Source organism: Canis aureus, chromosome 3, assembly GCF_053574225.1.
Source record: "Canis aureus isolate CA01 chromosome 3, VMU_Caureus_v.1.0, whole genome shotgun sequence".
Lineage (NCBI taxonomy): Eukaryota > Metazoa > Chordata > Mammalia > Carnivora > Canidae > Canis > Canis aureus.
Genome location: NC_135613.1, coordinates 568,783 through 640,871, shown reverse-complemented (window position 1 = coordinate 640,871; position 72,089 = coordinate 568,783). Strand labels below are relative to the sequence as shown.

Below are 72,089 nucleotides of genomic sequence, written 5' to 3'. Positions count from 1 at the left end.
ACCATTCATTTTTCCACATTTTTTACTCTGTGGAGAGTGTGTGTGTGTGTGGACCTGTAAGCCAGTAGTATGTGCATTCTTGATATTTTTGCTTCCCAGTAAAATCAAGGTCACATTCCCATACATGAGGTTCAGACGCCACCTTGGACATTAAAATTATATACATCTAGCACTGTTTTAATCAGAGAAGGTTAGAATTGGAAAAAAAAAAAACACTTAAAAATGGTTCAGTTGTGCCCCCAACACTTCAGATGTGTTATTGAAAGACAACCCCCAAAACTGGTGGCAACGACAGGAACTAAGACGAAGCCAGATCCATTATTTCCCAGATTGGGACCTTCTTGCTGGCTCATCCTTTCGGTCCTACATCCGTCCATGCATTCAGAGTATTTAACTGCTTATATTGTACTTATTAGAGCAACTACTGTAAAATAGGATTTGAATATAAAAACCCAATAAAAATCAACGAGGAGCCCTTTCCTTGATGATTTCAGTCCCCAATTAAGCACATGGAACTAAGAGTCACAGTACAGCCTAGTGCATGAGGGTCACAGGAAATCTCTCGTTTCTCATAGTAACTCCAGCAGAAAAAGTCAGTCCACAAAAAGAATGCACAGAGATCAAAGACAGTTATAATTAAAAATCATGAGAAACATAAATGCTCATCACTGATTATAATGGTATTTACTATCCATTATGGGTAAAACAAAACCATCAAAAATAATTGAAGTTCAAAGGTTGTATTTTTCTTTTTTTTTTTATAAATCATGCCGCTAAATATTTTTCAAAAGTACTGCTGTAGTATTTTCACTTTGGGAGTGCATTTTATTTTTGAGGGGTACGTTTCCCTGTGTAAAATAAGGACCGTGGGCTTGCCGTCCGCGGTAGGCCCTAGGAGGGCCACCACCTAAGCCCCAGCACTTGGGAGCCAGTGAGGCTACAGGGTGAACGGGAATCAAGGGTCCAGGCTCTCACTGATTTTAGCATGAGATCGTCCTGGACTCTCCAGCTGGGCCCCGGAGGCCCACTAGGGCCCTTAAATGTAGGTGTGGGAGCCAGAAGCGCCGGGGACAGAGAGGCAGAACTGAAGACTCGTGACCACTGCTGGCTTCGAAGGCAGCGGAGACACCGCACCCGAGGACCAGAGTCCGCCTGTGCAAGGAGCCGAGAGGAACGGGGCCCGGGAGGCCGTGGCCGTGCTGCTCTCCTGCCTTTCGTCCAGGGACACTGATGGGACCGACGGCCTCCAGGACCCAACGTGACTTGGACTGTCTTGAGCCACCAAGGGTGCGGCACTTTGTCTCAGCAGCAACGGGAAAGTCACACGACGTCGCTGTCCTCCCGAGGCCGTGGCTGCAGTCACCCTGACGGAAGCAGCGCATCCCCCTTCCTTTCCCTCTCGGCTCCTCCCCATCTCCCTTCCCTCATTTTTCTCCCTCTCTCCCAGAACCGTTGAGAAGGCTCTCCATGGTTCCGGCCTTATTTTATTCGCCTCCTTCACCCCATTGTCCCTTCTATTCTGCAGAAACACTACTCACATCCCATTAGACATCAGTACAGTCTGCCTTGGATCCTCTCAACTTTCCCTCTCTCTCATTCTCTTAAAAAGTCTCACAAAGCGACAAAGATCGATAGTCCTTAGAAGAAGGAAGGTAAGACGTTTCATCAACATGTTTTTACTTATAGGTCTGTTCCTCTTGTCACAAATGTTCTGAAAAACCTATTTAAAACATGGAATCGGCAAGCCTGCTTCGCCAGGATCGTGCAGGTTACAACTACTGTATAAATTACTCCTAATACCATAGGAAATATCCAAATATAAAAGCTAAATGGAAATCACTTAGTTCAGGTGCAAAACCTTGAAATCAATCTTTTCCATACTTGCCTAAATTCTTTCTAGTCACCACACAAGATGTTTATTAAAGAACAAAAGGAAAGAAAAAATAAGTATAAAAGGATTCAGAAAAACCATCTCTGTTTTGTAAATAATGCAGTTTGAATATACTTGAATTAGCTATTCACTTGAATTTATCGAAATGCAGTATGCGTCTAAGCTGAAAACTAATCCTGTTTCAAACATGGCTCAATGTGCACTGAAAAAAAAAAAAAGATGACTGAGTATGTGGAAGCGCATCTGAATACACATTCAATATAAACTAATAGCAGCTGAGAAATAAAATGCCTTTGATGCAGATGGGCAAGTGCTCTATAGAAAACATTTTTATCTTTTTTTAATAAAAGGGTTTTTTTTTCCCTCACTTTAATACAGACATAATCATAAAGAAAATTGCAAAGAATTCATTGCAAAGTATGTTCTTAGAAAAAGCCATCAAGATTTTAAATCCCCTCTCATTGTGTGTTTGTGGGTTTGTGTGTGTTTTCTAGGGAGGACGTACACACCCAGCACGGGCAGGTGAGGTGGTAAAAGTTTATTTCCAAGCAGTCACTTGAGGCTCAAAGTATTGTTCTCCATAACTCGATTTCTTAGCTGGCGAACTACAAGTATATTTAACCCATAATCCACTAAAACAGTAGATTTTATCCAAGGAATGAAGAAAGAATGCTGTTGCAGTTATGGGAACAACGGCAGAACCATTAAGTATTTTTGCTCTCTGATTTATGCTTTTTAAAAACCGGGAACATGCCAGATGCCTCGTATCTGAAAACTCGTAAGTAACATTTGGCAGCGCTCGGTGTGTGCGGGGCTGGAGCCGGGCGGGAAGCGGTGCCCTGCGTGCTGGTGGACGTGTCGCTCCACTTCCACACCGTTAGCCCTGCCCGGGACACCTCGTGTCAGCACGACGAAGATGCCAGCGTACCCGGAAGACCCTCCACCGCCTCCGCTGATGCACCTATTCCTCCGGAGCCTCTTCTCCCGCGGGCCGACCGGGCGCCGAGGTCGTGTAGCTTGTCTCCTCAGAGAGAGCCGTGGGCTGTTCCCACTTCACGGACGTGGCAAGTGAGGCTGAGCGTGTTAGTGGGCAGCTGGCTCTGGGAGTCCGAGGCCACCCTCCACCTCACCCGGGCTCCGTGACTCCCTCAGGAGGCCGTTCCTTCTGCTGCCCTCATAGCAAAGGACAGAGAGTAGCGGAATTCAGCGACTGGCCCGAGGTCACAGGCGTCTACTGCCGTAGCCCGCAGTCAACCCGGAGCTTCCCCAGACGCCTGGCCGCACGCTTGAGCCCTCTGTTAGGTGACCTGCCAGCGAGGGGCGAGCGCTACAAGGAGAAGCTGGGTCTCTGAGGTAGCAGCAGGTCCTACTCCAGAGCCGAGCGATCATCTAGGGAGGGAGGTAAGCGATGCCACGCGGTCCTCGCGATGGATGGATGTGGCACGGGCCGCAGCCCCGGTGGGCGCGGGTGGGCCCGGACGGCAGGACAGCAGCTCTCGGAGCCGAGCCTCCCCGCCGGAGCTGGGCCACAGCGCACAAGCCGAGGGAAGGACATTTCAGCAGAGGAAACGTGGGTCCCCGCAGTGCAGGGACGGGGGCAGCAGGTGCATTCAGGCATCGTCAAGACCCCGGTACAACGCCCCGTAGAATCCACACCTGGAGGCACGGAGAACCAGGCTGGGAATGCCAGGGCAGCCGGCCGGGCCTCTCCTCCTGCCGGGCTCACTGGTGGGGCCAGCGGCTCCTCCCTTCACCCCACGGGCGTGTGCGAGGAAGGAGGGGGACAGCCTCGGCTTTGATCCGGGCACAGGTCCCGTGGGAGCGGCAGCAGCTGACCCTGAAGAGCACCTAAGAGGCAAGACGAACTTCCTCGGAAACGTGCTGCAATGTCCAAGACAGCCTTGATTGGCTCACGCGAACACTGTCAATTTAGCAGGGACACGTTCACGGACAGAAAACCCGGTTCTGTTCACTGACGCATGTGCGAGATGAGATGCTGGCAGAGGAATTGTGTATTTATGATAATTTTGCTATTGCAGGGCCGCGGAGGCCATCTACCAGGGAATTGCAGTAATTAGATGAGGAAAGTGATTGTTCCATAAAACTCAGCTGAAATGTTACCGCGGAGCAGAGAGAAATGAAGAATAAAGAGTATTTCCCAAATCAGAAAAGATTGTTTTATTGTCTATTTTACAAGCGTAGTTAGGGTGTTAAATTGGAAGCAAATCTAGCTGGAAAGCAGTAACATTCCAGATTTGGCCATCAAATTAATTCTGTCGTAATGAAATGTGAAATTTGACTGAAATGAAGAGGAATTGGATTTGGGCTGCCGGGGCTGGTGGCTTTCAATTATAACACCACACAACCCACGGCCTTTTGTTAAACATAAAAATAAACGCTGAGCAAACAGAGGCGACTGCTGAGGAAGAAACAGGAAAAGAGTTGCCAGCCTAGAGACGCGCCAGGCTTACCTGGGAGGCGTCAGAGGGCCCGGGGCGCCCGGGCCACCGCTCCCAACGTCCCTGCAGCGCCGCTGTGCCTGCAGGCGAACCGGGGATGGGATGCGATGGGAAATTTGGAAGACGGGTCACCAATCTGTAAGTTAAGCCATTCTAGATGATTCCTGTCATGGTTTTCTGCTTGCTCTCCTGATCTTAGCTATGCTTTAAGACAGAACAAACTGGTGGAATTAGAGAGGTCGTGGGCAGCTGGGTGGCCGCGAGTGTGCAGGAGCTCGCAGGTCTGCACTACGGCCTAGTGTCTGCACCTGGACCACAGCAGTGGATCCACTCCTGCCTCCAGCCTCCCCCGACCCGGTCATCTTCCCCTTGAGACAGTCACTGGCCATGGCCGGGTGATGGCCTGCACCAGGGTCACTGATCCAGGCAGCCTGTCGGACCCCATCCGAAGTCAACCTGTCAGACCCAGGGTGACAGGAGAAGGAAGCATCACTTATGCCCTATTATAGCTCTTTGCATTGATGGTATATACAATAGTATCTGGAGTAAACTGGGTTAAATAAAATATATTAACATTAATTTGCTTCTTTTTATAATGTAGTTACTAGACATTCTTAAAATTATGTATGTGCCTTAAATTATATTTCTATTGTCTGCTGCACTAGACAATGCACAAGATGGGACAATGGCCCACGATCTGGGGCCTCACTGTGACTGAGGAGCAATAAATGGTAAGTGCGCTAATGCCTTAGTAAGACACATGATCTCCATAAGTAGGGAGAACCCACAAAGCTTTGGGACCCTAGAGACTGGTGAAATTCTGAGGATTCCAGAGTTCTGGGGCACTCTGGGACATACTCTCCAGAGTAAGATTCAAGATTTTACCTTGAACTGCCCATCACCAAGGGAAATGCACAACAGTTGGTGGACCTGTTTCGTTTTTAGAAGTGTTCTACAGCTGGGAATAGGGTTCTAGTGAGTTTACTGGGTGACATAAAAGAATACTGATTTTGAGATCCCGCAGGAATGGAAGACAGCTAGTTCTATGTAGGTCCAGTCTGCAGTAAAGAAGCCCTATAGCTCGGTCCATATAACTTGTCAGAGTCCATGTCGTACAGTGAGTCATGGGGGCTCTAGCTCTATTGATCACCTTCCTTTTAAAATTTTTTTCCCAGAAATGTGACCAAAGTGCTACAGAAGCTAGGAATTAATTGAATTGAATGCAAAAAGCAAGTGGATTTGATGGACTCAGAGGCATGCACTGTAGTAGATGCTTTTGTTCAGATACCATTCACTGGGCCAGTGCACCCACCCCCTGGAGGCTCTGGATGTTTGCTCTCAAAAAATGTCCCTACTCCAGAGTCTTCCTTGGATGGATGGTAGCTTCCTCTCCCAGGACATTACACTTCGGGCCGGCCAGCTGCCAGTAGTCGGTTAATAAGGTTCTGACACCCCTTGCCTCAAGTGAGACTAAGTCCGTGGTACAATGGATGGCTCAGATCTCCCTGCAACATGAGGTTGAAATTATTCCCAGCCAAGTCCACATCCTTGCTTGGCTTTCCCTGCCATACAGTGCTCTCCTCACCTTTCATATCCTTCTTCCCATCCTTCCCTTCTCCAGAGAACACTTTAAATAAATCCCTTTACTAACAATCCTCATCTTGGGCTCTACTTTCTGATGTCAGGAACTGAAATCCTCTTTCTGTTCCTCAGTTTATGCATCTATGAAATGAGATAAGAGATATAAAGCATCTTGCAGACTGAGAAATATAACCAGGGGCTCATCCTACCAGCCAAGCCACCTAGACCAGCATGAGGGCTCTCTAAGGGTCAGGGGAGTCTAGAATGGAAGGTAAATATAATGAATATTAATCGATATTAAGTTATTTTTATTTTAGTTATGATTTTAAGTTACTAGATGTTATAAAAGGGCCCTGGTAGTAGTTGTGAAGGTATCTGAGAGAGGATAATGTCAGAGCTAAGTTACAGATGAGTAGTTGTTAGCTCTGAAGAAAGGTGAGAGGAGAATAGTACAGGTGATGGGAATAGAACAATCAAACAGGCCACAAAAATAGGACTGTGTATGATCCTATGTCTCTTACGGTATTTTACAGCAGAACTTACTATTTGTGCCATGCAAAACAATATCTAGATTTGAATTATTATAGCATAGAGACGTCTTAATCAGGAGAATGCAATTTATGCTTCTCCTTACTTTCATCAGAGCAAAGACCATGTCCTTTATCTTCCCCATTTCTCTATTGCTCACTGAATATTAATCACTCCCAGGCTATTGTGACCACTCTGCATACCCCAGTATGAGGGGTTCCTCATGTAATTTTTTAGAAGGCCATGGTTAAAAACACTATGCTATCTCTCTAAGATTTTAAATTTACAACTTCTTTCCTAATTTCAACTCTACAGATCCAACCTCCCACTTGAAATCTCTACTTGAATATCTAACAAGTATCCTTTTGTTAGATGGATAAATAAACACCTTCCAGATGAGTTGCGGAAGGTTCTGGGGCTAGCACATAGTAAGTACTCAGCAAAGTCAAACAAAAAACAATGTAGTGTGGTTCCAGAAATATGAGTCTATTAGGAATGAAGCATAAGCAGAACCAAGATAAAATATTGTAGGACTTAGAGGAGTTGTAATTTGTGAATCTGATCCTAGTGTAAGAACACTGTTCTTACTGTATATAGTTTAGTTTTTATAGACTAGAAAACGGCCTTATGTGTATGTGTGTGTTTGGGGGGACTTGGCATTGGTGGAAAGACGGGAGACGGAACTAATATATGGAGTTGACAGGCCAGACGGATGATGTATTTCAATCTAATGTAAAGAACATTTCCCTGGAATTAGAAACATTAAAAATGAAATGAAATATTTGACATAGCACAGAGTTTCCTCTCTTTTAAAATATTTACTTCATTCCAAGAGGATGGGATAGATGCACCTTTCTCTATTTCTCCTGCTACATATAACCAAAGCCTGGAAATTATACACAAGAAAACATAAAACTCTGAAATGTGGAAAGAAAAAGACCAGTTAGGGGCCTCAGAACCAAAGGAACTACATGGTGGTGAGTCCCTGGGTTCTGTTTTTGCCTTACATACGGCAGTACTCGGAGTTTGGGAAGTCAGCCATAAGGAAGCATTGATGGGTGCAGATGAGGAAGAAAAAAAAGCCCCCTCCAGACGGCAGACTTAAACTCTAATATATCACTAATGACATTAAACATACAGGATCTAAGTTTATCAATGAGATGACAGAAATTGCCAGAGTGGATTATTTTTTTTATTATTTTTATTTTTTTTTAAATTTTTTTTCAGAGTGGATTTTTTATAATGACCAAATGTATACTGCCTACAGGGAATTCACTTCAAGTATACAGGCATGCTGAAAAGAGAGAAAAAAGATAAATCATGCAGACATTTGTCATTGGGAAAAAAAATGGCTATATTAGTATCAGATAAAATAAACTTCAGAGAAAAGAAAATTACTAGAGACACAAAAGGATACTATAAAGGATTAAAGGGTCAATCCACCAAAAAGACAATAATCCTAAATTTGTATGCACCGAGCAAAAGGGCTGCAAAGAGGTGAAGCAAAAACTGATGAAACTGAACGGAGGAGTAAACAAATCCGAGATTATAGTTAGAACTTCAATGTCCGTCTCTCAATTCACAGAACGACAGAACCAAATCACCAATTCAACAACACCATCCACCAACCCAGTCGATACCTATAGAACAGTCTCTACCTAACAACCACAAAATACACAGTATTTTAAAGGACACATGAACGTAAATCGTAGCTCATATCCTGGACCACAAAACAAACCTTAGGAAATTTGAAAAAAAAACTGAAAATCATACAGCGTGTCCTTTGACTAAACTGGAATCAAACTAGAAATCAACAACGGAAAGACAACAGGGAAACTTCCAACTAGTTGGAAATCAAATACACTTCTAAATACTCCACGGGTCAAAGAGGAAGTCTCGAGGGAAATTTAGAAATACACCAAACTGAATAAAAATGAAAATACAACATATCAAAAGTTGTGAGATACAGCTAAAGCAGCGTGGAAATGAACATTTATAGCACTAAATATATACACTAGAAAAGAAGACAGTATCTCGAATCAACGATCGAAACTTCCATCTCAAGAACCTATTAAAAAAACAGAGGAGTGGGGAGCAAAGTGAGCCCAAAGCAAACGGGAAGAAGAATAACAAAGGTAATAGCAGAAGTCAATAAGTGGAATTTAAGAAACAAATAAGCAACAGGGGAAAAAGGGAGAGAAGCTGTAAGTGTGCAACCGAGAGAGCCTAGCGTCGATGGAAATGTTCTGTGTCTGGGGCGCTCTACGTATTAAAATCCTGGCTGTGATATTTTACTATATTTTACTATATTTTTGCAGAATTTTATATTTGAGGGAAACTGGGTGAAGGAGGCAGGAGAGCTCTCTGCTTTCTTACAACTGCATGTGATTTCACAATTATTTCAAAATAAAAAAGTTCAAAAAACATTTAAGGAAGATCCAGATCAACAGCAAATCGTAGTTGCTACTGTGGATGTGTAGCACAACGGGTCAAGAATCCACCTAAAGATCTCTGATGGTCCAGTCAACACTAAGGTTCATAAGACAATCGTTTTATGAGCGTGCAAGTCAGAGTTACTTGTAGAATGAAGAGAAATTACTTTCTTCAGCATTTGGAACATAATAGAATTTCTATAAATACATGCTAAATAAGTGAGCACTTATACATGTTCTGCTTTATGAATTTCAATGAGCTATACATCTATAAGAAAATTATTTTGTTTTTTTGTGGTTTTTTTTGAGAAAATTATTTTGCATTGTAAAAAAATAATATAAATCTAGCACATACAGTCCAAGAAAACAGCACATATTAAAATTTACTTAAAATCTCAACATGCTATTTAAATAAAATATAAAATGCTTCCCCATTCTGCATTTGATTTATCAGTTTCCAAACCGTTCCTTATAATTAAAGATGGGAAAGGCTAGTGGGATCTCTCAGTCTATGTCCTAGGTCTGCGTAGGCCTGTAGGCAACGAAAGCCAGCTGAACAGAGTAACGCTCCATCCTTCTCTGCGGGTGTCAGGTATTCCGCAAATTGACGTTTGTTTTATCACCGTAGGACTCCACCCTAGACTCAGTGCACTTGAGCAGAAGAGTTCTAAAATTGTCCTTGAAAACACCACAATTATGGTCCTTAGAGTGTTTTTTATACTAAATCAAAAGCTGTAAAAACAAAGAATATGGGGCGCCTGGATGGCTCAGTGGTTGAGCGTCCGCCTTCAGCCCAGGACGTGATCCTGGGGTCCTGGGATCGAGTCCCGGATGGGGCTCCCCTGGGGGAGCCTGCTTCTCCCTCTGCCTGTGTCTCTGCCTCTCTCTCTGTCTCTCATGAACAACAACAACAACAACAATGAATATGTATTTTCCTTATAGTATTTTGTAAGATTTCTCCTCCCAGGGCTGAAAGAACAATAAAAATGCTCTTCTTTTACACTGACTTGGCTAACAAAGAAGCCAGTCACGTATCTCAAAGCTTCTAGAATAGACATTTAAGAAACATCAGAGCTGCCGGCCATTCTGTGCACCAACCCTTTGAAGAGTACATTAGTCCTCATGAAATTTAGGTTCAAATAAGAATAATGGAAATCTTTGAACAAACGGGGGTACGTACTCCAAGAGAATGGCGTCTATTCCTTTGATTGTAGCGTAGGAAAAAAGTGGAGGTGGAAGAAATTAAATCAACAGGTGGTGTTTGCATATTCACTTACTGGTAGGCACTGGAGACGAGCTAAAAGTGTTGCCCCAAAAGAAAGAATATTAAAGAACCAGCGGTCTGCCTGTTACGGGCGTGTGGTGGGTGATTTACAAATATCGCTGTCTTTAATCCACTCAACTCAAAGTCAGTATTATTATCAACCCCACAAGATAACAAGTAGGTTATCACGTGCAGCTGTGGAACCTGGGATCGGCTCTACCCGGAGAAGCAGGCCACTAAATCCCGTTCTACAGACAGGGATGGACCATGTGTCGGCATCACGGTTAGTCACGTGGTGTACAGGTTCTCACCTGATTTTTACAGCGACCCTTCGCAGTCACCTTGCTAACTTTATGATTTGAGAAAACAAGCCCTGAAATTTTATTGAGTAATTTTCCAAGCTGATACAACCTTGAAGGAGCAAATCCTAAATGTTAAGCCCATGCTGTTCTTGCTTCATCCCTTGGGCCTATAAACAAGCACAGCAGCAGGTCAAGAGCGTGTATTAGAGGCCAACAGAGCCACGAAGGAGAGTTAGTGCGCAGGTGGGTGGGAAAGCTCTGGAGGGCCTGCTTCACGGTGGGACCAATGAGTGCAGCGGCAGGGAAAGGAAGAGGACGACGCTTACCCCGCTGGGCCTGAGGGGAGCACTCGTATAAAAATGGGGATCCAAGGGCAAGTAACGGATCCCTCTACTCCAAATAAAGCGCCTCTCTAATTTCTTGACGGGCAAACATCTCAGACAGGACCCCGTAGGCTTCCCCGAAATCTGCCTTTCTCGGTGTTCTCTATTCTCAGGGTCTCCACCACTTATCCGGTTGCCAGAAGCCAGGAGCTCACCTGGACAATTCTTCCTCCCCCAGCCCCAACACCCGGCCACACCCTGTTGGTCTGCCTCCCGAACGCCTTCCAATTCCGTGTCCTTACTGCCGTCCCTGCTGCCCACTGTCCCTGCTCCTGGGCTGTGAGATCCCGGAGTAAACGGCGTGTTTCCTACTTACCTGTAAGCCAAGTTTGGCCTATGCAGGCAGGTGCTTCTCCACTTGGGGCCACTTTCACTGTGCCGTGGTGCACTCCTTCACACACCTGTAAAATAGTCTCTTGATCCTCTGTTATGAAGATCACTGCCCCCCCCCCCCAACTTGTATAGAAGGAAACTAAGACTTACAGGTTAAAGTATTTGTTCAGCCAGTACAGGTGGGGTTTGAATCGGGTCGGGCTTAATCCAGAAGCAGCGCTCTGAGCCTCAAACTACATTCCCCTCCCCCGCTGCACCTATCAGGCTCATCTATTACATCATCGCCTTCCCAGAGAATGCAAAGGGGTTTCCCTAAACCTAAGACTTTCTGACTCTTTTCTTTTAGGAGTGGCCCTAATTCAGAAATTATGTGGGATAAGAACAAAAAGGATTCTGGCTTTGAGAGGCCTCATTCAACCTGGGTTGCTTAATAGAGCAGAATCCCAGTGGTTTTCTGGGCCTTGCTCCTTTTTTTCTGTGACTGTGGTGGTGATTAATTCAAACCCACTGCCTACTCCAAGCCTGGCAAGGCCAGAAAGTCAATCTTTCCTTTCTTCCTTATGGTTATTAGAAATCAGAGGGGTATATTTGCAGGAATGAACTTTTCCGTTTCAAAGTGAGTTATCCAATTCCAAACCTCTTGATATTTTTAAAGCATCTGATTCAGTGGCACCCCATAATCCATATATCCTAATTATGTATTTCATTACATACCTTGAGTACAGTTATTTATAGATCTGGTTACTGAAGCAACAGTTATACAACCTTACACATTTTTATTGGTTATCCCAAACCGAAATTACAAAGCTGGAGACAGAAGCTGATGTCTCAACGTGCTTTTTCCAGATAATCATCTTCCCTTAACAATAAAATGGCTTGTGAAAGGAGGGTTTACATAGACCGCAATGACGTTGCATAAATCACACTGGGAAATTTAAGGTTCATAGAGCTCTCCTTCCATTTCTTGCCCCCAGCCTGATACCAAGTGTCCTCAGTTAGATGCTTTTATTATTAAAGTCTTTTTCTTTTGGAAATTGCAATTCTGAAAGGCTTACAGTATTTTTTTATGGCCTAGCAGTTCCACTCAATGATATAACATCAGGGCTTAATATTTAGCATAGAATATGGAAAAACACCAGAGGGGATAATTAAGCTCACCAAATGGGACATCGCATTCCTCCAGGAGCCAGCGGTAAAATGAAGACCACGTTATTAAACTCCCATAACAAAAGCTCCAGTCTCTAACTTCTGGAACGTGTTGGCTCCTCTTGGTCATTTTCTATTTTTCAAAGGAAAATGGTCAGGAAGTTGGTACAAGGCAGAAAACAGCTTTCATGATGGATGTGGAGTAACAGCCCTCGCTTGTGTTTGTATCTTGCCTCAACCGATCACAATCAGTGAGCATCAGGAGTATTTACACGCAATTAATATTCCAAAGTCTATTGCATCACCATGAATTTTCCTCAGTCACCTTGGAATGTAATCTCCGAAGACTTAGTATCTCAACGAAATAATTTTCTACTTGGGATTACTTCAATCCCCTAAATAAGGCCACCTAACGTTTGATCAGGAATAATTTAAATTCCGTTCTCAATCCCGTTTCAAAAATCTATTTCTGAATGTATTTTAGTGCACATTTACCGTTAGCGCTTGACAAGATGGATTTTACCTCTTTTACTTCCACAATAATGTCGTCCATTTTCAATGTGTCGAACCTGAAAGTGGGCACATCACACCTGCCTTTTTATTTTATTTTTGCCTTATTTTTAACACTAACTTCTCCTCTGCATTTCCTACTTGCTCCATCGGGATCTCTAAAACACAATTTACAGTTGCTGCAAACCCACAGCATTGCCTTCCAATTACTATATGTTACTGTTCTGGGATTCACAACTTATACGTCTCCCTTAAAAATTTTAAAAATATCTTATGAGATGTGATGTGTTTCCATAGAGACTCGGTGGTATAAATCATTTTGTATATATCTCAGGTCATTACAGAGCTCTTTGGAAAGAGGCTGTAATTTTAGTAGACTCTAGTGTTTTTGTATACACAGTTTATGAGAAGGTAGAAACTGACAGTAATAACAGAAGCTTCCAGAGATATCCAGAGACTGTATAGAGTCGACAAGAACCTTGAGGACCTAGAAACCCTGTCATATGACGAAGTAGTTTGCATGCAACACCGAGGACAAGGACAGTCTCATTTTAAACAATTTGAGGACAACAATCGCAGCGGTCTTCCTCGGCACCTTGTGTCCTCAGTGCCTAGTGTACTCACCCATCCATTCATTCAACAAATATTTTCTGATCAGTTACGAGTCCCAGAGATGACAAAGACCAAATACCTCCTTTCCAGAGCCTTGAGGAAAATGATCTATGAGTCTGTTACTCAACCCTTGTCAGGTTGAACCAATAACCCCTTTTTTCCAGTTCAAATTTTCCTCAGCATGGAAAATGGCATTCTTTCCCAATTCTAAATCATTACAAAATGTTATATGAAGGCTAAACTTTAGGGAGGCTGATCACTTTTAGACCTAGTGTGAGTTCCTGGAATGTTCTTCCCTCAGTGAGAAGTACTACAGCGCAGACTGAGAATGTAAAGAAAGACTATTTGCTCTCTTCTGGGGAAAACCCTAGTAGACAGTCCCCTCCAAGGAATACAAATTAGGTCAAGATATACCATCTTGTTGGATCTTCAGGGGAATCCAAGAGAGCTGCATTCATTCAGAAGCTTTTTCCTCCTAAGGCGATATATAATAAAAATTTGAGGATGGTGATAATTCTAGTAAGAGAATCAAGAATTTAGCTGATTCTATCTTCTCTAAAGGCTACATAAGTTCACCTTTAGAGGTTGTATTCAAGCCATGTTTTAAGAGTGGGTAAACTTTGGGAAATTGGAATATATGAAGTTGCTGGAGAGAGATGCTTTTGGTTTTAATGGCCCTGGGGTATATTAGATGTTATGATTTAGCTGAAGTTGGATCCAAGTTTCACAGTTTGAATTTTAGGAAGATCAGGGTCAGTGTATGGACATGTTCTTCATTCTCGTTTTTGGAAAAGGTCAAGGTACAAGGTACGTTCTGGATGAGTCATGTTCTCCTCTAACTTTGCCATAGCTCTGTCAATAAGCTCTTTTCTGGCCATGACTTCCACGGAAAAAGACAAGATGAATGGAAAAGAGCTCCAAGGTCTGTCTTCCCAACCTTAACTCTGTATTTTTTAATTCTCGAGAACATTCTTATCCCCTTTAGCTGACACCAACATTTCAAGTACACATCCTTACTCTATGCTTAGTGTTAGACTAGAAAATGTCAAAATAAATGGGATGGATGGTTCCTACCCTTCCCGTTTACTTCTGAGTAGAGGATAGAGGAGATAAGATATTTAGAAAAATAAAAGCAAACATAAATCACATGCCAGGGTGATACAGGCAGGTAGGTATTCCAAGGAACTCAAAAATCTGAGTTCAATAATGGACATCAACAGAAAAGTACAAGAAACCAAATCTAGTCCCTCAAGCCATAAATCAGGATGATTATTTATATGTAAAAAAGATTTCTCCCTTAAAAGAAACACGCTGGATGATAAAGCTATGAGTGTGGAGAGTCATAAAGTAACTCGTGGATTTTTTTTCCCCTCACATTCTTACATTACTGTAGCTGACATCCCTTCACAGAGCACACATTTCACCATCTATCTGTGCAAACAAACTCACGGCAACGTGTCTAATTGAATCTTCAATAATCAAGTCAATTTGTGAACTATCTTACAAGTCCTTCCAATGTGTACCCCAAGTCTTGTCTGAAGGTGATAATGGCGAGGACTGCTATTGCGGGAGGCAGGCGGTTGTCACAATTTAAAAGCCCTTCATTCCTGACATAGTTTAGCACAAGGCAAAAATGAGTTTGCCCTTTAAACGCTGTGACCATTTTCCTCTCAAGTTGGTCTTTTATTATACAAATGAATCACTCTCCAGTGATTGTGCTAAAATGAGCAAAGCAGAAAACCTCCAGCTCCCAGCGTCTACAGGGATGTGAACTCATCCTAGGGACTGCTCACTTGACTCCTGGCAGAGGAGAGCATCCAAACGTCAGTGCGAAGAGAACTAATTGTTTGTCAACTAATTTAAGGACAGGAATGGCTCTGGACACTTCCAGAGTCTGAGGGGAGGGTTTTGAACACTCCCCCGAATGCTTTAGAATCTTACATCATGAACCATAATGGCCCGGAGACTTCCAGAGACATCTTCGTCCCGTTCCAGCCTGTAGAAAGGAGTCATTTAGCTTAACAGTAACTTGATGGCTTGTATTTGTCCATACATATTGGTTCTGAGCAACGGCGATGGGTAGGCTGCATCCCTGGTGTGGATCGGTGGTGTCAACTAACGGCGGTTTGTTCTCTATTTGATTAGCTACGTCTGTCCGTCTTAGAACTGGGGTAGGTAGCAATGGTCCTTGGAGCCTGGCCATCCTACGTGAGAGATCCCATAATTCAATCTGCCCACCGTAAAGGAAGGCCAGCACATGGGCGAGGGACTGCGTGTTCTTACTGCTCCCTACATAATTTCCCAAAAGCCTCTCCTTCCTCATTGCAAATGATGATACTCATCTTTATGTACCAGGGTTGTTGCAGATTACATTAGATAAAGTAAAATAAAGCACTTAGCATGGCACCTTGATGCATTTTAGGTGTCATGGAGTATAATTATAATTGCTCCCTTTCTTCTCTATTAACATCTTTAAATCTTTACAGTTCAGTTTTTCAATGCAAATAAACTATCGCAGCTCTCCTCCTCATCATTGTTGCCATTATCATCATCACCTAAATTTACATTTTCAAGGCATTTTACATTTATTATCTCATCAAATATTTACTGCTTGAATACTTCCAATAATAAGAACAACGAGGACAGTCTCATTCATAGATCAACAACTTAGGTTACAAGACAGTCGTTCCTTGTACTGAGCAGGTACCTGCCATCGCTCATTAGTCCTTGGTCTCTTACCCAGGCATTAAACTCGGAGATCTCTTCCACAGAGCAGTCCTTCTGAATCGTAAAGGTGGTTATTGTCGCTCCACCCTTCAAGTCTTCTCTGAGAAGTTATATGGAATTCTAGAAATTTCCCCACGACCTTCATTTAACCATGCAGACTCTCAGGCAATGCCCCTTAGATCCAGCAATCTGAATTTTTTTGTGCACACTTGCAGGATCCTGGCACACATGGTCCAAAGATCCCACCAGAGATGGATTAGTTTGTTGGTTATCTTCAATTTGCTTCTGCAGGTTGACTCGTCCGCTGTCCCCACCCTGTTCTGTGCTCTTGGAGGCTGAATGGGGACTATGTCAATGACCCTTTGGCTCCCTTGTGGTTTCCTCTGACAGGAAGCATGAGCAAGGCATCGTGGACTCCTTCCCACGGGATCACTCCAGGCTGGACCAAAGCGCAGCCCCTGCAGGGGGCCCAGCTCGCTCCCTCAGATGCTCAGTAATCTCTTCTTCCTGCTGTATCTTCAGGCCTCCAGATGGGAAAGACTGCTTTATTCTTACTATTCCCAGGAAAATGCCTCATATCTACTGATTTTTCCACAAGCTGCCCCTTCTTTGTAAATGGTGACTCTGTCTAGCTCTCCTCAAAAGTACTCAGTTAGACCTCGGTTAGACTGTGCTGTCTCCCTCCTGCAAGGGTCCTGGATGACACAATAGTTTAGACAAAGCTTGTTCAAATCCCCTCTTGTCCACTTGTTTAGTAGTAGAGTCCTAGGAAATTTTCGAGCTTCATTTTTCTCTTTGAAACGGGTTATTAGGAATACCCACCTGCTGGAGGACTTACAAGAATCGAATATACATGTGTGTGCTCCTCTTAATGAAGACCCTGGCACACAGTAAATATTTGATGAAACTTAGCTATAGCTGATGCTATTCTTCTCCGGCACAAAAAAAAAAAAAAAAAAAAAAAACAAAAAAAAACTATTCAGACTTTAAATCCATTGGGACCACAGGAGAATTTGTTTATGAAACATCAAAAAAAATATATCAAAGGAAGAGAAAAAATATAATTATAAGGTAACTATTTTAAAGGAGATTTCAATCCAAGAAATTAGACAAACATATTTCTCATCTTTAGTTCAAGAAATTTCTAAAGCTACAGAAATCCTTTCAAAGTAAATATCTGATGAGAATTTAGGAACACATTTCATTAAGGGGAGTTAGGATTCTAAATGAGAAATATAACAAGCTTTAGCTGATGTTTTAAAAAGTCCATTAAGATAAGAAGATCCCCAATACTAGTCATATTCATTGATTTAGTTTGATGAAAGTCAAAGATAAAAATGTGGAAAAAAATAAGGATTAGACCAAATCCCATATAATCTTTTCAGTAGGATTACTTACGTCTGAGAGTTTTTTCTCATCTTAAGATAGCACCTTGAAAATTCTGGGCTTACTGGGAACAAGAAGATAACATGAATCCTTTCAAATTTATTTAATTTTTTAAAATAACCCACATTGGCTACATGGGAAAAAGGCTTAGTCTGAGAATTATAAACCCTGGGGCAACAGTAGGATCCACATTCATTACAGTCCCTGCCAACACCACACCATTACTTCAGGTTCAAAGCGAAATCAATAGCAAATCATTTGACTTTGTAATAGCAGAAATGCAAGACACCACCAAGTTCATCAAAGGCAGCTCTCTGGAAAGAGGCCGCGGCATGTGCCGCTGAAACCTGAACAATTTCAGCCCCAAGTGCAATAATTGTCCAAAAGCTAGCTTTTACATTTGCTTATTATTTAGGCAGCTAAATGTCTAGATATAAATCTTAATACTTATTAATATCCCACCAAACAGGGGAATGTGTGTATTCCTCTCAACTAAAAAAAAAAGGTATTTCTAGGTGCAGGAATCTGATACGTGTGAGCAGAGATGGGTCCTAGCTCCTGATGGCTTTAGCAAAGTCTTAGCAACATGTCTTTTGTCCCCTATTTTCGTATGTAGCTCAAATTATTACGTAATTAGTTCAGTCACACGATTCAATTCTCTTTCTAATGATGGAAAGAAGAGGAAGGGAAGGCTGTTGGCTGCAAATCACATTTGCCATGAACAGTCTTGTTTACATCTACATGTGGGCAAATCAGTAACACGACAAAAAAGGGGGGGAGGGTTCTCGAGGGCAACAATACACGTTTACCTTCTCATTTGCTGAGATATTTCCATAGAGTCTCCCTAGGTGAGAACCAGGGCTATTACTCACATGGAAAAGAGAGGGTAGACCTCCCGTCCCAGGCATTAGGACCAGGAAAGGGGTGGTGGGCATATTTGTCTGGAAGAAGTCATTGGAAAGGTTATATATTGCATGAAATTATAAATTATTTGAACTTTGAGGAACTTGAGGCAACATGTAATTTAATTCTCTTTAAGATGAGGATAACCAAGGTCTGGGCAGGTCCATGACCTGCTAAAAGGTTTATATTTGCTAAAAAAAAATAATAATAATTAAAGCATTTGATTAGTCTGATTCACTTCTCTTTATTTCGATTGCTCTCTTCTCCTCTGATTAAATTTTTTCTTCTTATATGCTAAGGGCATTTGATTTCCATGAGGTCTTGGAATGTATTGATTATCTTAGTATGGCAGAGGAGATTAATATATTTGCATTGCTTTAAAAAAAAAAAAAACAAATAACCAAACAAAGCATTGGATTACTAACTCATACCTGAAAAAAATAAATCAGAAAACTAAGCAATGGAAATTCAAGATAGTTTAGAGAGCAAATTTTTACCTTTTGGCCTAAGGGGCGAGGTGGTGATCATACCCATTTGCTAGTCTGTAAGCCAGCCCACGGATGTTGAATATTTGCTTTGTAGATTCATTCATTTAACCTCACAATTATCAAACATGGTTGAAACTGCTGTCTTCAAGTCTAAAATAAAAAAGAATATAAAACAAGAGCTCTACTCAAAGAGATCCCTGTCTGTGGCGCTTCGTGACAAGATCTTCTGATAATGTGTTCATTTCAGAGATGAAGGAGCTAGATGACCTTGCTAGGGGAAATTTTTTTTTTTTTGGCTTATTTATATTTGGGAGACAGAAACTCTCCTTTGTCGCTAACGCAATGTCCTACAAAGAATTTTTTTTAGTAATATTAGTAAGGGTTTTTAAGCTCGCTCTTAAAATGCTATTTTTACATTGGACACTAATACTTACTAAATGGCTGCTCCGAAGGCCCCGCGCGTCTTTCTGTAGCCCTTAGCACAACCCTGCGAGGCAGTCAAGGGCCTGACCGTTGCCGACACCGGGGGGAGGGCCCTGAGGTCACGGTGCCCGCCGACCCCGGTGCCTGCCACACCAGGAGCACGTGGGCCTGAACACACGCATTCTCTCCCCAAAGTCCCCTTACGTCACCTGACACTTGCTGCTTCTCCATGTTCTCCTCAATGGTCGAGCGGTTAAGAGCTCGTGCGTGGAGTCAAGCACATGGGGTCAGATCTACTGTGTCCTAAAGGTGTGACCTTCGACAAGTAACCTCCAGAGTTTCCCCACCTGAGACTGGTGATTCTCTGGGCACCTCCCTCAAAGGCCTGTTAGGAGAATCCAATGGAACCGCGTGCGTGCGGAGCCCCGGACGGTGTTTCCTGCGATGGTTAATGCAGCCCTTGGCAGCCCGGAAGCCAGCAGACGTGTACGCCCAAGAGCTCAGCGCAGGGCAGTGGGAGCAGAGGAGACAGTGGCTGACTCTGCTGGAAACCCCCAGGAAGCGGGGGAAAAGGTGAAATGCAGCAGCAGAGGATCACTTGCGACAGGAAGGCGGAGAACATAGAGACTACTCGTGTTGCCGGAACTGGAGGAGAAACGTGAGCAAAGAACACGAAGGTAGACCCATTGATAAGTTGGGGCCTGTTAGAGCCCGCGTGTTTGCGTTCCCCGAAAGCTCCTGTGCTGAAGCCCAGGACGCGGTGGTCCCAAGGGACGGGACCCTCGGGAGGTGATGAGGTCGAGGTGAAGCCTCGGGGTGGCTCTGGGGTGGCTGGGTCCTCGGGTCCTTGCAAGAAGAGGAAGACAGACGGCGGCTTGCCGTCTTCTCTCTCTGCCTCTGCCACGGGAGGACACAGGAAGAACTGTCTGGAAGGCGGGGAAGGGCCCGCGGCCAAGCTGGACCATCGGCCCCGCCGTCTGACCTCCAGCCTCCACAGCGGTGGTCGGACAAACCTCTGCCGTTGAAGCCACGCCGCGCAGGTGGTTCATCGTGGCAGCCGGCGCTGCTGATTCGTGGCCAGGTATGGGAGAGGCCGAGCGGGACGCAGAAGGTGAGGCCGCGAGCCACACGCACGTCGTCCCGCGGAGGCCTGATTGGTGGGTGCATGGGCCCCCCTTGGCCAAGGGGCCCCGCCGGGCTGAGGACACACGGTACGGAGTCCCCGCGAGCAGTGAGGGGCCTGGTCTAGCACCGCGCGGCCCAGAGCCGCTTACAGTCGGTACTTTCTCGTCCCCCCACTGTCCTGTCCCCCAAGCCGGCCTGTCCACGGCCAGAGCCTCGGCAGCCGAATGAAGGTCCATGGTCTCCAGCCGGAGCTCTGCACCGCGAGGGAGCGGGCAGGTCCCAGAGGGGGTCAGCTGGGAGGCCAGGGGGCCGAGGGGTCAGCTGGGGGGGCCTGGGGTGCCCAGGGGTCAGCTGGGGGTCTAGAGGGCCAAGGGATCAGCTGGGGGTCTGGGGGCCAAGGGATCAGCTCGGGGGTCTGGGGGGGCCAAGGGGCCAGCTGGGGAGTCTGGGGGACCCAGGGCTCAGCTAGGGGTCTGAGGGGGCCCAGGGGTCAGCTGGGGGGTCCGGGGGGCTGAGGGGTCAGCTCAGGGGTCTGGAAGGCCCAGGGGTCAGCTGGGGGGCCCGGCAGGCCGAGGGGTCAGCACGGGTGAATCACATGATGTTTCCTCCCAACAAAATTATTTATCTGGATGCCCTGAATTCTTACCTGATGCAAAAGGATTCAAAATCCTTTTCTGGCAGTAGATTAAGAGATAGATTATTGGATTTAAAATCTAAAGAAGAGGGCAGCCCGGGGGGCTCAGTGGTTTAGCACCTGCCTCCGGCTCAGGGTGTGACCCCGGGGTCCCAGGATCAAGTCCCGCGTCGGGCTCCCTGCATGGAGCCTGCTTTTCCCTCCGCCTGTGTCTCTGCCTCTCTCTCTCTCTCTCTATCATGAATAAATAAATAAAATCTTTAAAAAAATAAAATAAAATCTAAAGATTAAACCTTACCAAGGTTAACCGCAGCTTTGTCCAAATAGCGGTCCAGGCTTCCGGGATGGGATGAGAGTACGATTAAAATTTTCTACGTAACTGAATAGATATTTTTTAAGGAAAAAATGTCAGATACTTGGAAAAGGCCTGAGTCCGATTCCGCAGGACGCGCCAGGCTCTTCTCTGTCTTTCAAATGACTGGTTTGTACTCTCTGTAGAGATGAAAGTTCAGTCGTAGAAAATGGAATATTATTGTCTGCGGCAATAAAAATGAGAGTTGTCCGGAAAATACAAAATTGATTTTCCAACCTGTCGAAGACATGACTCCAAACATCACATTTGATTGCCCAATAGGATTTCAGCCAGCTCGGCCTCTATTACCACGCTCCTGTTGGCCTTCCCGGTGACCCGATTAATCTGTCGCTGAAATTCATGTCTGGACCCAGCGGCAGCATCTTCCCAGTTCCACGGAACCACTGTTACATAACTTCTTTGACAGGTTTTCATTTCTATTTGTGTAAGAGTGATGAATAGGGACGCCTGGGGGGCTCGGCGGTGGGGTGTCTGCCCCTGGCTCCGGTCGTGGCCCCGGGGTCCCGGGATCGAGTCCCGCGGCGGGCTCCCCGCAGGAGCCTGCGTCTCTGCCTCTCTCTGGGTCTCAGGAATAAATAAATAAATAAATAAATAAATAAATAAATAAATAAATAAATCTGCCACCTGCCAACCTGGAAAAATAAATAAATAAATAATAAACACACAGACAAAATTCTGGTCTATGCTATGGAGGAAACGAATATTGATTTTTAAGAGCAAATAATAGAATCAGACCCGGTAATGCAGTCCTGCCAGACGTTCCTACTGTTTTGAGCTAATTATCTGGGAAAAAAGCTGGTAGGCCTCTGCGAGGTCTGCACGAGCACGGGGAGGAGATTCTGCACGTTAGGGATCAACCATGTGGACCCTAGAGAGGCCGGCCGGCTGGAGCGGGGTGGTTCCGGGGACGAAGCACCAGGCAGGGTCTTACAGGTTCGTGGTTAGTATTGGGGTCAGAACACATCACCCGTCCCTGTGCGCTCCGCCCTCTACAGTAGGGCCCCAGGGCTCCTGTGATGTAAAAAAAAAAAAAAAAGACAGAAACAAAACCTGTTTGCACCAACAGGGTGAAGCTGGAGCAGGAGGAGAAGGGGTCGGAGGGCAGGCCCCACTGGACGCCCTTGTTTGCTGGGGGTGAGGCTGGATCTCTCGGGGCTCAGGGGTGCTGTGAGCCCCGGGGCCATCAGTGCAGCTGTGGGGTCACCGAGCGGGCCACGGAGGGAGAGGGGAGCAGGTGCGTCACAGGCCGGGCGCCCGTGCAGGTCGGTGTCTGTCCTCCGCCACTGAAGGACTGGAAGGGCCACATGCCACGTGGTTAGCATGCCCCCTGGTCCCTCCCCAGCAGGCTGCCCCGAGGTCCCCCCCAGCAGGCTGCCCCATCCCCCCAGCAGTCCACCCCAAGGTCCCCCCCAGCAGGCTGCCCTGAGGTCCCCCCCAGCAGGCCGCCCTGAGGTCCTCCCCAGCAGGCCGCCCCGAGGTCCCCCCCAGCAGGCTGCCCTGTTCCCCGCCCCCAGCAGGCTTCCCCTGCAGCTGAGCGAGGCCCGGCTGGGGTCTGGGGGCCCAGGGCCGCGGGCAGGTGGGGTGGCCCCGGCCCGTCCCCCTGGAGGCCTCCCTGCGCCCCCGCGACTCCTAGCCTGTGCGCTGAGCCTCGCTGGGCAGCTGGAAGGGCGCCCAAGGGGACCCACCCGGGGGCTCCCTCCTGCTCAGTGGCCACATGACCGTGGGCCTTGCGGGGGGTGGGGGGGACAGATTTCTCACCTAAGGTCCCTGAGGTCCGGGTCGTGGTGTGCTCCCTGACTTTTTTTTTTTTAAAAGCCTCAGATAATAAATATCCACTGAATGAATGAAAGAACGTGTCCTCTTAGGTCACGTGCAGTATCAAGTCTCCAAGCAGTTTAAATCCGAAACAGCAAGATTCGGCTTATATTTTAGACTATACCACATTTGAGGCCCACCTGCCGGACAGGGGCGGGGGGAGTGGAGGCGCGGGCACCTCGGGGCAGCCTGAGCGTAGGGGAGAGAAACAAGATGCTTTAGGGTAAAAATCCTCGTTACACGGGAAACACGGTATCATTTTAAAGAAAAGGTCTTAGATTACGTTTTCTGGGACGATGGATGTTTCGATTTATCCTCCTGAACACCACCAGGTGCTTCACGGTACCTGATGCCCATTTATCAGAAGAGACAAACGAGACAAACCCACAGCGAACCCCGTCACCGCGGGGACACGAGATCTGAGGAAGCGCGAGGTTGCTGCCCCTGTAACGATCCTCTTTTCGATTCATTTAGACCCTACAAATATACAAATGATAAAACCAAAGCCACATTCTTTACACGGACTCCCCAAATGCGTGAGCCTCCCTATATGCCGCTTCTGGCCTAACAGTTTTTTGACACTTTCCGGCGCCCTTTACGCCAAACTTAGTATGACGGATTATCCAGATTTTTTTTTTTATTTCCCTGAGAATTAAGGTCGGCCCAATGGGCCTGAACAGACTCACGGGACCCTGCGGCCTGAAGGTGCCGGAGCCCCAGTCCCCGAGACCTATGACGGCCTCGGCCTGGCTCGTCAGCGGGCTGCGGGGTGAGAGACGAGCCTGGACTCCGCGGGGGCCCCGCAACCCCGTCCTCGCAAAGCTCAGCCTGAAACATCAGGGGAAGCGCCGGGTCGGGGGCGGCCGTGGGAGCGGGTGAGGCCGGGAGGAGCCCGGGGCCGAGGGGAGCGGCCGCAGCCTGGCGAGCTGCACCCCGAGGCTGACCCTAGACCCGGAGCCCACCCTACACCCCAGGATGACTGCGTGATGCTTCGCGACGGCGGCGACGGGAACTTCACACACGGACTCCCCCAAACTCCCGGGGAGGAGCGTCTCTTGAGGGAGTCCCTGCGGCCACGAGCCCAGGCCTCCCCGCAGCGGGACCGGGTCACAGGGGTCGGGCCTGCCCAGGGACGGCGCCCGCCTCGCCCCACGGCCTGCGGGGCAGTGAGACCCGGGGGACACGGGTGCTGAGAGGCGTCGTGCAGGACGGGGACGGCGACAGGAGGCGGCTCACAGCCCCAGGGACAGGGGTCATGGCCTCTGCATGGGGGGGGACCAGGCCGCCGATCAGCCTTTTCCTTCCTTATTGTTGCTGTTTGGATGTCTTGGGGCTGCAGGTGCCCGAGCAGCTGCCCCTGGAGGCCCGGCCGATCCGGGGGGGCCCGACGAGCTGCAGCCCCTCCCCACAGCGGGCCTGGCCCCCCCTACCCCCCCTGGGCCCGTGGCCGGAGCCGGAGCAGGAGCTGCTGACCGTGGGGGCCCTGGGTGGCTGCTGGCTGCTGCCCGAGGCCCTGGAAGGCCCTGGAAGGCCCTGCCGCCCGCCGCTGACCCCCGGGCCCCGAGAGGCTGGCTGGACACCCCCGCCTGCTGGGCCACCCGTCCCCTCGGGGGCCGTGCTGGGAGCTGGGGTAGGACGGGGAGGCCCGAGGGGCGGGCAGACACCGAGGGACGGGGCCGGGCCGTGCTGGCCCTGGTTTCCAGGAGCCCCAGGCTCAGGGCACCCATGACACCCGCCCTGGCCTTTTGGGACTGGGGGTCCCTGCCGCGCCGGGCGCCCCACGTAACCGCCTTTGGAGTCTCCCTCTGCACTTGGGAGCTCTGCCAGCGCTCCTGACGTCGGATGCAGCGAAATTCGAGTATGAGTCGTGACTGTCGTTCGTGAGACCCATTAAGTTCACAATCAGCCTTGCCGGAGTAACCCAGGGCCGAAATGAAACAAAGCAAACATCCCCTCTCGTGGGATTTTCCGCATTCTGTCCCCAAAGCCCCGTGAATATGAACTCGCCTTATGTATGGGACTGGGCTTCAAGAAGTGGGAGCAATCTAGATGGTTCCTGAGATTTTTTTTCAGAGATGATTCTGCGATAAGGATGTTTTTTGTAGGGCAGCCCCGGGGCTCAGCGGTTTAGCACCTGCCTTCAGTCCAGGGCGTGATCCTGGGGTCCCGGGATCGAGTCCCGCGTCGGGCTCCCTGCATGGAGCCTGCTTCTCCTTCTCCCTCTGCCTGGGTCTCTGCCTCTCTCTCTCTCTCTCTCATGAATGAATAAAATAAAATCTAAAAAAAGAATGTTTTTTGTGTTTCTAGGGCCACAAACCATTAAACCCCACCGTGGTCCATCTGCTTCGGGAGCGCGGGCCGCCTCAACCCCGGGGCCCCGACGGGCAGGGAGGAGTCGGAGAATCCCCTTCGATGGAGACTCTGCCCCCGCCGGGTCCCAGCACAGACGTGGTGACGTAATGAGGCCGCAGCCGCACTCGGTCACTTTGCAGGGATCTCACTTAACATCAACAGTATCCTAAGCCTTCGCGATTTCGCTAATAAACCAGCAAACAGCGGTTCTTCTGGGACGGTTTGACTTCTTCCTGCCGAAGAGCTGCATCCCCCCCGCCTCCCCCCCAACACGCGGCCGGAACGAGATAAACAGCCCGAACTGAGAACTGATGAATTGAGAAATACCTGAAAAAGCTTTGTCTCTAATCTGGGTTCTTGGCAGAACTCCAAGCAGTAGTCTTGATTTTGATTAATATTACAATTTATCCAGTTAAAGGAGCGCCTCATAAATACCCATGAAGCATTTTATTAGGTGATTGTAAATACTTAAAATCTTATTTTGCGGTTCTTTCCACCGCAGACAGGAGGAGCAGTCCGGGGGGTGCGGCGCCCAGCTCGCTCCCTGGGTCACGGCCCGCGGCTCAGACACGCATTGTCCCCACTCGGCGCGGCCGGGCCGGGCTGGTGGCCCTACAGGCCTGTCCTCGCACTGCCCCGGGGCCCCGAACGGCCGCCAGCGCGCCTGCCCTGGTCGTCCCACTAACGCCAGGCATCCGGGCCTTTGCTCGCGGCAACCGGGTGGCAAGCCTGACACGCGTCACCGGCCGCCCTCGCCCCTCGGGTCCCCACCGCCCCGGCCGCCGGCTCACACCCTGTCCCACCAGCACACGCCACAGGATGAAGCCAGCAGGTGGGTGGTGGCGACCCCGCGCCCAGGACAGTGCACCTGCCCGTGGGACCTGCAGGCCGCCCCGCCCCGAGCCGCCTCCTGGCTCATCTCCGCGCCGGTGACACTGGTGTCCCCAACATCCCTCTGCACCGTCTTCTTCTCACTGAGCCTTCTCTGGGCCCTTCTTCCTGGTTCCCCACAATCTCCAGACCAGCACCTGCCAGGTCCCCAGTTTCTCTGTTCAGTGTGACCCGTGGGCGGCTGGACAGCGCTCGGCTTCCAAGGACCCGTGGGGCTCCGTCTGCAGGCTGCGGCGGCTGCTCGGGGGTCAGGGGGCGCTCGGGTCGGGGATGCAGGGGGCACTCAGGTCGGGGGGCACAGGTAGCCCTCAGGTGTGGGGTGCAGGGGGCCCACAGGTCAAGGGAAGCAGGGGGCGATCAGCTCAGGGTGTGCAGGTGGCCCTCAGCTCGGGTGGCTCAGGTGGCCCACAGGTCGGGGGCGCAGGTGGCCCTCAGCTCGGGGGGTGCAGGTGGCCTGCAGGTCGGGGGGCTCAGGGGCACCCAGCTCAGGGTGGCAGGTGGCCCTCATCTCGGTGGCAGGGGGCCTGCAGTTCAGGGCTAGGGCCCGGCCACCAGGGTCACAGACGCCCTCGGTGTTCCAGCAGGTCTGTAGGGAAGAGACCCCATCGGTCACTGCACACGCGTCGCTTGCGGAAACCTGGGATCCGGCCCCGGGCACCTTCAGACCCGTGTGCGGGTGACAGCCCTGCACCCCACCTGCCTCTGCGGCCCCTGTGCGCCTGGGGATCAGGCTCCGGGGACCAGGCTCCAGGGACCAGGCCTCTGCAGGTGCCCGGGGAGCCGCGCAGGAAGCTGCCCCGGCCGCACGCTGCAGGTGGCAGAGGCAGGGCACTGGGGGGACCCAGGGCGCCGCCGCGGGGAAATCTAGGGGCAGCGGCCGGCTGGGTAGGGCTGAGGGAAAGGCCACAACCCGAGCCTTCACCCCTAAAGGGGAAGCGGGGCGAGGGGTGGGGGCACCGTAGGGAACCCATCCCTGTCCCATGTTAACTTGAATGACAAGCTTTGCTTCTTCACAAGTGGGACGTGGGCTCGGCTCCGGTTTTTTTTTTTTTTTTTTAATTTTTTTTTTTTTTTCGGCTCCGGTTTTGCGTGAGGCAGCCCAGGCCTCGCTTGCTGGATCCTGGGCTGAGGTCCGGGGTGGCAGAGGGGGCCTCGAGCCCAGAGCCCAGAGCAGGCCCCAGGGAGCCCCACGCTCAGTGGCTGCTCTGAGACCCTCTGCCCCGGGCTCCGGACGCACAATGACACGCGGAGACACCTTGTGCTCGAATCCGTCCCGGGGCCGCTCGCCTGCCCTCAGCCGTCCTGAGTTCACTGGGGTGACCGAAGCCATCGGACCAGGACGTGTTTGCTGGGTTGGGTCTAAACGTCAGAATCCTAGGGCGGATCGGCCCGTCTTGCTTTTGCTGGGGGCTCTCCTCCGTCGGGCCTGCGACCGCTCGGGGCCGAGTCCCCTACGCATACAGTCTGCATCCTGGCCACGACGAAGGGCTCCTGCTGCGTCCTTGCCCCATCGACGCCTCTTACCGGCACGTTCTTCCTACAGCATCTCCACGACTAGTCAGTATATTCTGGAGGCTGAGAAAACTGTGTACAATGTGGGGTGGGACGTGACATGTCGCTACCCGAACCCTCATCCGCCACACTGACCAGCATCCTCTGAAGCGCACTTCGGAAAACCCGTTTAAGGCGACGCCGACTGCGCCTTCTGATGCCGGGAATCTCTGGTTGGCCCCTGAGTGCTCCTAAAGCCCCCCCATTAGTTTGACCCAACCCTCCGGACTCCACGCTTGCACTTTACTCTAAAAACCCCGTAGCCACCCGTCTTACAGTGGGTATGAATTACACTAATCCAGAAAAACACACAGAACACAGAGCGAAAGGCCTAAGTCTCTGACGAGCAACTAGAGTAAATCAACCAGTTTGGTAATTCTTCCCCAAACAGCCACTCTTAATTTTGCTCAGTTTCTGATAACGTGGGTTTTTTTTTTTTTTTTTTTAGAATTTTTTAAATGGCTTATTTTTTTTTTATTGGAGTTCAATTTGCCAACATACAGAATAACACCCAGTGCTCATCCCGTCAAGTGCCCCCCTCAGTGCCCGTCACCCTGTCACCCCCACCCCCCGCCCACCTCCTCTTCCACCACCCCTTGTTCATTTCCCAGAGTTAGGAGTCTCTCATGATAACGTGTTTTAAAAATAAGCAAATGAGGGAGACCTGGGTGGCTCAGCAGATGAGCACCTCCCTTTGGCTCAGGGTGTGATCCTGGAGACCTAGGATCGAGTCCCACGTCGGGCTCCCTGCATGGAGCCTGCTTCTCCCTCTGCCTGGGTCTCTGCCTCTATCTGTGTGTCTCTCATGAATAAATAAATAAAATCTAAAAAAAAAAAAAAAGATTTTCTTAAAAGAATAAAATGGGTGACAGGCACTGAGGGGGGCACTTGACGGGATGAGCACCGGGTGTTATTCTGTATGTTGGCAAATTAAACACCAATAAAAAATAAATTTATTATTAAAAATAAAATAAAATAAACAAAAAAATCTTAAAAAAGAATAAAATAAAAATAAGCAAACAAAAATTAACAACGTTAGAGAACATGTTGCCTCAGGCTTCCTGTATGAAGTCTGCTCCTCCCTCTGCCTGTGTCTCTGCCTCTCTCTGTGTGTCTCTCATGAATAAATACATAAAATCTAAAAAAAAAAAAAATTATTAAAAGAACAAAATAAAAATAAGCAAACAAAAATTAACAAAGTTAGAGAACATGCTGCATCCTCAGAAGAACCCAAGCAGAGAAAAACATCTCCCCTACTAAGAAACACTTTCTTAGTTACCTACATATGAGTGACATATCATTCATCATCCAAAAGGAGCTCTGAAAAACAGGAGAGCAAGATGTAATTAGTTCACCTCACGTATCAATTATCCACTTCATGCAGGGCACTAGTCCAGGTACGTCGGGGGATTCCGAGCAGAAGGAGTATGACCAGGTGACCAGGTGGAGCCTACACCCCACCGGGTGATACGGGACTGTACACAACTAGAACTGCCAGATGGGGTTACTAGGATCACAGCAAATAATAAGGTATATCGAGTGAATAAGGAAACAACGTAATTTCAATCGATCTAGGGTAGAGTCTATAGAGAAAGTGGCATTTCATCTAGTTTTTTACGGAACAGGCTGACGTTTTAGCAGTGAAATTTCTAAGTCGAGAAAAATATTGGATCAGAAATATGAATATTAAGAACATGTAAAGTATGTCTAAGTATATTTGGGGAAATTTCTGCTTCAAAGATTGTTGACTATATTCCAGGCATTTATAAAGGGTATTTTCCCTTATGAACTGCATTCATTCGGAATTAGATTAAGGCCAGAAGTCATTCGAACTCAGTACGGATGAGCAGTTGTCAAAAGTTAATAACTTGCACTGATTATTTATGATCCCCTTGAAGTTTCTTTAATTAAGCTGGCTTTCATAATCCCTGCCTAATGCCTTATCAGCTTGATTCTTATCTGGGTAAGCACTGGCTGCTACAGACAGGGGATCCGCTATGAGACTCAAGATGATACAAAAGAATTTCAGACTTAAATGAACAATTGATTGCTAATGTCAAAAAAAAAAAAAAAGAGGAAACGGGCCCAAAATGGAATCACTTGGGTTAAGCCCCGCATCAGCACACCAAAGTGTAATGGCTAACCCGGCTGCAGCTCCGTCCTCTCCTAGGAATGTAATCTTTGTCAGTTTGTCCAGCATCTCCGGGCTGCGCCAGGAAGGTGGTCGGCCTGGCGGGTCCCCTAAGGTAAGATGACCGTCCTGGAAGAAAATCCTGTCTTCTGCTTATGACTTCGTTCTCCCACCCACTTTCTGTCTTTAAAAACGTTTCCTTTTCTGCAGCTCTTCCGAGCTCCTTTCTGTTTGCTAGATGCGATGCTGCCGCATTCACGAATCACTGAATAAAGCCAATTAGATTTTCAAATTTACTCAATCGAATTGTTTTGCTGTTGCTTTTGTTGTTGTTTTTAACAGTAAGTGCCCACTCAGCAGGGGTTAAGAGTTAATCTCTCTAATTTTTTCTGTCCTGAAATGCTGGTACGTAGTGCTCCACTCCTGAAACTGGACTCCCTGTCCTCACACTGCTAGACCGTCCTTTGGCCCTTCCAATACGTGGACCTTCCAATACGTGGATCGTCTTAGCCACGTAGATCATCAGATTTACAGAGTGAAACACCGCATGAGATTGTAGCAGAACAAAACTGAGAGGGAAAGCAAAAGAACACTAACGGTGCAAAGTACAGCAGAGAGGCCACAACGTCAAAGCACTGATACCCTAGAAGAAAAGAAAAATAACAAGTGCCAAGAGAAAAGGTCTGTACCTTCTTAACCCCATTCCAATACCCCGAAACAGAGTTCGCCAAACACCCCCATCATTAGACTCACCCAAGAATCCCCTTAGACGTGCAGATGCTCAAGATCTAACCCAGGCCTCTGAGGTTGGAGGGTCTTCAAGGTGGAAAACTGGGGGGGGAAAAATAAATAAATAAAAATAAAAAAAAAATTAGGAAAGGTGGAAACCTGGGGATAATCATGGCGATTCTCATATACACTCAAGCTTAAGAAGAATGAACGTACGGCCTCGATAATTTACCCTGAATTCATGGGCTGCCTAGTTGTTAACTCTTCTTTTTATCACTATGTGACGTCTCAGTGAAGAAGGGAATGCGTGGTCTAGTCCCTTTAAGCTAGCACCTTGCTTTGATGGCTGATTTGTCCCTAGGAAGTCGACCTTTAAGGGCGGCTCCCCCTAACAGACCCATCTGATCATGGTTCCCAGACCCAAACAGGATCAAGACCCCATGGCCCCCCCTTCGTGGGTCTCCTCATGTTACATGTGGATGATCATTAAGGAAACAACTCTTAATTGTGGACAGACTCCTAGTAACACTGCAATCCTACCTACATGTCTTACTTGATACAGAAAACATCAACCTAGAGATAATAATAGATAGAAAGGTGAGGTTATCAAGTGGATGGAGTCCTAAACACTATTTTTTTTTTTTTAAGAATTGGCAAAGGACTCATAAAGAGTGGTAAATCTTCTCATGATCTGGTATCTTCCTACACAAGGGAAATTACATCTTCTTTTAAGCCAATTCACTCTTAAAAGCAACATTCAATACAAATTGGGCTCAAATTTAATTTCTTTCTGTCCTGTAGATGGATTTTTAGAAGTGACTTTTGTTTTCTTTGATTTCAGAATAGCTTTGAACGATCTCCTCTTAAGGATACAGAAATGGTTTTGCAATCTTCTGTTGTTTCCTTGTGACCCCCTGAGATTTCTGCGTTCTATTAAGTAATTTTAATCTCATTTGTCTTTTTCTCTTGCCTACTTTTCTCTGTTGGACTTTGGGATTTACGCAAATCTCATCAAAAGTGGACCATCCTGCTTAAGAATAACATTCACTTTTTTTTTTTTTTCTCCATCAATTTCAACCCAAGTTTCTTGATCCAGTCATTTTTGGCCGAGAATCTCAAGTTCATCTTGAAGAAAAGTTATTTATTTCTCAGGGGATATGATTATATCGTTTTTCTCTCTCCTCAAATGACTCGTTGAAATAGATTTCTGGGGACTAATTTATATTAATTCCAAAATATGACTCTGAGGGCATGAACATTAATTGAAAGACTATTTTTATCACCTTATGCTCTCCTTTAAAAATAAGTGACATTTTCCCTAGATTTAATTCAACTTTCACTTTTGACTAGGGTATTAAATGTCAGAAATTATACTTCTCTGTGTGTGTGTGTGTGTGTTTAATAATTCTCCAACAAATGCAATTAGTCTTAAGAGAATCAGGTTATGGTGTGTTTCTTTTAATTCCGTAAAATAAAACAGTCATTTGTGTTGAGGCAGAAGGTTTCTGGAAGGACGTAAGCCTTAAACAATGTGTAGTTCACAAATATACATACTCATTAAAAGTAGACATTTTTGAAGCCCTTATAAATAAATCCTTAAATAATTTAAATGTGAGGTTTATAGCCCCAGCACATCTGAGAACGACGGTAAACCTCAGCTTCAATAAGAGAGAGAAGTAGTAACCATTATGCTAACACGTGTTGCGTGACTCGTAAGTGCCACAAATGGCCCCCGTTTAATTCAATAATCACAAAAACCCATGTAGATATTCTTACTATCCTCAACTTACGCACACTGTCGAAAGTCACACATCTTGCAAGTCAGAAAACCAGATTTCAAAGTCAAGTATTTTAATTCAGAAGCTTCTGTCTCTGTCTCCACATTTTACTGGAGTATCTCAAGGAACTTTAGAAAACAAACCAATGGGGGTAGGACAGTGCTTCTCACACGCCCGCCTGTGGTCCCTGCGGAGCTGTGTGTGCTCGTCGGCAGGAACGGGGCTGCTCAGGGCGCGCCTACCAGACCGCGGCCTGCAGGTGCACGTGGCCGTCCCACCAGGAATCTGCCTTTGGAGGCGCTACGCACTGTAGGGTCCATTTCGTCTGTAGAACTACAATACGGTTACCTGCTCAGTTAGACTTTTTCCAAAAAATAAAAAATTCAACAAATATCTATTCATGAATAATTGAAAAACAAACTCATGACATGAACCAATGACTACTGAAATAAATCCAAAATGTACACACGTGAATCAAGATAATTGGAGAAGGAATTTCTGGATGAAGTACAATCTTTTCTACTTCAGAAACTAAAATTACATTCTGCGATTTCACAAACTGAGAGCCCTCTTTTTCTACCGTCCTTATTCACACACACGTACACACCTGCACACACACACACACAGAATAGGTCCGTGGCCAAGGGGCAGAGAGGGAGTCCCGTCCAAGCCCGCTCCAGGTGGAGCTCATCTCCCTGACATCACAGCAGGATCCCCACCTCTTCACCTGACATCACAGTGGGATCCCCACCTGGTCACCCTGACATCACAGCAGGATCCCCACCTCATCACCCAACATCACAGCAGGATCTCCACCTGGTCACCCACATCACAGCTGGCTTTATCAGGCCCCTCCTGGAGTCCATCAGGCATCTGAGTCCCTCATTTCTCAGCTCGGCTTGTCTCACCCGGTGAGTCCGATGGAGTCGAGGGCTTCCTTCCTAACGTGCATGAGGCAAGTGATCATCAGGAGCCCCGGGTCACAGCCTGTGACGTCAGCAAATGCACGGTGTCCCCTGAGGTCCGGATGTGACATGGCCTGGAAGGACCCTGGTTAGCCTGGCAAAACCCGCGGCATGCGGGGAGCAGCACGTTCCCCAGAGGAAGACAACATGAGCAATCCTCCAGGCTTGTCACACATTGAGGCCAAGCGTGTAAGCAAGGGGAGACGTCACCCTAGGCCCACCTGATCCCCAGGCCCGACTTCAGTCCCCTAGTAGGAGATCTAAACTTGTCTTTTTCCTTTTGGAACAGCTTGCAAGTGGGGGGCAGACGTGTGCCGAAGCCTCGTCGCACACGGTCTCCCACCTGGCATGGGGCCATCCCGTTGCCGCAGCGCAGAGGCTGCCCAGCCCGGGGAGCGGGGGTGAGGGTGGAGGCCGGGCGCGACCAGAGGCCGCCTGGCATGCGGGAGACGAAGGCCAGCCCAGACCACTGCGGAGTCGCATAGAGCAGGTCACAGGACAGGGCCCGTCTGGGATCAGGAGCCACAGCTGACGGCTCCGCAGCATCCGCTGCCCTCAGGCGCCCGCCTTCCACCCCAGGCAGCTCGTGGCTCCCCCAAAGCATCGGGGCGGCTCTGGATCGTGTGTCCCCTCCTGCAGGAGCCCGGACTGGGGCACCCAGGTCACGACCTCGCGGGACAGGGACGGGCCTGGCTCGGGCCGCCCCGGGTGAGGAGCCTGCCTGAGGATCCCCCCACTCACACGTGTGCACGCCGGCCTCTCTCGGCGGATTCGCACAGGTCACACACACACGAGGGGAGGCCGGGGAGCACGAGAGCCCCCTTAACTACCGCGGGCGTTTAACTCGTGATCGGCCCACCGAGTGTCTGCTCGGAGCGTCCCCTGGGCCACCTGCTCTCTAGAGTCCTGACCATGAAGATCTGCGCCTCTACTCGTGTGACTTAGCAAATCGATCCGTGACACTCGTATCAGATCTTTCCTACCGCGGCCACTCATGTCTCGTCTTAGAAACAGCACATCTTTTGTGCGAGCTACCAGTTGGTGACCGTGCGCTCTGCCCCAGCCCACGGGCCACCGTGTGATTCTTCACGGATCCCCTCGTGGCAATGTTTCCTCTGCGAAGCCACTCGTCCCCGTGGCAGGTAGCGTCACATTTCCAGGCGGGATGGGCTTGCTGGAGGCCCAGGAAGATTCTCGGACGACTCTGATCAAGTGATTGAGCTGGAGCTCGCGCCACGCTCCCATGCTGGTTCCTGACTGCACGTACGTCCAAATGCTCAAAGGCCTCCTCTGCATAACATATAGGGGGAAAGAAACTGTTGACAGAAAGAAAAAAAAAACTTTCTTGTCTAAAACTGTGCCAAAAAGGAATGAAAAAAAAATAGAATGCCTAATTATGTAAAGTTTACTGCTTGATTTAAAAGCCTTTCCATTGTTCAGGATCCTTTTAATTACTGCTGTGAACTGCCATCTCCTGTGATCTCTGGTGCGCACCGCCATCTGTTTCTCAAATATCTTATGATCTTGAAATAACACTGCATGCGACCCACGCTCTTACAGTCAGTCTGCCGGGACAGCGTGAGGGACCCCACACAGTGGGGCCGCACATCTCGCTGCTCACCGTGAAGGAGGAAAGCAAAGCCACCTGCAAAGGCCCGGTGTGTTCTCAAGCTTCGTCTGGACGGTGCCTCCAGACAGAGGAACGGAGGAGGCAGGCCCGCCACTGATTCGCTGCATGGCATTGCGCAGGTTTACGCGGCTCGCTGATTTTCAGTTTTCCCATTTGCGTAAAGAGGGGGTGGCCCGGCGGAGACAGAGGGCCTCCCAGAGCTGGGGCGTCCACCAGCCACGGACCCCCGTACCATGGGGTGTCGCCTACCCACCCCCAGGAGTTCTTGCTCTGTCTGCAGACGCCCACGGACATCAACACACAACCCAGTCAAGACACTGACTTAATCACAACACGGAACCTTTGCTTAATGGTGACTCGCAGGCTTCACTGCACAGCAACCAGGTTTCCGTAGGCTGCTGAAAGAATGTGGTCGTGGGAAAACATGAACAGAGTCATTCTGATCCATTCTACAAAAAAAAAAAAAAAGTCCTCTGTGTAAGTGTGCATGTGTGTGTTGGGGTATTGTGTTGTTGGGTTTGTTTATGGGATTTGGCATGATAGAGCCTAGGAAGTCATGAACTCAACAACAACCAAACCTCAGGTCTCAACTCGATTAAAGGCCTAGAGAGTGAGGGAAACTGGCTAATCCGTGTTCATGCCTAATTTGCGCCTATATCCTCACCGTGCGCAGAACGGATGCCAAACCGAGTTGACCCTTGAGCCACATGGGCTTAAACCACATGGGTCCACTTATACGTCGATTTTTTTTTTCAATAAACAGTACAGGACCATAAGTGTACTTTCTCTTCCCTACGATTTTCTCAGTGGCACCTTCTTTTCTCTAGCTTACTTTACTGTAAGAATAAAATATATAATACATTTAACATAAAAACTGGGTTAACCAACTGTTTACGCTATCAGAAAGGCCTCTGGTCAAATGTAAGTTATGAGTAGTTAAGTTTTGGGGAGAGTCAAAAGCTATAAAGTGGATTTTCCACTGTGTGGGGCTGTCAGTGTCCTTAACCCCTGTATTGTTCAAGGGTGAACTGTAAATATTTATTGACCTTTAAGATTTTGCGGTTCTAGGATTATAATTTGACTGAAAGAGGTTAAGTTAAGACATGTCAAAACAGTCCAGTCTGCTCAGTACCTGGACATGGTGAAATCCCTTTTATTTAATTAATCTATTTATTTAAACAAAGAAAATCTGTCAAAATATTTGTTAAAAAAAGCCCAGCTGTCTTACTTATTTTGGGGATTATATCGTGAACATTCTAAGGAAATAATTTTGAAATATGCAAAAGATTTAGGTATAAGAATGATAAAACTAAAAATGTATAAAAGCAAAATTTGATATGATCTGTTAAAAATTGGGTTGGTTAAGGCTATCATGGGGCAGCTACGTGATTTTTAAAAGAGTGATAATACATACACACATAGTTATGTTAAGTAAAGAGCAGAATTGAGTTGTATGACTATTGTCTGACGCTGATACAAATTTATTTCTAGAAATGTGATATAATTTGCTAATATAATGCATTAAAATTCTTTGTATAGTAAAATGACTGCTTGCTTTAACATATCATCAAGTATATATTATATCAAACAAAATTCACTTAAAATATTATTACAAAAATAAAAAATAAAAATAAAAAATATTATTACATATCATAGATAATACATAGTAAAATGAGTAACGCACTATATATGTGACAAATAAAAATTCTCTAGTATTAAAATGAACGATCTTAGGTTCTTGGTCTGTGGATGTATTTTATCTTTCATATGCATTACAAATTTTCTCTGCATAAAAATTAAAAAGATTTTTTTTTCTTCTGATTCACTTTTTCTGTGTGCTTCCATTTCAACCTTCGTACTGCTACTCAGTATCTGTGGGGCTTGAAGCAGCTCAAGTTTTCTTCTGTTTATTCTCTGCAAACGGAGGAGAGAGCCTCAATTGAAATGTACTTGGGGCAGTGACCTAATCAAAGAAGAGAATGAGCTGAATGGATGCCAGGACTGCACTGGAATACCACCCGTTCGTTATAAGGCCCCTTCGTGCAAACTCAAGTGTCTACAAAGAATGCAGAGTATTGCAAGGAGTGCAGAAGACTGAAGCAGAAGACGACCCAGGAGCAGGGCAGCAGATGGCAAAGCGCATCTTCCCGGCGCCCAGACACTACAGACCCGTGTAGCTCCTGCTGACTGTTGCCAGATGGGAATGTGGGTTTTGCATTACCCGGGGCACTGGCGAGAAGTCTAGAACTTGGGGTAGTTTCTCAGTGTTTACCACCAACTGGTGGCTAACTTTTGTCTTTGCTATTATTTTTAAGACCCTGATGGCCATAATTTTGTGTACGGTATTTTGTGTGCAGTAATGTAGGTAGGGCCAGTAATACCAGAAGCAAGGGGAGGGCTGAGAGGGCGTTTCCTGACCTGGAAACAAGGATCTCCTAAAGACACAAGTCGAGGGACACAGCCACGCTCAGTGGCGTCAGGGAGAGGGAATGAGCGACATAACTCTGTCCCTGGGGCCTCCAGCCAAATGCAAAGAGAAGTCAGCGTCCGAGAGCCCGCCAATGTGGTCGCACAGGCCCAGCCCCTGGTCAAAGAGCAGCGTGTACAACGTCAGGGGGAGAAAGGCCAAGAGAAGATTTCTGGCACAAATCCTAAATTGCTTTTCATAAAATATTAAAGCCAGGGTTTATCTCAACAGTGCTTTGTAGCTTTCAGCAAGTCTGTCCTTTTTCATCCCGTCCAGGATATTTATAACCAAATACAATCATTTTGCCGAAGTGTAACCAAAGATAAATTAATGTATGACTTTATAGCACCACAATCTAACAGGCTGTTAAACAGCATGATCGAATTAAAGGTCCTGAAAATGGCATAACTAATGGCACTGTCTTGGAAAAAAAAAAAAATCGTGCTAATGTGGAGGTTCATGAAATGTGTATGAACCGTATAACATATTCATGCCCTATTACTGAGAATTTCAAAGTGTCTCACTGCTCAAGATAATAGGCCTTGATTCAATTCAGTCTGATGTGGCATGAATTTTATGTGCTAATTAGTAAAGCATTTCTTAATGATTAAGGAGAAAAAATCAGATAACATTTGATTGGAAACCCAACTGTCAGAGATAAAACATAGCTACAACTGAGGTTAGAATGAACGCCACTCATTTTGAATTCAGGTGTCTTAATTATGATAATTAATGATTGTATTCTCTCTACAAATGAATTCAACCAACATGATAAGCATATGGTAATTAAAGTGCTTTTTTAGGGTAGGAAATTTAAACCAATGACATCAATAATAATCGTGTCCTTTTTCTGTGTTTTAAGGTTAGTTTTCTATCAACGTCTGCTTCCCCCCTTTAGTCCTTTATGAGTCTCATGCACTGTTACTACTTTAATAACAAGCGTATTTCGAGGGGTTGATATCTGTTGACATTGGATTTCTGGCAGGAATGCAAATCATTTCCTTTCCTTGAAGTTAGAGATAGTGAATCCTGCTCTCTATCAGCGCTATGAAAGTTTGTTAAAAATAACGTTGGATTTATAAGACACCGGTGCCTGGGGTTAATAAAAAAAAATAAGTAACTGACCCAGGAGACATAGGTTAATATGGATAGCTTTATGTAAGGATGATTGCATAAAATTTGATAGGTCATTTACATTCTGATTATTCTGAGTGTAATCTAATCACAGAAAATGGTTTTATTTTTATTTTTTATTTTTTACTTTTTTTAGGAAATGGTTTTTAAAGGTTCACATGATCATTGCAGGGCTTTTCACGCCGCCACATCCAGACCCAGACTTCCACAGTAACCGTCTGCCTCCTTTATCAGCCAGCCCCATCCTACCTGCATTACCCAGCACCTACTCCTCACTTTGGCTGATACCGAAGAGCCTTCGCGAAATGATGCCGACCTTCCCGTCCAGCCTCACCTTCCACGTTTATTCTATTTGTGCCTTACTCTTCGGGTCAAAACGCTTGATTGCTTACAGGCCTCTCACCCCTCTGTCTCCTTGGAAACGCCTCCCTCCTCCACTGGTTTGGCTCCATCCTTCAGGAAGATGCTTGCAGACCTTCTAAGCAACCTTTCAGGACTATCCCTCTAGAATTGAGCCCTGTGTGACTTGCATATCCCAGTAGACACGCTCCCTCTTTTCTTCCCCACAAAACTGTGAGATGCCCGAATATAGCCGTCCTTTCTTCTCCTCAATGCCTACAGCATGTTTGGACATACAGCAGATGTTTTAACAATATCCTCAAAAAAAAAAAGTAAAAAAAAAAAGTAAAAAAAAAAATATCCTCAGTAATGAGAGAGATCAATCAATGGTCAATACCTTAACAAAACAAGAGAGGCACCCTTAAATAATTGTGCTATTCACTATTTAGCGGTGCTTATTAAGTTGTGATTTTTTTGTTTTTATTTTAAAAGTATGAGACCCAGTCTGTGCAGCTCCGATGTGTCACTGGACAGCTACCAACCACTAATCTACTAAAAAAAGGTAATTACTCCACGGAGTGGGGCAGGTGATACGGAGATATTGCTCGCAAGCCCCAAAACAAGTCAGGAAAAGGAAAGGAAAGTCTAGCTCATGAATATTCCGTATGGGGGGAAAAAAGTGGAAAAACAATATTTTTGTTTGTTTGATATTTTTTTTTTTTTTTTTTTTTTTGCAGTCCAAAAAAAGTCTTAGAAATAGAAGCTGGTCAAAGGAATGGAAAGACCACTCCAGCGCAGAAGAGAGATGATGCTGTGATCCTTTCCCTGATGCAGAGGTAAGGTTTAGGCAACTTTTTAAACCCATAGGCATATTCCTCAAAGTGTAAATTCATTCGTTCTCTAACAGACCTTTTGCTGATTATCTAAAAACCCAAGCCAAAGAAAAATGTTCTCTTATTTTCAGGCAAGTAGCCAATCAGGGTGGACCACAATGGACAGTGAGAGTCAAAATTCTAGTACATTCTACGTGTAAAAACTAGACATGCACAGATGTTTGAACGGCCTTGAAGGGGAGGACTATGGTGAAACAACATTGTTCCATTTTTCTTTCTATTCCATAGTAAATTTTATGTATTATTAGGATGTTTTCATATGGAAACTAGTCTGTTGCTTTAGTCAGGCTGGCGAAAACCACTACGAATCCATACTTCCTAAATATTCACGTTCAGTAACTAAATTTGCTAATTTGGGTTAAATCTAGTTCTTTCTGGTCACATCTGTCCTAACGCAAAACCATCTCACGACACAGCAGTCAGTTCTGGGTTCCTCCCACAGCTTAGGTCTCATGCAGTTTTCTTTTATGCTCTAAGCATCACATCGAGGGCTTCAGGGGGTCGGCACTTCTGTTATGGGTGGGCCCTGCGGGAGGCAGGAGTCTCCCCGAGTGTATGCTGGGTCACCTCGCGGCGTCCTTGGTCCCTTTCCTGACGCCACGGAAGCCACGGGGGTAAGCGCAGCGTCCAGACCTTGGTGGCCAAGATTCTGACATTTCAGAAACAAAAGCAAAGGCCTTTCGGTCCCGTGTAGCAGCAAGGCCAGAGCCCCCGGAGCTGGGGCCCATCAGGCATGTGGAGGGACCAGGCCATGCGGCCTGGGGCGGGGGGTTGGGGCCCAGCCCGTCTCCCCACCTCCTCTGGATTAACCCCCGCACGCCAGTCATCGAACCTCATTCTCTCCTATGGTAGCAAAGTTCATAAGCTGCAGAATTTTTGAGTTAGGATGTACATATTCTGGTTCCTCTTCTGAAAATGGAACATGGCAATTTGAGGAGAGGCCAGCCAAGGTCCCGGAGCAGACACCCCACACCGTTGTGCTTCCTTTCCTGCCACGTGGCTCCTACCTGTCCAGGTTGCTTTGTGCAAAGAGAGCTGGGAGTCAGGGGTGTCCCCCCACCCCGGCCCTCCTGCCTTTGCAACTTGAGCCCCCGACAGCCCACTTGTGAAAGGGGAGCTTTTCCCTTCAGTGGCAAAAATACAATGTAAACATCCTGGAAGCGGGGTGTTTGGTAAAGTACCAAACGGAGTGTGCGGAGACGTAGCTGAATTCACCACTTGAATCTTTTTTGTTGAAGAGTGACTCAAATGCCAAGCTTTCCGGAGGTCACACTTTACCGTTGTCTCAATGGGGCTCAGAAGGCCCAGCGATGCTGCGGGTCCGGCCCCTGATAAGCCCTGGTCTTTAAGAAGGAAGGAGACACACTCGAACCCCGGCAGCGCTGGCCCTGAGCAGAGCTCCTCTCAGCTCTTCCCGCGTGCGGCCCCGCGGCCCCCTCATGGTGATGGTGGCTCTGACGCTGCAGATGGAAGCGAGCAGTCGTCATCACAGATATTACACAAACAGGGTGCGAGAGCCATGGTGCTCCGCGGTCACCTCAGGAGGCGGAAAGCTGTTGGTGTTATGCTACGTCCGACAGGAAGGGCTGTGATGAGCGTTGTCCAGGGATCGGGGGCTTCCTGCTGCCCCCATAGCTGAGCATGGGGACAGGATACCAGCCTCAGTTTTGCACGAGCTGCTCACATGCACGGAGCAGAAGCATTACGCTGTGCAAAGCCCCCGGCTGCTGAGGGCGTCTGTTCTAACCACACATCCCCAAACTGAAAAGTAACCTCAGGATGTGCTCAGAGAACCGCCGAACCCACTGCGAGGCAGACCTAAGCCAGGTCACTCGGCCTCCATGACACCAGCTTCAACAGGTGGGCCAGTGACTCCGCGGGTCTCCAGCCATTGGCGGGAGAGTCCACTATGTCCCTGGAGAATCTGATTCTGTCCTTCTCCCCAACGCCTAATAAAGCGCCATCCGTCCCCTTGGTGGACGGCTGGGAGTCATGCTAATGATATAAAACGTTGACAGGAGAGCAGGATCCTTCCTCAAGGGGACGTAGCCTTCCCTCCATTTAAGGGGTCCTAGGTCTGTCGACTGACTCAAGTCTGAAGGACCATGACACTGTTCTTATGACTCAGGTTGGACATTGGATCATTTTACCCAGAATTCTTCATCTGATTCAGACCAAGCAAGAATTTAGGAGACCGAATGTCTATTTCTCTTCTAAAGACACGGCGATACGCCAGCTGATGCCACAGGTCTGCGGGAGTCAGACCATTCTCATTGCTGTTTTGACTCTGCTGCCCCTTGTGCTAACCAGACCTCCTTCCTTTGGGGATGAAACACTGTCTCTTGGCCCCTAGCACTGGGCCCTACCACTAACTGGGATAAGAATCCAGTTCCCCCCACCCCGCTGCATTTAAGGATCCTATGTCCATGACCGCAATTCCCATAGTGGGAACTTTTGACCTACGGGAAAAGAATGACCACAAAGCTCTCCATTGATGCCGGGGCCACTCCTCACACATTCATCTCTCGGTCATTGGGAGAAGTGTGTCCGCTGGGCCCTCCCAAGTCCTACATGATAAACCCACACTAACATTCCCATCCCTCTAAGGAGACGATCCCCTAAGAGGGTCCTCCTCCACAGCGTACCGAGGCAGCTCTGGCATTTCCCCCTCGCACAGTGTAGGCCACCTTTTGGGCCATGTTCCGGCCAAACAATCAAGTACTAGAGCCTTTTCTTACCTCTTGAGCTACAACCTCAAATCCAGAATTTCAGCTTAGTGGAACTGAATAATTTCAGTCGGATCCAACTTTATGTTCCTCACATCATTATCCCCCATCCTGAGTATACACTCCCACCTGTAGTCTCTAGATTTTTGCATAAGAAGTTTGTGTATATATGTTTAGCATGTAGGTATGTGTTCGTGAATTAAGAAACAAAAGATAGTGATAGTCTTTTTTTCTCCTTGTCATTCCCCTTTTTATGGTGATAGTGCTTAATATTTTCTCTTCTTTTTTATTTATTTTATTTTATTTTATTTTATTTTATTTTATTTTATATTTTATTTATTTATTTTTAATATTTTCTCTTCTTACGTCCATTTAAGACTAAAGTACTGAAAAACTTATATCTGATGGGTTTAGTTTGGTCCGAATAACCATCCCTCTGTGTCTGTCTGTGTATGTAGGATTTAGATCATCTCTATTGAGAGCACTTCCCTTGTCCTTCTCACAATTCTCTGTTTTATGAACTCTTGAGAGAACTTTATTTTTTCTTTTGTGAATTGCTTTTTTTTAAAAATTCAATTCAATTTAATTAATATATATTGTATTATTAGTTTCAGGGGTAGAATTTAGTGATTCATCAGTTGCATATAACACCCAGTGCTCATAACTTCAAACCCTCTTTGATGCTCTTCACCTAGCATTTAACGCTCATCACCTAGACAGGAGAGCAAAGGGAAGATTCTCATACACCAATGATACCCCATGTCCCCACTTGCATCGCCTCCAGCAACCCTCAGTTTGTTTTCTAGAGTTAAGAGTCTCTTACAATTTGCCTCCCTCTCTGTTTTCATCTTCTTTATTTTTCCTTCTCTTCCTCCATGTTCATCTGTTTTGTTTCTTAAATCTCATATGAGTGAAATCACTTGGTATTTATCTTTCTCAGACTGACTTATTTCACTTAGTATAATACCCTCTAGTTCCATCTACATCATTGCAAATGGCAAGATTTCATTCTTTTTGATGGTTGAGTAATATTCCATTCATATTATATATATATATATATATATATATATATATATATATAACCCACATCTTCTTTATCCATTCATCTCTTGATGGACATCTGGGCTCTTTCTGTGGTTTGGCTATTGAGGACATTGTTGCTATAAATGCTGGGGTGCAGGTGCCCCTTCAAATCACTATGTTTGTATCCCTTGGATAAGTACCTGGTAGTACAATTTCTGGGTCGTAGGGTAGCTCTATTTTTACCTTCTTGAGGAACCTCCATATTGTCTTCCAGAGTGGCTGCACCAGCTTTCATTCCCGCCAACAATAAAAGAGCATTCCCCTTTCTCTGCATCCTCACTAACATCTCTTGTTTCCTGACTTGTTGATTTTAGCCGTCCTGGCTGGTGTGAGGTGGGATAACACTGTGGTTTCGATTGGTATGTCCCTGATACCAAGTGACGTTAAGCATTTTTTCATGTGTCTTTTGGCCATTTCCATGTCTTCTTTGGAGGAATGTCCATTGATGTCTTTTGCCTATTTCTTAACTGGATTTTTTGGCTTGGGGTGTTGAGTTTGGTAAGTTCTTTATAGATTTTGGATACTAGCCCTTTATCTGATAAGACATTTGCAAATATCTTCTCCCATTCCATAGGTTGCCTTTTAGTTTTGTTGACTATTTCCTTTGCTGTGCAAAAGCCTTTTATCTTGATTAAATTCCAAGTTCATTTTTGCTTTTGTTTCCCTTGCCTTTGGAGACGTGTCTAGCAAGAAGTTGCTAGTATTTTAAGACTTAATAGATTAATTTAAAAAAAGCTTAATGGATTAATTCATAAAAATAAAAATACAAATACCCAATAAAATATGAAAAGCTTGAAGCAGTTCTCAACTTCACTATCATGTAAATACCACTGAATAAATATAGACACCATTTTTCCTTCAAATTATATACATACGTACACAGAATAACTAAGACAGGAGAGCAAAGGGAAGATTCTCATACACCAATGATTTAAATACAATGTGACAAAATTTCCAATAGAAACATGGCTCATTTGTCATTATCTTATTTTAATAATATTTCTATAAGTATTTGTTGAGTAATAACATTTTTTAACCACACATACTCACCGCTTACACCACTTTTCACAACACACACCCAACACAGAGCACACACTTGCCAAACGTGGACCACACACAGCATACATAGGCCACGCACACACCTTGTGTAGTCCACACACACAACACGTAAACCACCTGCCCCTCACACATACACCACACACATGACTGCCACACACCACATATATACCACACTCCACACATACAATATACACATATCACACTAGACCACACACGCAGAACAGATACCCACACACATCATGCTAATAATGCACATTTAGCGCACGAAACCTATGCCACAAGCACATAGCACACACCATACATACATGACACATTTGAATAATCATCTTTGCAGAATGATGAATAATGTCCAAAAATAAGAGAATAGTATAAAAGCGAAGAGAATTCGTATGGTGCAATACAATGTTTCTAATTTGTTTTTTAAAAGATTTTATCTCTTTATTTGAGAGAGAGAGAGCACATGCACACATGAGTTGGCGGGGAGGGGCCGAGGGAGAAGCAGACTCCCCCTTGAGCAGGGAGCCCGATGCGGGGCTCCATCCCAGGACCCTGGGACCATGACCTGAGCCGAAGGCAGACACTTAAACGTCAAGCCACTCAGGCACACTAGAATGCTTCTAACTTAAAGCCCATTTTAAATAAAGTCTATATAAGGAAATTCAGAGACCATCTTTATGCATAAAACAAAGATCATAGAGTTCGTATAGTTTTACATTGAAAATGTATTTATATGCATGAAAAAGCTGGATGATACATACCAACATATTAATTTATATAGTCGTTGCTTCTGGGAGTTGAGAAAGATATTTGTAAGTTTCTTTTTCTTCTAAGAAATCCCTTAGTTTTTAATCTTAATGTTTTACAATGAGTACATACTAGAAACACAGAACCATAAGCACCCTTAGATTGAAAATGTATGCCATATATCTTGAGCTTAGAATTTTTACCCTAAGATCTTTTCTTGAGTTCTTTTATCTTTTTGAAGCTAAATGAGTAAATGCTCCATGCTTTCACCTAGGTTCTTCGAAAAAGCAAAGCCAGAGACAAGGGCTTTCAGGTAGGTAGATTAATTTTGGAAATTATCCCAAGAAATGTGATTCAGGGAATTGAAGAAAAAACATTAGGAAGGAGTTAAAACAAATCAAAGATGGGCTATGGGTCTGGTCACCAATGCAAGCAACTGGGACAGGCACACAAAAAAAGGAGGCTTGTTTGGGGAGCCCCGAGGGGCTATGTGGTGTGCACCTCAGAATTCTACTCCGTGAAAGAAAGAGAGGAGCATACCAGCACCCAGTCAGGAGTTGTTTCATGCAGCGTTAACCCCCTCGTATTTCCAGGTGTGAATATGCACAGAATTACTATGTGTAGCTATTTGCTACAGCAATGTCTAGAGTAAAAAAAAATAAAAAAATAAAAAAATAAAAAAATAAAAAAATAAGGCTCTATTATAGGATATGAGGTAGAGCAAAGGATCCTTTCCAAAGATCCTTCTAGATGATTGATATTACTGTGTGAATTTAGACCCATTTAATTATTAATGATTCTGATATTTAAAAAAATTAATATCAGGGGACCCTGGGGGGCTCAGCAGTTGAGCATCTGCCTTTGACCCCAGGGTCCTGGGATCGAGTGCCACGTCGGGCTCCCTGCATGGAGCCTGCTTCTCCCTCTGCCTGTGTCTCTGCCTCTCTCTATGTCTTTCAGGAGTAAATACAGTCTTTCTAAAAAATAAAAATAAAAAAACTAATATCAGGGGGTTACTTTAGTTTGTATGCGTGGATTGTGGTGAAGATCTTTTAGTAATTTTTATTAAAGAACTTAACCATGCTTTACAAGCATCTTCTTAAGTTGTTAGTTCACATATTCTTCATAATGACAGATGCTAGATGACAATTATTAAAGATCTTGCCGTTAAACGTAGTTACTTCTACATTTTGGCAAAGAATAAGTCAGCCTCTATTAGGTTCAATGGGGCACCGTGGTCAAGGACAACTTAAATATAATCGTGAGGGAGAACCACTGACCAATTAACCAGATAAACCCTCCAATCCACGTCGGCCAGATGCCACGGATACTCTTAAGGCAAATTATCCGGATTTCACAACAGCAACAACATTTCAGAAAGGCCATGTGTAAGTCCTATGTAAAGGCACAATCTGATACCTACACAAAAAACAGAGCATGATCCAAGAGCCATTTCCCTGGTAGCCTGTTCTAAGGAAATAATTCAACATAAAGCTTCAGAGACAACACCACCAAGTTTCCAATAACATGAAAGTTCTGGGATAGGAGAATATTAATTAAATTATTCTTCCATATGGTAAAATTTCAAACAACCGTTGAAATGATTATTTCCTATATAATACTATATCACAAATACTATGTCATTTGCTTATGAGAAAAGGAACTACAAAATGATGTATGTGATACTCAAATATGCAAAAGTTTTTCCTGTAAAAGGGAAAATGACAAGAAGGAATGTGAATAATTGAAATCAACAACAAGGTGGGGAATTGAGTGTGCTTTTTAGTTTTTTTTTTTTAGTATTTTACTATTATAATTTTTATGGGTACAATATAACACAGTTGTTAAGGGCAGAGGATGTAAAATCAACGGCCTGAACTAGAATTCTGTTTTTTCTTTGTTTTTTTTTCCCCATGTATCAAATACGTGAACTCGAGCAAATCACTTAATTTCTCTGGGCCTCTACTAGTTGTTCTGAAAAACAAAAATAATAAGGCCGCCTCTGCATGAGGTAGAGAAAGCATCGCGTGTTACTGCACGACCAGTGCTTGGCACAGGGCCTAACCCGTAATAAGTGCTCAGCGAACATCATCAAAAAAAAAAACTAATTAATACCTTTTGTTAATGACTGAAATGAAAAATGTCAAGATTTTAGCTCTAAGGGACACGCAACGCCAGGATTTGAGATGACTTAAGCGTCCATAATCTGAGCCCAAATTTGAGTCGCGACTCTTGATGGCTACACAGCTGTCCTCTTCGGGCCTTCACCGTCAGGGTCAGGGCACGGGTCTACAGGGAGTGGCCAGAAAGTTGTATTCTAAGCTGTTTTCATCTAGAACTTCAAACTCAAAATGACCAGTTAGCGACTGACCACATCATTCCAGGCCTCTCGGGTCCCTCCCAGGGCGCTGAGGTGCAAGCCAGCTCCAGGCCACAAGACGCACCACGGCTCATCCTCTGCAACCTGGTATTGGGGTCCTGGGGATCCTGTAGCCGCAGCTTCCTGGCCTCCTGTGAGCACTCGTTTACGTGAGTCAGCATTTTATTTTTTTAAGTTTATTTAATTATACATGTAATGACTGGGCCTAAGGAAACCGGGACTATACGTTCATTAATCGGGACATTTGAAAGTGTCGCCTGAGAGAACAACCATGTCACAGGTCAAGCAAAATACCTGCAACAGCCGTTGCTCCAACTGGAGCTTCGTGGTGCCCGGCTGGCTGACATAAATGTGCTGGTATCTTCAGGCAAAGCGTCCAAAAGATTAAAATAGATTAGAACAGACAGATGCACGCCAGTACCGTGGAGTGAGACGCTCCTCTCTGGGCTGGTGTAAGTCAGATGTTTGCCAATGAGACTTCCTAAATCCTCCTCATTATTGATTATATCGTAACAAAGACAAACCATCCGTCACCTACTTGCTGGGTGTCTCTTAGGAAGTTTCTCCAAGTTCCTTCGTTTTCAGGATTCATCACGTATTTTTGTCTGATTGCAATCAGTGATCCAGAAAACAGTGAATCTAGTCTTTCTTTTACTAAGTCTCTTACCTCCCTAAGTGCGTTCTTGTTTCCGCATTAAATGAGTCCGTTTAATATTAATATTCTACTATATGAATACATTCGAGCGCGTTGGCCCTGCAGGTGTGTGTTACTGAGCGTCTCTTGCATTTCCCGCGGCTCCCATGGTGTAGGGCTACGGCAGGATCACATCTTCCCCGGGGGGGAGTTCCAAGGGACTACGGATATCTTTACCCTAGAAACTCTTTCTGACAGTAATGTTTATGATGAGCTCACGTCAAAACAAAACATCTGTGTAGGTTTTGCTACACAGATTCAGTCAAATCAAGTTTTACTTACATTTTATTTGTGTAAATCATTTTACACGGATGTAAACAGAAGATTTATTCATCCTTGTCACCTTATTCATGTAGAGGCCCAATAATACCATATATTGTCATTACTTATAAGTGCCCTGATATTGAAATCTAAAGCAGTAGAAGCAATTTAGAGGTTAACATTACCTACATATTTGAAAAGCTAACTAACCATTGGCTTATTACTTCAAGTTCTTCATCTATAAAATGGGCTGGGAATAATCCACCTACACCAAAAGGTGATCTCAAGTAAAATCACTGATAGCTAATTTTAATAGGAATAGAAATAAGATAGGTTGCAAAATTTAAAACCGTGATTCTAAATCAGGAGTTAGCAAGCTTTTTTTCTACAAAGGGACATTTATTTAATAAATATAAATATTTTTATTTTGTGGAATATTTATATACACATACGTGTGTACTCTTTGTTGTTGTGGTTTTAACCCTAGAAAAATGTAAAAACTATTCTTAACTTTCCGGCAATGCAGTTGGCCTGGGGAATGCTGTTTGCTCTAGATTACTCCCTCTTTACATTGCTTTTGTACTAAACAATATTCTTCTGAGTTTTTTAAATATTAAGCAGAGCACAGATGTATGGTTTTGATGGCAAAATATTTATACACAGTCTTTATGACATGCATCTTTTCTACAAACAGAGCAATAAGAGCAGTTGAGTTAAGAGGGTATTTTTCTTAATCAAGAATATCTATTCACATGACAAAAATGAGGCCCAATCCCCAAACAGCCAAATTCCTGTAGCTTGCTCTCATGAAAAAAAAAAAAAAAAAAAGATCCTATGGGAATCAGTATCTTCAAGATTCAGAGTAGGCCCTGAATGCAAAAACCTTCAGCGGGACTTCTCTTTCCAGCTGTGTTTTTGTTTGTTTTGCCTTTTAAAAAACTATCCAAGCTACTCAACTGCATCCGTGTGCTCCCTTGTCTAAGTTCAGACGCAGCCTCTCTCTGAGGGGCCCACAACGTCTGACGACCTGAGCTTCCACTGGGAGCTCCCGGAACTCCTGACAGTTAATCACCTTTCACCTCTCTCAGCCCGTTTCCTCCCTCATTTGTTTCCAGCCTGAAGCTGGGTAATTGAAGCTTCTCCACCATGGATCCATTAAATTCATTTGCAAATACATTTTGCCTCACCTCAAAACCAAGAGGATAAAGAGATTATTAACATACCCGTATGGTGAGACCAAGAAGGTCACATCAATGATATGCAAACAACAAGCAAACGTGCAAGAAATTCTCACAATTCTGGCAATGGTCACCCTTTCTCTAGGTGTTAGAGAAATTCTAAGGAATTGCATCCGCTGCTCTGATCATGGCTTTCAAGCTATGACAGAACAAAACCATCCCAGGTGTAAATTGCAGAAACTTTACGAACTCTTCAGATATGCCAAATTCACACCCAGAAATGACCGGACACAGCCATAGCAGTAATGGTGCAATGAAGCTGTTCTTGTCTTCTGGGAGGAAAATGAGAACATAAGAACTTGAAGGTCATTATAAAACATAATAGATAACAAGGTGACATCACACAGTGTTTACTTCAAACTGTTTATTTTAAATCAAACTAAAATTTTAGACTTAGACTTTCCAAAGTGTTTTACCAAAGAGCCTCTGAGTCCAGCCAACAAGGAATGTGAATTCTGGCTCTCCTGTTACTCCTGTGGACTCAAGGGACCTCTGACCACAGTGTCTCTCTCTGTTTCTACCACATCAAGGCTTTTTTTGAGGATTAAAGGGCTGAACTGACTTGGGGCACCTGAGTGGCTTGGTCAGTTAAGCGTCAGGCTCTTGATTTCAGCCCAGGTCATGATCTCAGGGTGGTGAGGTTGAGCCCTGCATCAGGCTCCACACTAGGCCTGGAGCCCGCTTGGGATTTTCTTTCTCCCTCTCCCTTTGCCCCTCCCCTGTGCCCTGCATGCTTGCTTTCTTGCTCACTCTCAAAAAAAAAAAAAAAAAAAAAGAAAGAAAAAAAAAGAAAAAGAACAGAATTGACTCACACAAAATAAGTGTTCAATCAACATTACCCCCCCTTTTTTCTCTTGATGTCATCATCTACAAACTCATATATAGGAAGCTATTCCTGAGGGGAAAAAGGTCTCCAGAAGGGGAAGTGTTGGGTTGGTAGCTAAAAATCCTGATTATTTATTTCCAGGGTTGACACCTGCTGGACTTAGAACATAAACCTTTCGATCTCTCTGTTCTCAGTGACCTTACTGGTAACATTAAAGGATTTGACAAGATACTACCTGAAGCATAATTTCCTGATTTTAATATTACTAGGGTATATACCTTTCTGTATAGTCAAAGATAAACTTTGAAACAGGGGCAAGTTCAAATTCTGGAATTTTTGATGAGAAATAAATTATTTTTTTGCAAATTATAGGACTTCTTTGAATGTTATTTACCTATTTTCCCGTTACTCCTGTTTCCTCACTGATACTGCTGAATCCGTTACTGATTACGTTCCAATTTAATAGGCATCTTATGCACAAATTTCAGAGACAACACTATACAGCATAGTGTTTGGAAAACAGCAAATGCCTGATAAATGACATATATGTGATGGATCTCCAGACAAAATCCAGGTACCCACCCTAGATTCCTCCCATAGTCTCACCCCCCTTGAATATAATAAAGAGGAGCAAACACCCTCATCATTATGCCAAGACACCGGACACCGAGAGGAATTCTAGCAGTTAGCGTGCTATTCAAGGAGGGTAATATGTGACTATGTGACACACAATTATAATCTGGCCGCCGGAAACGGATGGCCCTGTACCAGGGTGAAATCCCACAATAGTCCCCCACACACACTATGCTAGGGGGTGTAAACCTACCTCTAGGCATAAGGAAATGAAACCTTAGTTTCATTCCCACTCCACAGCTTACCTGGCTGGCCAGGGTGAGAAATGCCTCAGTGAGGAGGGTAAATTAAGGTCCTCTAAGCTATGAAAAAAGCTGTTGAAGTAAATGCAGCACGAGCATCTCATTTTACAATTGTAAGAACTAGGGTCCAGTGTTTTTAAGTAATCTTCCCAAACTCTCGTAAACGGTGGGATTCAGCTGTCTGTATTTTCAGTCTAGGGATCTCTTTCTAGTTGACTCAATTTGCCCTTCTGAGAGCAATAGCATCGTGACCATGTCTCCCAATATAGTGACGCAAGGGAATAACAGAGAAGCATCATCTGCATGGCCAATAAAAGGAAAGCCCTCTGGCCTTGACGATTGTTAACACCATAATATAATGAGCAATAACTCAGTGAAATGTCCTTGTTTTTCAAAGACCTGCAACTATAATTATATTCAAAATGAAAATAATTAAACTTATAAATGTCATCTGCTCAACATCTCATCATCTTTCAATAGCCTCTTACTGATAAATCCAGGGAGCCACCAACTGTTCATTAGACATGAAAGTACTTGCAGAATACTGCTTGACAAAACCAAGGTTCACGGAGAGGATGGGACATGATTGAAATCATGTAATTTAACAAGAGCAACAAAACTCATTCTCCCATCTTCCAATGATGGGTCAGCTTGTGCTAAAAACACCTATCAACCTTCACGTAGCTATCTACTGCTACTCCCTAAAAAGTCCTGAGACCACTTGGGCATTCAGCAGGAGCCGGCAATCTCAAGACAACCCGTTCGGCAAACATGAATCTAGGCAGCAGCTAATGAGCCACTGCAAGTGACAAAAGTTAAACTGGTAAAGAAGTGGCATTGAAATAAAGTCCATTTTTTAATTATTATCCTTGATGTATGTGTGTGTATATATATATATATATATATCTTTGTACGCATTGCCTGCGTTCGCACATTTCCTATATGGCAACAGTAAATACTTGTTTAAAAAGCTAAGAGATTTCTCCATTCATTTGAAAAAGATAAGTAAAAAAACAAAAAAAAAAAATCACATCCTGGGCAATCGCCAGGAATCCTAGAATTCATATCATCTTCTCCTTTGGGGAATAAGAACGGTAAAGCTAACAAATAACCCTGCATAGTTATTACTGATAGTGACGTGAAACCTGTAATCTGTTCCTGGCTTCTGCCAACCCTGTCCGTGTATGACTCACTTCTGCTCTCTGAGCCTCACCATCCCCACCAGTGAAGTAAAGAGTTTTTGCGAGCAGATGATTGATAAAGTCTTCTGGCCCTTTCTTTCTAGATGTATGGAGTTATAGGGCAAGGAAGATAAACTACAACTTATGTATTCTTAGAAATGCCTAGGGGTAAATATTCTTTGTCATGACCTACGGCCTTAAAAAATGAATCAAAGTCCGTCTTCCATTTAGAAGTGATCAGCTTGGGATTGTGTATCTCTACCCTCCATCAATATTTAATTTCTGCATTTACTGGATTTGAGGTTTCCCTGGTCCTCAATCCTTGCCAATCCTAATGGCTACATGGAGGGAAGATTATGGAAGCCTATAATGTTAAATAAAATCAAAGAAAATTCAAAGGGAATCAAGGACGTGCCGTCACCTGCAGGCCTCCTCAAGTATGAAAGGCATTTAAGCATGGATTCTTACACCCCAAAGACAGTCTCATTTAATTCTGCAAACCTCTGATGAACAATATTTTACCACCATGACCATTGCCATTTTAATTTTGTTTTATGTCTGCTTTTTCTCTCATGCTAGACCCAGAGCCTCCACTCTGGTTGTTCTTCTGACTTATGATCCTCGGAGTTCAGGAAGGTGTTGGTCAGTTCCCATAGATCATTGGAATTGTCTGGCCAACTTTATGAGCTCTGGAGCCTCTCCTTGTATAAAGTCCTAGAGTAGTGATAAATGACTTGTAATTTATCTGCTGAGTGCTTTGGTTTTATATTCCCAGTTCTAGCTTTACAGAGTTTCTTTCTTTTATAAAAAAGAATGTGTCACCTCACTTCTTGTAAGTCACTGCATTTACGGTGCAACTTGCTGCAAGTTGATGCACAAAGGCAAAAGAGAAGTAATGGTTGCACAGAGCAAGCTTCAAATGAAGTTCCTATTCTGTTCCTGCAGATTGACTCTCCCAAGAAACATCATTGAATCATGAAACACTGTTCTCTCGCGTGTTCTTTTTAAATTTTCATCCTGTATCAACTGCCTGGAGAATTTAGGTCATTGGAGACACTGAGGCTATCCAATTTTTTTTTCTTTTTAAGAAACACCTAGAGGAGGAATATTCTTGTCTTGACCCATTGTACATTGATTTCACATTTGACTGCAAACACATTACACCCAAAAATGTTATAATCTAAGTATGACTTCCAGCAATTATAAATATTTCTCTTTTAAAACTAGCAGTGGGTGATATTTTAATATTTTTTCCTAACAAATTTCCAAACATTTTTTCCAAAAGTTGGGCATATTGTGTATACACAAAGGTGGAAATGTCACACACATATGTCTAAGCTTGTTGCTGGGCTTCCAAGTTATCACTTAGAGAAAAATTTACATTAGAGATGCTGTCCAGAGAATTTAAAATCCTTGGACTAAATAAATAAATAAAATAAAATAAAATAAAATAAAATAAAATAAAATAAAATAAAATAAAATAAAATCAAATCCTTGGACAATTTGACCTGTTCCAAATGACGACTCCAAGGAATTCATTTGCGCTTAAGGATAGAGATGTTAAAAGAGGACCAGGAGGTTAACGCTCTTCTGGGTGATTTGCCCTTGCCCAGTTCCAATTAATGTAGTAGGACTGTAAAAACCTTTGTGTAACTATTAGCATCTAATGACAGAACGAAATGGCAATTCATGACAACTTCCAGTTTATGGTACTTTCACTATCGAAGGATAAGAATCTTTCATGAAGGGAAACTCCTAAACACAAAAATGGCAGTAACGCTTGATAGTTTCGTGCTTATTTTAATTCCTAGATACAGATAATATTGAACATTCACCATATATTGTCTTTCCACTATATTTCACTGTCAACAGTGAGAGGGAATAACACTTAGCCCTACATATTACTTCTCCTGATTGAACTGAGTTGAATTTATTGAGCAGCCACCATGTGTAAGACTCTACTGGGGACGGAGATTCAAAGATTAAATGATAGAATTTCCAGTGACTCAAAGTTAGTGAGACAAACAGATATTTTTACGATGAAAATCATTTTTCTATTCATTCATGAATTATACTGTGTGACAGGCACTGCGTTGGACGCCTCTGCTCCTGAGGTTCTCTCCTACTGTAAGTATACACTCTCTGGCTGCAGGACTAATAGGAGGGACGCGATGCCAACTCTAGTAGGTCATTGAAGGCTTCTTGTAGAAATTATATCTAACAGAACTTAGGGCATGTGTAGGACTCTTAACCACTATCCTCCATCCCCCATTTACCTACTCAATATGTCTAGGAAGAGGGTTGCTAATGAAAAGTTTTGAGAGGGAGGAAATAGCATATTTGGACAAAGGACTGTGTGAAAATGCCCAGGGGTCAAACACTTTTTGAGGAAGGACCAAGAGTCTGTTGTAGTCACACAGGTTATGAAGGGATGTATAAGGAGGCCTTGAATGTCCGGCTAAGGAGTCAACGCATCGCTCTGACTCACTTCAAAAGCAATAGTGGCATCTAACAAGGGCAATCATGAAGACAGCAAGAGCCCACATGGTATCTCGCCCATGTGCTTTTCTTCTAACCTGGGGGGAGATCTGGAGATAATTGGAATGAGACCATGGATCAAAGACCATAGCAGGCCTCCCAGAGAGATATATGCTGACCATTCTGCAAAAAATAAATAAATAAATAAATAAATAAATAAATAAATGCACAAAAATACATTTCTATAAAAAGTCCTTTTTATACCCAATATGTGCAAATCTATGTTTACAAAAATAAATAAAAGAAAGGAATAAGTCCAAAGTGATTGTGGCAGTTCAAAATGAAATTTCACTATGCAAAAAGAATCAGAATAGGCTCCTTTCAAACACTAAATTACATTTAAAGACATTGGTACCCAAGTCCAAAAGGAGATGAAATCTCATTTTCATCATTTGGCAGCTTTGTGAAAATGAGCAAACAAAAAAACTAAGCTCCGCTTTCTGTTTCTTTATCCATAAAATGTGATTGAGAATAATCCTCTACTGTTTGATCCCCGTTTTATGTTTCAGGTAGGTATGGTGTCAGTTTGGGGCTTCCAGAAAGCAGATGCCAAGAAACTTGGTGGGGCTGATGCCCTTGAAAGATGAAAGAGAGAAGGAGTTGGATGGAAGGGGCTAGCTCCAGGCTCTGACAGCAAAGGGCAGATGGCAGGGAAGAGCCCCCCGAGGTGGTGCTCGGCTGCGGGGCCCAGGCTAGGCCCAGGAGCCCCGCCACTGGCTGAGCCGGCCTCGTGGGCCCGGGGTCCCAGGGGCTCTGCACTAACTGCACTCCTCGGGGCTCGGGATTGTATCGTCATCACAACGAGTAAAATTAGGATCCAAGCCCCACAACCAAATTACGCACAGCGATTCAGAGTCAGGCTGCTCTTCGAGTAACCTAAGAGTCAAGCGCGCGTCTCACCTGGACGCTCATATGTGTTCTTACCAGTCCATTTTGAAATTCGTGACAGGTGAATTATGTGAGCTCCCCCCCTCATGGACGTCTGGAAAAATGTCTTCCCTAAGTTCCTCCCAGAGCCTCTCCTAAATACTCGCGGCATTTTTCCCTCCAGTGCTTCATTTGGGTCACACGTTGCTCTCTGCCTTCAGAAGGTAGATCCGTCCTTCGCAGCTGGAAGTTTATATGAAAGCAAAATCCAGTTCAAAAGTGTCTCTGAAAAAAAAAAAAAAAAAAAGTGTCTCTGTGATCCTCACTCACCATCGCAAACCGCTTGGGCCACGCAGAAGCTCAAGAGACATCGACTGAAGGAACGGAGATCGCTCCTTCTCCAGGGATGTGCTCTTACTACTTCTGAGTCCCTGTGGCAATAAAGCACAATACCCGGATTCTAGTGAGGATGTGTGCACAGACAGTAGGGGGTAAACGGACGCGGCCATCTCTGGATAAGACATTCAGGCCTTTTATATATAAATATACAAATATAGAGAGATACATATATTTATATATAAATATATATTTATATATACAGAGACATATATTGAGATATATACATATATATGTTTTATTTTTAGTATCTTATACCTTATTTCTTTTCTGTTTTTTATTTCGCTGCACTTAGGACTCATGATACTTTATAAAGATTGAATGATGAGTTGCTCTTCAGCCATAAAAGACAATAAAGATTTCCCTTAAGGATTTCTCATTATGGAAAGTGAAATGTGGACCTGTTGTCATACTCCTATGTTGTAATAAATACTTGACAAGCTCCAGCAGCAAGTGAAATATGATAGAAAAGGGGCTTAGTGCAAATTGGAACATTATACGGCCGACTTGCCTATCTTGGCTCTGAAGCAATTAGTCACCAGAAGTGAATGATGCCACACATGCGTGAATCTTTCCAGATTTTTTTTTTTTTTTTTTGCATCTAAACACAGATGTTTAGATATGGCAGTAATTATCAAGACTCTGCATTTATGGGGCCTTCTTCTCTTTCTGCCCCCAAGTGAATGGATCTACTTCAAGGATACAGAAAATAAATTAGTCCAACAAGGTCTCTGACCTCCCAATGAGCTCTTCCCCATTAAATTTCTGCCAAGAAAGACAGTAATAAGGTTCATGTGAAGGGCTCCCAGTAAAATATTTTCCACCAAAGCTTTCATATCTCACTCTCCTTTAATTAAGAATAATTGTGATTAGAGAGTTCTTCCCCTATTTTGACTAGAAATACAGAGATTCACATGCATACCTCTTTTAAGTCTACTGCCGTCTGTCCAATTATTGGGAAGGAAGCAGATGCAGCTGAAGTAAGTTTGAACAAGTGAGGGGAAAGGCTTCTCTTATTTCTCCAAAGTAAAGTTTTAGTTTTGGAATTTTGAGAGCTTATCAAAAAACGAAACCAGCAACGAGAAACTGTGAAGCAAGAAAAGCTTTTATTGCCACCTTGAAGACCATTTGGTTATGCTTTCTGTCATTATTCTCAGGGAAGAGAAGGGTCGAGCTGACATTGATTCTTTAACGCAGACATTATCCCAGAGATTAGATCTTATAACACCCAGTAGTTTAAGTACATCCTAATGGCAATGAAACTGCATTTTGCGATATTTCTTGAATAACAGGAAGAGAAACAAATTCTCAAGTCCTTGGTTCTGGTGTTGTAATGAAATGTCACGTGGAGAAACAGCCATTCCCCTAAATGAGGAGTTGCACTGAATTCTTTGCAAGCAAGATTATAATTCATTATCTATCATCAGAATGTACCAAACACAATTGAGAGTGACACTATAATACTTCCTAATCTAATAATGATCATTTCTTTATCATTAGAATCCTAATAGTCAACTTCCTTTTCTAAGCAAACAATTAGAAGCATGATGAAAATTGAGCATATTCTGGTGATTTAGATATAATGAGCTTTGGGTTGTGATAGAAACAAAGTAAGAGAATGGCAGCGTGTCTCAGGGAGGAGGTAGGGAGTTCGGAACAGGACACCTGGGTGGAGACCCTGGCTCTCCTCGCTAGCTGCATGGCTTTGCTGTTCAGAGTATTAGGTAAGTTTCCCATTGGCTAATTCCTAAAATGGCTGCATTTCTACTTTATCCACTGATTATTGTTGAGTTTAGGTGAGATAACATCCCTGATAAAGAATAAACCTCCCTAAATGAGTGCCTTCTCTAAGCACTTTCCCTCTAATGAGCTTTCTAGTTCATATCGGACCATTTATCACATCATAGAACAAATACTCAATTCCGCCTGTGGTTTTCCATGAAGGACGCTGATCTGCACCGAGGGGAGAGGAGACTGTTTCATGTCATGACATCGGCGAATAGCCAGGTGAGCGCTAGAACACGGGCCCCACAGTCACTGGGCTAAGGTCCCAGAGACTCCATATGAGCGACGCTTCCCACATCCCCCTTCAGGACTGATACCCTGAGAGGGGAGGGTGACTCTCCTGGCAGAGAACCCGAGGGATGGCGAGCCTGCTTCCGGCCCTGAGGGCTGATGGTCACAGCAAAGGGACAGTGACTGCCCTTTACGCCTGTGAACCGGTGTCGATAGGCAACTCGATACAAGATTCATGCTAATCCTTGATTCTTCAGTTTGGAAATGCAAGACGGTGCCCAGCAGCCCGATGGAACTCCTCCGTGAACTCCGATAACTCGATTGATTAGCCCACCATACAGTCGTACCATTTTCAGGGTGGAGAAGCAATAGAATGATCCCGACATGGCAAAACTGAGTGGGATACAGCATCATTAAGTGAACTAATTTCAAGGCTAGAAGTAAAACTCAGTTTTCCACATCTCTAAATTCGGCAATTCCCTACCCAAACCACAGGACAACATCTACATATTAATACAAGTAAACATATACCAAGACCCCAAAAATGAACCTGGAAAAGGCATTTTTCCTGCCTGGCAACCACAGGGGGAAATAAAAAACCTGAACATGTTATTTACATCTGTGCTTCTAAGTATAAATCACTTTTTTAAAAAATAACTCTTCTCCTATCTTCTATTATCCTGTTTCCTCTATTTGTTTCCTTTTTTGATTTGTTGGGTTCCTAAAAGTCATTACCGAGTGTTCCACAACCAGAGCATGTGTGAGGGCCTTATAGGTAGTTACCTCTTCTTCTGGACTTATTAGTTAGAATATGTTTGGTTCAGTGGGTCTGCAGTAACTTTGAAAGAATTTGAAATAATTTCCTGAGGACTCAGAGAAGAGGATGGTAACGATTTATTGGACTCAATACTCTACAATCTGTACCAATAATCCGATCAAACCAGCGCATGGCCCCGTATTGGCCTATGTCTTACTGCTCCTCTGCCCTCCCTCCCCCCGGAGCGGAGTCACAGTGTCTCACTTTGAAATGTCCTTGACTAGATGCCATTCGCCTCTCGACAGGAAACCGCCTCATGAAATTCACCGTAGTTACTTCAAGGTTGATAGGAACGTGGCTGAGGAGGCTGTTCATTACACCATACGGTGTCTTTCTGAGGCCTCTTTGACCATCTCTTCCTGAATAGTTCATTTGTTTTGATATCCTGTATGTCAACGCCGTAGCCTAGCAAATCCCTTCAACATAGGCTGCTGAAAATCTCAGAAACAATGGTTAACTGCATAAAACTTTTATTAAAGTGAACTTGTATTTTGTCCTATTTCTGGTTTGACTTTAGATTCCTAGTCTTGTTATTTTTCTACTTTCTCACCTATTTCTAATTATGTTGCTTTGATGTATTTTAAATATCCTCATAAGCTATCTTAAATCCTTTTCAGAACAAAGTGAGGAATAAATAAATAAAACTATGAGCAATTTCACATGTGCAGAATAAGATGGGAGGGTGAATATTCATAATATAAAATTAGGTTTTCTTTAAATAGAGTCTGTGTCAAATAAATTGGGCTTTTTACCTTTCTGTTGGCTTAGACGCCACTCTTCTTTTCTCATTAGCTAAGTTAGGCCCTTATTTTACATCTTTCCCTTTTAACTATCCCAGTGCTGATTAAATCGTGGATGTTTTATCTCTGTCTATTTAGAATCCATGTACCACTGAAAATTAAATCATCTTTCTAAAACATCACAAATTCACCTACTCAGAGGTTCAGCACAATCTTGGATAACAAGTGAGATACTAGGAATGGTACTATTTTTGATTGGGCCAAGCTGATGAGGGATGACAAACAGAGATGATAATTTAGGCAGAATAAATGGTTTAGCTAATTAAAATCCGTGGAGGTGTGTGAGAGGCGGGTGTGGGTGGGGAGTAGGAGAGTAAGACACAGGCTGAAAGTGACAAAGAAGCAATGAGATCCCCTTCCTTCCTTCCTTCCTTCCTTCCTTCCTTCCTTCCTTCCTTCCTTCTTTCCTTCCTTATTAATTATGGAAACAGAATTGAGGAATTCTGAATATAATTATTCTTTGGAGTTCTTTTTTTTTTTTAATATTCTTTGAGTTCTACTTCATTTTACCATTATTGACAATCAATGTGAGTAATTATATTTCCCATAATCCGATTGTATTGCTGGGAAGACATTTTCTATGGCTTTTCATTTACGGAAGTATTTTTTAGCAGTTATATTCTCTTGGCACACAGAACATTGCTCATGCATCTATTATAAAAGTAAAACTATTGCCATCTATTTATCTGTTTGCATTCTCTCCTATCTATTAGGTTTCAAACGCCCTGAGGTCCAACCTTTTTCCTTATTCATCCTTATCCAAACAGTGCCTGGCTTAAGCTAAGCTGCTACTGAATACCATAAATAATTTACTCAAAATAGTCCCTGTTTTTCAAAGATTACACTTGGGGAAAAAAAATAAGGCAATGAAACAACTAAGGAAGAAAAGCATGCTAAAGTGGTGATGGTTAAGTCTGTAAGAGCACCTCCAAAAGAGAGAACAGTTGTGGGATAGAACCATACAGAAGCCTTCATGGAGCAGATGGAATATGTCCTGGAATGAGAGGATTTAGAGAAACGGGAACCGGCTTCCCTGGCATGGAGAATATATTTTCATTCAATGCCTGCTGTGTTCTCTTTATGCATCGAGCCCTGTGCTAACCACCAAAAACTCACACGAATGAGATCGACAGGCTCAGAGCTGACACTGAGTGGGGTACATAAGGAAGCAACCAGGTCACGAAAAAACAGTATACAGAAGCTACTGGGGAGGAATCACAGCGTCCTGAGGAATGTCTGGGGAGGGTTTCAAGGTGGAGACAAGGACAGGTCTTGAGTAACCCCTTGCTTAGTGGAGATCTGTAGATAAGAAGACATCAGCAACATAAAGAGAGTCAACAGTGTAGGTTGAGGGTAGGGGTGGTGGCAGGGAAAAGGAGGTTGTTCCAGACCAGAAAATGCAAAACAACAACAACAACAAGGAAGACTGGCAAAAAAATAAGGTTAAAAATAATAGGAAAGAGCCAGAACGTAAGGACTTTACAAGCCTTAGAACAGAGTTTGTCCTAAGAATGATAGTGAACAAATTGAAAGACTCTGAGCAAAAGACCACAGTAAAAATAAAATAACACTAATGATGATAAACATAGTCAAGGGCAGAAGAATTTGAAGAGATTAACTAGGGTAGAGATGACATTATTTAGAGTTCCATAAAATTAGTAAAGTGGCATTTGATTTTGAAAGACTTTGAGAGACAAGTTAAGCATTTCAGCTGTTCACCAAAAACTCTGGAGATCTAGGGCTTGTTCATTAGCCTAGACAGGCCGATGTACGCTTCGGAAACAAATCATCCCCTCAATCTGAGCCACTTAACAAAACAGATGTCTACTTTTTAATTTGCGTGGACTTATCATATGTTTTGTCGTGTCCTGGGCAAGTCACTCAGGGACCCAGGCTCTCCATCTTGAGGATGTATTATCTAGAAAAGAGACAGATGGAAGGTAGGATGAAGGTGTCAAGAGTTAGCCGTGGGTGCAGGAAAGAAAAAGAAAGTAAAGAGATTGATTAGAAACAAAATATTGAAAAAAAAAAATAAAAATAAAAAAAAAAAAAAAAAAAAGAAACAAAATATTGTCCAGAGACTATGTAAAACAACACTAGTGGGAGATGGAAAGCTGCTGAACCTGGGGCAGAGCTTACACCAAATGGGAATGGTGCATATTCATAACCAATATGGGAAATTAATTCAAGAATCCACTGACGTTAAGAAGTTTGCTAAATAAATTTATCATTAAAAAAAAGAAGTTTGCTAAATAAAATAATTAATTAATTAATTAAAAAAAAGAAGTTTGCTAAATAAGCCGTGTTTTAGAGCACCCTGACTTGATGTTTTTATATGCAGTTTTCCTGAGATAGAGATTTCTGTCCAATAATTAAATGCCCATTTTCTGAAACGACTAAATGTCACAACAGGTGCTTCATATGAATGTCAGGGTAGTGGGAGCGCGGAATGCGTCTACCAGAGTACAGCAACCTGAAGCAGCTCAGAAATGAAAGTTTGAGAATCCGGTCGTCGAGGACAACCGTGTAGCATTTGTAATGCACTAAGAGCTTTTGGTCTGTGGGAAGCAGTGATTAGAGAGGGCAGCCTGAAAACGTACTTCTAGGAGATTTGGGAGCCCTAGTCCTTGAAGGGAAGATTTACTCTAGTAGATTTTACAATTTCTCCATTTTTGGTGGTTGTGATGTTTGCGTCACAAGGGTAATAAACTCCAAATAGGTTGAAGTAAAGTTAAGTACTTCCTAGTATCTTCTATTAATTATCTGTGAAAGAGAAGAAAGGAAATTAATGCAGAGACATAAGCTGGTCTTTGAACAAAGGGGGATATGTTTTACTGTGACCGTTTCAGCTATCCTCTGTTTCAAAATGGGTAAAAGGATCAAGAAGTATTTAAGCAGATTTAACTCATAATGAGAGCAGTGTTATCAGGAACGTATATGTTATATATACTAAGAAGGAAGTAAGCAGGTTAACATACGCAAGAAGAGACCTAGTATAAGATCTGGAAAAAATGTCTTGCTGACCATGAGCACAGAGAGGGCTTATCCACATGGGAGCGTTCACATTCTGTCAATGGCTAGAAAACAGACTTATGTCACAATTTTTAAAAAGGAATGTGTGTTTCCAGTCATTAAAGGAATATTCATAATTTCCATATGTTTATAAATTTTTTAAAAAATGGGAAATGAAAATTAGGGCTTAGAAAATCACCGCAGCACTGTTTGAAACAGTGACATATGGAAATAACTGAGACTCCTGTTAACCGGGCCTGGGTAACTACAATGTGGCCCATGTGATGGAACACCAGGCAGGGGTCACATAGACCCAACAGGTCCATGCAACATGCACAAATATCAATATGCACCAGAGAAATCAGCTGAGGGGAAGAGGCTTCATCACCCTCAGACGGCTTATACTAACTGAAGGGTGGTATGGGTCTCAGCAGCGCCGGCAGTGCCCTAGGGCAGCACAGTGTGGGGAAGGCAGGACCAGCGAGGTACCATGGAGATAAAGTAATAGGGAAAGTGGTGAAAGCGGAGTCTGGACAGAGGGACAATCTTGTAAAGGATCTCAGATGTTTTCATTTCCATGTCTTGTGCCAGCGTGTGCTAGACGAGCAGCCTGATGCGGGTGGAACAGGCAGGCCCTTGCCCACGCCCACACCCACACCCACACGACCAAGCTGCTCATGCTGCCCCCGGCTTATCAGGGTCACAAGCTCCTTCCCAGACACCTTCACCCATGAGACTGGCACAAAGATGCATGCCCCTCCCACAGGAGAGACCCAGAAGGGCAGTGAGCAAGCACTGCAGGGCCACTCTTGACAAGGGAGGCTGGGGGCCAGTGGATAAATACTGTCAAATACTGATAAATACTGTGTCTTTCATTGGGCGGACAGTTTTGAGAACAGATACAGATAAGTAAGGAGGAAATGATAGTACTTTCTTCAAATATCTGCATATAGTTCACTTTTTTATTTTTATTTTATAATTTATTTTTTTAAGATTTTATTTATTTATTCATGAGAGACACAGAGAGAGAGAGAGAGAGGCAGAGACATGGGCAGAAGGAGAAGCAGGCTTCATGCAGGGAGCCTGACGTGGGAATTGATCCCAGGACCCTGGGTCACAACCTGGGCTGAGGGCAGATGCTTAACCGCAGAGCCACCCAGGCATCCCTAAATAAAATATTTTAAAAACCAAAAAAAAAAAAAAAAAAAAAAAAAATTGTCACAAACTCAAAAGATGCAGCTTTGTAGGAGATACAGAACGTGTGCCCATGTTCATGCACACATACATGCGTAAGTCTGAAGTAGAGGTACCCACAGGGGTTCTGGTTAGGATTTCAAATAGGCAAAAAAAAAAAAAAAAAAAAAATGGATTTCATGTAGGCAGATTCAAATAATGCAGGGGGGCTGGGTTCCAGGAGAGGATTCTGCTTTAGCACTACGTATTTGAGTGTGGTTGCGCTTCAATCTTGACATGCAATTTGACTGGATAGAAATGCCTCTTGGGAAGAGTACAAAGAGGAGAAGAGAAGCTGGACGTGGTGAGAATAATGAGGATTTCCAACCAGGTGAGCCGTGGAAGAGGAATCCGTGGCGAAGTCTCAAGCTGCCTAGTCAGAAGGCAGGAAGAGAACCATAAAGAACAAAATGGTGTGTTAAAGAAGGTCAAAAAGTTCTATGCAACTGAGGGAAATCAGCCAAAGACCACAGAAAGGTTATCTAAGTTAAAGACGGGAAATTATTCACCAAACCATGCCAAGGGGAACTAATCAATGACATTAGTGAGGACAGCCTTAGGATAAGGACGGACACATAGGAAGCCAGACCACAAGACATGGAAACCCATTGGTGAGGAAGGTGTGGGGCGTGTAGTCTCCTGTTAGGTAGAGTGTAAAGAAAGTAGGAGAGCTAAGGCCACACTTTAACTGAAAATATTTATGTAGTTGGAGATACATTTGTAAGATGCTGCTAAATGTGACCAAAAATAGTCTGATTGAACCGGAAATACGAGTGCCTTTCTTAGTGTTAGAAACTAGTAGTAAAAAGTCTAACTGAAACACTCAGATGTAGTAAATGTGCTCTTTTAAGCGAACGTACAAAACTTTGTGCACTTTACTCTTAAACCGTCTACCTAGTTTCACCTGCAAGGAGAGAATATGCTCAGCCTAAAGGCAACGTTTATTCTTATCAATCGCAATCTGTAATTACTACATACAAGTAAATTTTTGTTTGTTTGCTTGCTGGCCTGCTTCTGGAAACACATAGAAATGCAAACAGAAAGATGAAAGAATGTGATAACTATTGAAGAAACAAGGAGGTAATTCACTTCTTTTAACCCTCCAGTCAAATCCTCACCATATTCCGAATGTACCTTGGAGGGAAGAAAACAGTTCCAGGGCATCAGATAATCGGAGATTTATTTGAATAACTTAACTGCTTAGTACAAAATTATTGATTTTCAAAGGAAAATCAAGAAAAACTCTGTTTCTGTATTTTTTTTTTTTTTAACCAAGTAAATTGCTGCCCGGTGGCTCTGCTCAGCTCAGACCCCGGGTTCAGCATCCTTCGGGCTTTCCCAGCTAATTGGCCCCAAGATTCGCATGTGTTAAAAAAACAAAGAAAGCATATAAGTGAGATGATTATTTTAGGAATAAAAAATGTGATTGAGCGGTGGGGCAGGACTGCTGCATTGTATCATGTGCCGGACAAAGAGCTCAGCACCGCAGTTGCGGGCTGAACAGGCGGGCAAGGCAGCTTTGGGCTCAGACCCTCCGGCCTCAGGCCTTGCTCTCCGGCAGAGGGTGCGCCGAGCCTTCCTGCCGTCACTCTGGAAGACGCTGCTCAGAAGGTCACGATACACCTGAGGATGCATCGGTAAAGGTGGTGTGGTGGAAGTTAGCGCTTCGGTGATGCTGCGATTTATAAGAAACGCGTATTTGGTCACTTAGGTGAGCGAAATCTATTCCTTGTAAGTATTTGGTCTTTGGGGCCTGGAGGGCTCAGTTGTTAGGCTCGGGTTAGATCCCGGGGCCCTGGGGTGGAGCCCCACACCGGGCCCTGCTCAGCGGGGAGTCTGCTTCTCCTTCTAACCCTCTCCTGCCCGCTCGCTCATGCTCATTCTCTCTCTCAAATACATAAAATCTTTAAGGAAAAAAAAAAAAAGAGTATTTGGTCTTCTTCCACTATTCCTGATTCCGAGCTCCTAAAACTCTAGGAATTTCCTTTGATAAGGACAATTTAAATGTCTTTTGTTATGTTGATGGAGTGAACTTTGGACGCCCCCCCTCCCAAGGGTGGAGTCTGGTTTCCCACCAATGTGATCAGAGAGCCCGATCTTTCAATCACACCCCCTGACCTCCAGGGAGGAGAGGGGGCTGGAGGTTAAGTCAGTATCTAATGGACCATGATTCAGTCAGTCATGCCCATGCTATGAGGCCTCCATAAAACCCAAAGGATAAGTGTTACTGAGTTTCCAGGTTGGTGAACACGCGGCCGTGTGGGGAGAGCCTGGCATCCAGAGAGGGCCTGGAAGTCCTGTGCCCTTTCCCCATAGGACAGTCACCCTGTGTATCTCTTACTGTTGATTCATGTCCTTTAAACTAGTAAACATATGAATGTTCAATGAGCCCCAATCTGAGCATTTGCAGAGGTCCCAGGAGAAGACTGATTCTACGTGGCTGTAAGCCAAGGCCTCCTCGCCACCCGAAATGTCTCTCTATTACCCACATTCACCGACTTTCTTTTCTGAGTTATTCAGAGCTAAATGAGAATGCGTTTCCTACAGAACATAAGCAGTTAAAATATGTTCAAAGGGAGAAGTTTGGAAGAAAGAAGTATAGCAGCGTAGTAAGTCGACACAATGGTGACTAAAAGTTTCTTTACCAACAGTTATTGTAGGGGCACCTGGGGGGCTCAATCGTCTGACTCTTGATTACACCGTGGGTCATGGTCTCAAGGTCATGAGATCAAGTCCTGGTTGGGCTCTGCACTCAGCAGGGAGGCTGCTTGGGATTCTCTCCCTCTTCCTCTGCCACTAACCCCCTGTTTTTTGTAAAAAATATATATAAATCTTTAAAAAAAACACAATTATTGTACATCTATTTCCATCACCACACCTCATCAATTAAAAATCATGCATACATCAATTTCCAACTAATTGCCACTTTCAAGGGACAAAGAAGATTATGACATCATGCCACCACGTCCCACTCTGCTGTCTCCTTACCAGAGTAAACCGACCCTAGACCTAATCCCAAATTAAAATCCAAAATAAAATATTCCAGAAACATCTTCCTGTAAGTCAGAACATAAAGGAGATTTATGTAGTGTTGGGAAATGTTATTACCGAGTTTTCTTCCTCTTTACCTAAATAAGTAGTCTATGAAATTTTTAAAAAATATTTCTACCATGAGCCAGGAACCTAGGGGCACCACCCTCCATTCTGCACCGATTTCATTTTATTTTTATTGTACACATGCTTGCAAGAACATCTTACTTTAAAAATACAATCACTCAATATTTTCAACATGTCTTGAGCTCAATTAGTTTCCCCAAATCTCTGTGGACATTTAAGTGGTTTAACTTCATCCAAATTAGCACCTTCCTAATAGAAGAAACTCAGCTTTAAAGTACATGCTGCACTGACGTCTCAGGGGAAGCAAAGGGAAATTGGTACAAAAAATTTATCTTATTCTCATTAATAGGCAAACTGGAACATGGACTCCACGTGAATTTTTGAAAAACAGAAAACTTCCAGAATCATTCAACAGGAAGTAACCACTAATCAATCCTCTTTCTTCTCTGTGTAGCTCCGTAGGTATCATAGCCCACAGTTATTTTATTGTTGTAGATGTTGAATTCTTTGCCTTTCTACATCCCCGGCTAATTGGAACCATCACCTCCGTGGATGACTTGGCACAGGAAATCTGGAGCAAAGGATAATCTTAGAAGATAATCTCACCACAGTAACATGATGCAGTTGGATAGAACATTAAGATTAGGGTCTTAGCTTAGGTCTCCTTTTTGGAGATAGTTGTGCTCAACTATGGGAGAATTGAGATTATCTAAAAAAGAAAAAAATTACCAGAACGCTTTCCCCAGATTTTCCCCTCATGTCCTTTGAAATGAGGAGCTTTACAAGGGACCCAACACCAAGCTAAGGAATCTGCATTTTATTCGAGGCTCTTGGAATTGGCACAAACTGAATGCCTACTCACGCCCAAGACTACTCCTGGATGACAAGTCCTTTGTGAAACCTTCCATCTGTCCCCCTTCCCATTCAAAATTAATCATGCTTTTTTCTATTTCCTTGATTTGTTATTTATTTGAGCATTTGAGGAACAAGTAAATCGAATAGGCAACAGACTGAAATTAGCACTAAATTTCTGTTTAAATTAGGATGCTCCATGTAGAAGGGACTGGCATTTATTCAGATTTAATTCCCTATTTAAATTGAAGTCATTTGGAAAACTGGCCTCTCTCTCTTCATTTTTTCCCTTAATTATGTATGGGAAAATCAATACTTCCGCAGCATTAACCACTTCCTGGCTGTGTTAGAGAAATTTTGGCAAAATATTCTTTTGAAAGAAAAAGAAAAATGAACTCGGTTCTCTATCCCTCTGAAAATCATTACGCACATACATAAGTATGCACTTATACATGAACGCAGCACCAATATCTTAATGTGATTATCATGCCAAAGCGGGGGGTGTAAATCAAATAATTTAGCTTATCAGACACAAAATTGTCAAACTAGCTCAACTTACTCATTTTATCACTACAGAAAATGATGCACAAAAAAGAGATTATGTTCTCGAGCGGTTTCAGTTCATTGATAAGGGGTCAGGATAATAAGTGACCAATATATCAGCACAAAGTAGGTGGAGCAAGTTGCAAAGCTACACAAGATATTTTGACACCTTTGTCTCAATTGATCTCAACCCAATCAAACTCTTGTGCAAATTGTAACGGGATAAAAATCTCAAAGGAAAACGTTAGATTATGGGTTTTCTAGAAGCTTTAGAAGATAATACAACCACCGGTAGCTCTTGGGTGAATCACCTAAATTAGCCATTCAACAAAAAGTTATATTTCTTGTGCTTATCAGAATTATAGGTCTGTTCTAAGATCTACGTTCTGAAAAAATAAAAATAAAGATCTACTTTCTGCTAGGAAGGTTTTTCCTATTGGTTCCATAGAAATTTGCAGCATTTAAGTTTTTTTTTTATTATTATTATTTTATCTCTGGCATTTCATGTTTAGAGAATTCTCCCTTTTTTAATCTAAAGCATTTTATGAATAGAATAATAAAATAAAGATACAATGGACAGGTGTAGGTGTATGTAGAGATATAACGTGAATACATAAGACTATATAAATAAAATAAAAGGGACTGAATATACTTCTGGGAAATAGCTACCTGACAGTTTTGAGACATGATTCGCCCTGAAAAAATACAATCTTATTTGCAAAGAAGGTGAGTTTAGATCTCATCAAAAAGATAAAAGAGATGGTTGAGGAACTTGACTGCGCAGAGTGTAACTTTTTACCTGTCTGCTGGGTCTGGGGAGTCCCAGTCTCCGCCGCCCGGCCCTACAGCCTGTCTCGGGCGATGGAACCGGCGGAACCCGTGCTTCTGTGCAACAGGAACAACTTCAGAAAGGAAATTAAGATTTCAAACAGAAGAAGGGGGAGTGTTTCCTGAGACCCGTGCTCGAGTCATTTATATTCCACGGTCTGCGGGCTCCCTGGCGGGACTGGAGCGTGGCTCAGGCAGTAGGGCACCTGTCGCACACCTGGGGACTCAGCAACCTCAGCAACCAGACATTCGGGGACTCCGACTCCAACGACGTGTTTCCTGTAACCTCAGGTCCCGGCTTTGCTTGGGCGACACAGGCTCTATCCTTCAGCGAAGCGGAGGCTTGGAAGAAGCAAACTCTGGTCGTGCAGCCTCGGAAGTCGCGGCTGGGCCTGTCGTCAGCCTACACCTGTGCCCGCCCTGGGGGAAGGGATCCTTAGCCGCTCAGAGGAGGCTCCATCAGTATTTCCTGACCCGCGTAGCCGGGTATCGTGTGTCCCCTCCACCTGAATTGACACGTGGCTTCTAAAGCCATGAAGCTGCTCTTCCTCATCTTGGGAGTGTCGGAAAGTAGCAGAGGAGCTGCTCGGAAATCCTGTGGGATGGGCCAGCAGGTGTCGGGGTTCCCTGGATGAGACCCCACCTGCCCGGCTGCGGGGACGGGAGGCGGACGCCTGTCACACCGTCCAAGGGGACCGGCCGCAGAGCCACTCTCGGGATCCCTGGCTGCGGGCCGGCCTGCGGGCTTCGAGGTCAGCTGTGCGGGCCACCGCCCCATCCCTTGTCTAGGACGTCGCCCGCTTTGGGCTGTGAAGTGCGGCAGCTCGATCCACCCCAACGACTCCCGGCCTTGCAACAGTTGCCTTCAGGAACCGACAGGGAGCCTCTCCCGGGGGCCCAGGGGACCGTCGGCCTCCCCGACGGACGGCAGACACGAGGCCTCGACAGCCTTGAAAAGAAGCGGAAGTGACCTTGTTAGTCCCCTCTCATTCCAGAAACAGATGTTTTCATTAGGAAGTGGGTGCTGGTGAGACACAGCTTTTTCCCTGAAGACTCCACGTAGACAGTTAAAGGGGCCATTGAATCGTTTGCCCCAATAAATATTTTCTATGGAACCCCAAGCGGTTTGGCTTGGATGTCACCGCTTAATGTGGAAAGCCCTCTGACAGGGAGACACGACGGTTATTTAGTGACAGTCTGATGGGACTTTGCGTTTTGGCGAAGAACGCATTGTCATGATTCAGGGAGACCGAGTGTCCTCCTTCCCCCACCACCTCCTGTTTGGTCTCTTCCCCTCCTGGGGATGCTTTATGAGGATTTGGACAATTCGTTGGCTGGCTCTCGAACCATCCAGGCAAACCAAGGCCCGGAGACCTGGACGCTCTGCGCCTTTCGTCGGGCTCTCACTTCACGGGGATCTGTGCCTGCCACGGACACTGGCATCTGAGGCCAGAGCACACTTCGGCTGCTGACCCCACTAGGGGCGGCCGATCTTTGCAGGAATTCCCCTAAGACTACGGAAAAAAAAGACTCTAAAAACTCAGGAATTTTAGGCTGGCTACAGGCTATGGGCTTGGCGTCGCTGCCCCCCAGTTGGCCCCACCCGATTGGCTTGGCCGCTGCTCCCTCCGAAGGCCGCGGTCACCCCAGGAGAAGCGCAGCCCGGGGGGCGCCCGGGGGCCCTGGGCTCTGCCGCATGGTGAGGATTCCTGTTTCTCAAGTGCAGTGTCAGTCTTGATTTAAAAGAAGCACAGAGTAGAATATCATGAAACTGAAGAACTGTTGGCGTAAACTAAACGAATAGGTTCTAAAATCCACAAAGTACGTT

General features: G+C 44.7%; 2 long non-coding RNA genes across 4 annotated transcripts; one reads left to right on the top strand and one right to left on the bottom strand.

Moving 5' to 3' along the window:
* Positions 1 to 27,645: 27,645 nt before the first annotated feature.
* LOC144304770 (uncharacterized) lies at positions 27,646 to 33,456 on the bottom strand. Of its 3 annotated transcripts, none has more exons than XR_013371743.1 (4): positions 33,355 to 33,456; positions 30,994 to 31,071; positions 29,389 to 29,429; positions 27,646 to 28,142 (listed from the first exon to the last, which is right to left on the bottom strand). It is a non-coding gene; the product is annotated as an uncharacterized LOC144304770 (long non-coding RNA). The 3 variants fall into 3 exon arrangements; XR_013371733.1 differs by having other exon boundaries at positions 27,646 to 28,133; XR_013371729.1 differs by lacking the exons at positions 27,646 to 28,142; positions 29,389 to 29,429 and adding an exon at positions 30,275 to 30,883.
* Positions 33,457 to 33,533: 77 nt separating this feature from the next.
* LOC144306154 (uncharacterized) lies at positions 33,534 to 48,320 on the top strand. Its single transcript, XR_013373180.1, has 6 exons — positions 33,534 to 33,658; positions 37,212 to 37,547; positions 39,080 to 39,844; positions 40,020 to 40,118; positions 46,062 to 46,100; positions 48,172 to 48,320. It is a non-coding gene; the product is annotated as an uncharacterized LOC144306154 (long non-coding RNA).
* Positions 48,321 to 72,089: the final 23,769 nt, after the last annotated feature.